Source organism: Protopterus annectens, chromosome 2.part0 (assembly GCF_019279795.1).
Source record: "Protopterus annectens isolate FY-2018-M chromosome 2.part0, PAN1.0, whole genome shotgun sequence".
NCBI classification, from domain to species: domain Eukaryota; kingdom Metazoa; phylum Chordata; order Ceratodontiformes; family Protopteridae; genus Protopterus; species Protopterus annectens.
In genome coordinates this window covers 1471837725-1471909813 of record NC_056728.1, presented here as the reverse complement: position 1 = coordinate 1471909813, position 72089 = coordinate 1471837725, and positions in this window count along the sequence as shown.

Here is a 72089-nt window from a genome sequence, read left to right as displayed (position 1 = left end):
TGCGCATCCTTTATGAATATGGAAACACCACCGCCTTTGGAACTTCAGCCCAAGTTCTGGGGCAGAAAGGTGTGGAAAGAGTTATAGCCTAGTAGTGTAGGGGTGCTTTCTGCTGCCTTGAACCAGGTCTCTGTTACAACACAAATGTTGATGTTCTTCATTTTAAGGAGTGCTTCGAGTGAGTGCATTTTGAGATTTAGAGCATTGAGCAGCATGGCCCTCAGATTGCATTTGTTTGTAGCTATTATGGTGGTAATTTGGTCTTTGGAACACCACCTAAAAAAGGCACTATAGGGGTGGCAAGAGCTTTGGCCAGTATCCATAAGTCCAGGGGTGACAGATGCAGGCCATCTCTGGCAAAGCATTGAGGTCTGCCAGTCATGTCATCCAAGGCAGACAGATACTGGATCTCCTTAGAGTGACATCAGAAACTTAGCCAATTGTTGAAATCAATCATTTTCTGCTTGTACTGTGGTATAATTCTCGGTGATGGTAGGATGTTGCTCAGGGCTAAGGTCATACCTGCCTGGACTACATAATCCGAGAGCTCCTCCATGTCTCTTTTCATGTAGTCCAGGGAGGTACGTCTCAAGTCATTCGCACCTACATGTACAATGACTGAGTCATATTTGTACCTGTTGTTGAGGGACATGAGTGCATGCATTATGTGGTGGATCCTGGCACCAGGCAGCTGCCTGTTACTTTCTCCTTATTAAACCTACTGAGTGTGACATCAGTGTGCCTCACTATAATGTCACCTATGTCTAATGTGTTTGACATGCTGTTTTGCCTTAGGGGCTTTGGTTGAGTAGCCTGCTGTTTAGGAGAGTTATGTGTCTTGTGATTAGTGTTGTGTTGTGGTGGTCAAGTGCATTTCTGCCTTGGAGGTCTCTGCTGTTTGGATAGATTTTTATTGAAAGCCTTTATGAAAGTAGGTGTGTGGTTTGTGTTCTTATGTGAAGGCAGTGCTGGTGTGTGTTCTGGGGGAGGGTGAAGTGTTCCATGTGGTGTGGTGCAAGTGTTGACCTTCTCTTCTTGACCAGATATTCCAATCATGGCTGGAGAGTGTGTGACTTCCAGTTTGGATATATAAGTGCATCTCTCACAAGTCTGAGTGTTGAGAGGTAAGAGAAGAGGGTTGTCGGTGTACATGAGGCATTTGCTACATTCACCAGCTTAATAGGAGAAAGCACAGGGAAATGACCTTTAGACATGCCTGGGGGGGGTGGGCATTAATAATAAGTACTGGAGCTGTTTCCTTGTAGAACGTTTAGTGCTGATAGCAATTTTGTGTAATACATTAGGTATTTTGAAGATGAGTCATTGGTTACTTTTTTGCATATAATATGGTTGCACGTTAGAATATTATGTAAACAATAGGATGGAGAACTGAATGGTAAACTTTACTAATTTTTACACTGCAATATAACAGTGCATGCAATATGTAAAAAGTATGCAATTTGAGTTCATTGAAATGTGCCCTGTTATTCATTGCTACAACTGTATTTCACAATATGTTTTCTTTCGGCTTTTCCCAGTTAGGGGTCACCACAGTAGAACTCCGGTCCGCTAATGACTGGCAGCTGATTTTTTTATGGTGCCGAGGTGCCAACCCGATGCCCAACCTTCAACGAAAGCACGCCAATTCACGCATGTCTTTCGAATGCCACTCGACCGCGGGGAAAAATGTACAATTACAGATAAAAAAGTTAGCCACATTTATTTATGTGCTTTTTAAGCTGGCAGTTATAAATTTGAGCAAAAGAATAGTTGTAAACATATCATGTCAGACACAAGTAGGTAAAAACACCTTTCTTGCTTATATTACAAATTACTACAGCACTCAACTTTCCTCACTGTCTAGAGGAAAACAGTTTCTTGTACTTAACAAATAAGCACCTATCCAGGCATGTCTAATGGTCAGCTCTCGGTGTTTTCTCCTGTCTACCTGATGAATCTGGGCATCTTAGGGCAATGCAGCAATTGCCTCATGTATACAGACAACCCTCTCCTCCTACCACCCAACACTACAACCTGTGAGAGATGCACTTATATAGCCAAACTGGAAGCAAAGCTCTCTTCACTTAAGACTGGACTAGACAGTCAAGAGGAGAAGATAAACACTTGCACCACACCACACTCAACACATAGTCCCTCAAAACATACAGCACCAAAACACACACATAGAAACACAAAACACACACCTACATTCGTGGAGGCTCTCAGTAAAAACCTGCCCAAGCAACAGGGACCTCCAAAGCAGAAACACAAGCAACCTCCACCCTCCAACACAACCCAAATGACACATAGCCAACAAAGTCAGTGTGCCACTCAACTACAGCCCATAAGGAATAACAATGTACCCAACACTCTAGTCATAGGTGACTCTATAGTCAGGCACACTGATGTTCCACTTACCAGGCTAAACAAGGAGAAAGTTACTGTCATCTGCCTGTCAGGTGCAAGGATCCGCCACATAATGCATGCACTTAGGTCACTCCACAACAAGTACAAATATGACTGTCATTGTCCTTGTTGGTGTGAATGACCTGAGACGTACCTCCCTGGACTACATGAAAAGGGACTTGGAGGAGCTGTCCGATCTTGTAGCCCAGGCAAGTATGACCCTAGCACTAAGTAGCATCCTGCCATCTCCCAGAATGATACCACAGTACAAGGACAAAATTGTTGACTTCAACAATTGGCTAAGCTTCTGGTGTCATTCTAAGGGGATCCAGTATTTCTCTGCCTGGGATGACATGATCGACAAACCATGATGCTTTGTCAGAGATGGCCTGCACCTGTCACCCCTGGGATTCCTGGATACTGGCTAAGGCTCTTGCCACCCCTATAGTGCCTTTTTTAGGCAAGGTTCAAATGACAAATTCACCACCGTAACAGGTACAAGCAAGAAGAATCTGAAGTTATTGCTACTCAATGCTAGAAGTCTAAACCTCAAAATGCACACACTCGAGGCGCTCCTTAAAATGGAGAACATCAACATCTGTGCAGTGACAGAGACCTGGTTCAAGGCTCCAGAGAGTACCCCTGCATTACCAGGCTATAATTCATACCACACCTTTTGGCCACCTAACCTAGACCGAAACACTAAAGGTGGAGGCGTGTCCATATTCATAAAGGATATCCACACCTCTAGGCTAGTTGCTCAGCATAATGCATCCGAGATTATCCAAGTGCAAATTGGGCAAGACCGCAATCCAAACTGTAACTTGCTACAGATCCCCCACCATGCCCCAGGATTCCCACTCCTCATTTCTTGATACACTGGAAAAATATTAGGGTAAAACCTAACACCCTAATAATGGGCGATTTCAACTACCCCACCATTAACTGGGAAAACTACTCAAGTACCAACTCTTGTGCTCAACATTTTCTGGAATTCATAAATTCCAATGCCTTGGATCAACTTATCCACACCTCCACCAGGGGCAGCAATATCCTAGACCTGGTTATTACCAACATGGGCAACCGGTGCTCTACACCAGAGGTCAATTCCTTGTTGGTCAGATCTGACCACGAGCTAATCACCCTAGACATCCACATCCCTCCCTCACCCCCCATTAGGGAAACCACAGTAAAAAATTTCTCCATAGCCAACTTCACGCTTCTTAAGACAGAAGTGGCAAACTTCACAACAACCATGCTGATGGACAATAGAGGTATGACTGCTGAACCCTACACAAATGCACTTTTATAAGCACTTAAACAAGTGCATGGATCGTGCAATCCCTAACAGAACCAAGATGCTTTCCTCCAAAAAAAGGAAGACAATCTGGTGGTTCCCTGCCATAAACAAACTCTACAACAGAAGAAAGAAACTATTGCAAAAAAGAGTAAAATCCCATGATTGGAGACACTCCCTGGTCAGCCTCAGTAAGAAGCTGAGATCCCTCATAAAATCCTCTAAAGCTAGTTATGAAAACAAAATCACCACTGACTCTAAAGACAACCACAAAGCATTCTATAGCCATGTCAAGAATCTCAATGGCAATGCTCAGATCTGCTCTGAGTTACAGCACAATGGCACTAAATATACAGAACCAACTGATATTACCAACATCCGGGCAGATAGGTTCAGTGCTAACTTTACCCCCATGTCATCCCCTAAAGAGTTCCTGTAATCACGGCTGCACAGGTAAAATATACACTCTCCAAAGCCAAGAACACAGCATCCATGGGACCTGACAACATCCCAGGCTCTGTTCTACATGAACTATAGAATGAACTGGCACCCCACATAAGTACCATGTTCAATCATAGCCTCACCTCAGGCTATGTGCCCACGGAATGGCGCACAGCGATGGTTATCCCACTCTACAAAGGGGGAGCCACCACGGACCCCCAGAAACTACTGCCCCATTAGTCTGACAAGCCTGGTCTGCAAGGCTATGGAAAGTATCATCATGGAACTTATAAGCAATGACATTGGTAATCACCAAACTCAGGACCCCACCCAGTTTGGGTTTGTAAAAAGAAGATCATGTCTCCTAAACTTGCTAGATGTCTTTGAAGCAGTCACCAAAGGCGTAGATGAAGGTAAGGTGGTTCACACAGCCTATCTAGATCTCGCCAAGGCTTTCGACACCATCCCCACTCTGGAATTATAGATAAACTCACTAAACTAGGTATAAATTCCTATGGCTCAAGATGGGTTGCCATCTGGCTCACTGACAGAACCCACACTGTGAAAGTAGCAGACTCCAAATCCAAATTCAGACCAGTGACAAGTGGAGTACCAAAAGGTTCAGTCCTGGGTCCTCTCCTGTTTGGTATTTACTTCTCTGAAGTATAGGCTAACACAGAAGGTCTTTGGCTAACAAAGTTCACAGATGACTGCAAACTTGGAGCCATAATCAAAACTACAAAAGATGTGGACATCCTACAAAAGGGCCTCGCTGAGACAGATGCCTGGTGTTAAAGTCATGGCCTTAAGCTCAATGCCAAAAAGTGCATTGTTATCCCATTTAGTAAAAACTCTGTACCCATGAACTACCACATAGGCAGTAGTCTACTTAACACCGAAAGTGTGATGAGACCTTGGGAAACAGGTGGACAGTAGTCACTCCTTTGATAGTAACATTGCCACAGCAGTCAGGAAATCCTCCTGTGGAACACCTCATCACAAAAGGTTTCTCATCCAGGAAAAAATAGGTCATTGCTCCCCTCTACTCATCACTCATTAGAACCATTGTAGAGTACAATGCCCCTTTTCGTATGTACCTCACAAAACATCTACAACAACTGGAAAGGCTGCAGAAATACCTCACAAAGAGGATTACCAGCCTCAAACAGATGCCCTACGCAGACCGTCTCAAAAAACTGCAGCTTTACTTCGTCACATATCGCCTACTCAGAGGTGATCTCTGCCTAACACACAAAGCTATGTCAAACCCATAGCTTTTGGACATGCTCCACTTAAAGAAATCCCAATCCCTATGAGCTACACACTATAGGGACCTAAACCTTGTAACCATAATAAACAGAACATGCTGGAGAGATAGATTCCTGTCCCAGAGACTTCCCATACTCTGGAAAAAACTACCTATCTACATCAAACAAAGCTCCTCATTAGCACTCTTCAAGAAAAATCTTGATGATTGGATGGGAGATAGGAAATTCACCCCAGGGATCACTTCTGTGGCTCTGCTTGACAGTGGCACAGGAAAATAATTTTCTTGGGTGGTGAAAGCCAGGGTACCTTTTGGCTAGGCTTATATAGTCCCTAGGGCCAATAGCCTAGTACCTGCCTATGAACCTATGAACCTATATAGAGTACGGGAAGATACTCCATATATCTATCAGTCAGAAAAAATAGCCACACTAAAAAATACAGTAGATTCTGCAGAAAATATTCTTTGTAAGATTCATTATTACCTAACAATTATCTTGCATTTTTATAGACCATCTGCCTTACACTACTTTCTTTCTTATCACTTAACCATAAAGTTTAATTTTCATCACCTCTCTTTTTCTTTATCCATTCCATTTTTGTTGCCTGTCAACTGTCCAGATTTTTGCAGAATGTCAACATTTTTGATTCATATTTTTGGTTTGTTCCTCATAAAATTTGTGTTTTTTTTGGCAAATCAATGGGATGATCTGAGGACTGAAGCCATTAAATAATGACATACATTTTAATTTCAGACTTCAAATCCTTCAGAAAATGTATGCTAAAAATGCTTTTACTCTAGCAACTTACTTTATAAGAGCAATATTTAAAATGTATCCTTATTTTTAGGCCTTTTACCCCCATTTTGTCAGACTGTGTCCAGATTTCTTGCACTAAGAGGTTGAGAGGTATGCTTCTTTGACTTCTTTCTGGCCTTATCTCAGTTTGCCTTCTATTACTGTGCTTAACACTCTTCTGTTCTCAAACCACTATTCCACTCCAGTTCAATTCTTGAAATTCTGATTCTTAAGCCCTGTCTTACTGTCTTAAATTAAAGTGAAATAGAACTAAAGTTATGCTTTTCATCTCAGAAGGAAAATAACTGCAAATAAAGAAATACAGATTTACTTAAAACACCCAACAAACTCCAAACAACGACAAAAAACATCATCTCTCATGTTAATCTCCATTATCAACAATAAGTCTAAAGAACTTTGATATCCAGAGCATACAAAAGTCTTTTTATGACATGCCAGTTCTGTACCTTTTCTCTTTTATGCAATCTTGCCCTGTCAGTTATTGCTTGGAGGGTCCTAATCATCTCCAAAACAGAGCCTTTCAGGAGGGCCCACCAGAAGAGAAAGGGCCAAGATTTTAGTTCAGATTCTTTCTAGTGACAAGAAAGACTGAGATGCTCAACCAGTTTCAGACCTAACCACTTTAAACAACTTTATTGTCATAGAGTTCTTTTTCATGCTCATAATGCAGTTGGTCATTCCTTGCATGGGAGAAGATGACAGAATGTACTCACCAAAACTCAGATATGTCTGTCCCAGCATAAAAAAAATGATGAAGAAGTTGAGTATGTATCTTCTTCTGAGAAGGACACAGTTATTGCCACTTTTCTGCCCTTCAGTTTTGACTGACCTCAGCTCTAAGGGTGTTTATAAAATACAGCTTCATATTTGCAGACAATCAGCGGTAACCAAATAATGCCAATATTTTGATAACTGGTTCTTGGATTCACTTACAGTTTAGGCTTTAACTGCATCAAGTGGTTTTCTTAGCATCACATTGACATTGCAGTGCAACACCTGACCACACAAGGTGCCTACATTCATGACTTAAACTTATTTAATTAATTAATTAATTAATTAATTAATTAATTAATTAATTATTAATACTTCATTACCTATTTTCAGTGGAGACCCAGAGAGAAAAGCTCCAAAGTATTACAAAGCATTTAAGAAAAATAATTTCATAATCTTTAAAAATAATAAAAAAAACCCCCAACTACAGTTTAAATAATTATAACAAATTAGACGTGATATGAAAGCATTCGTTACGCACAGGTACAAGTTATGTGACCAAGGTTTAATATTTATAGAAACTGTTGCCAGTTTATAGAGAAATTAAAGGTAAGTTATTATACAAACAGGAATTGCAATGTGAAGTGAGAAAAGCAGGCTTATGATATATTTAGAGAAAAGTACTTTGGGAATCTTTCAGTGTTATGATATATACAGAAGGAGAGGGTACAGTGTCTGCTGTTCAAAGGTTCCACAGTCCTAGAATTACAAAGTGCTTTCATTCATCTTTGTCTCAGAGTATTAAAGTTTAGGATGCAAACATTGCAGTGACAGTCCACATAAGGGTATTTTTGTGTATGATGCAGGTGTACTGGTTTCAAGTTTCTGACTCTGTGAATTGACAATCCTAGTTTATCAAGGCATCCCAGAATAGGATGCATCTTCTAAATTTAGCCAAATGCAATCCTTTCTTCCATTCATTTCCACAGTGGCAGCCATTGCAGATGTATCAGCCCTATGGTTGGAAGGCATAAAATGAGCAGATAGTTTGAGGTTTCTATAGGCCATCAAATTATGCACTGAATATTAACATTTTCGAGATTGCAGCAATCATTTGACCCTCCAGGCCTTCTAAGGCTTCTAAGTCTCCTTTCCCAAATAATGATTGCTATCAACTCAGTCAACATGGCAGTTACTTTTTACATCAATAATCAGGGAAGAACTCAATTATGTCCCTCATGCAAGGGTAGTAATGGGTTACTCACTCAGATGTGTTTCTGATAGCTAAGCATAAGCAACAGAAGGCCAAACTGCTAATAAGAAAGTTCTCCACCTGCATACTAATGATTCCGTTAGTGGCCGCTTCTTTTTTCTCTTGCCCAGAATTAATTCAGGGAGTGAAGCAAGCCTTTATGTGACATTTCTTTCTTAAACATGCATCAGCAAATGCAGCATATATGCCTACCTTTTTCATTCACAGAAGGAACTCCCCAGGGATACTCTGGTCTAGAAATGGATCTGTGGACTCATGTATACTTTCCTCCCATTTCTCTTCTGATAACCACTACTGAATCCAAAAACATTCTTATATTGTCATATTTAACTCAGCAGATCTGGTTTCTGCTTTTTCAGTCTCAGCTTTAGAGAAGACACTATAATTGTGACCCTCAAAGATGCTACTAACCTACACATCAGGTAAGTCTTATTCACCATATATTCTCTCAGGATAACAGTATGGTTTCTCTACTTTTGGTAACTCCAAGTAACTCCTCTTTTTTTTCCTTCACATATGTCTGTACTCTGTATTCTACTTACTGAGATGCAATTTATGCCTGGCATACAAGTCATTCCTTGGATCCAGCTCTGATGGCCCTTTTTCACATCTGCAAAATGAACAGCATCAGAACCACTAGATGCAAGGATTAAAATGTTGCTTGCGACATAAATAAGACATGTTGGGAAGACAAATATGTGTCACAGATGATCTTGAGGTTCTGAAACAGGCTTCCCATCCATGTGAAGTAGAGTCAACCCTTAACCCTTTTTAAGTGTAACCTTGACTAATGGATGGGAAATCGGAATTCACCACAGATCTGCCCTAATGCCTCTGACAGACAGATGCAGCGAGTGATGCCCAAACTAACACACCCCCTCCTCACATAATCCCTGGAAACTTCCTAACATACCTCCACTAAGTAAATGCCCATGATACATAGCGACATAATAGGACTGGATTGCATGGCTAGCCTTATAAAGTTCCTGATGGTCATTAGCCTAATATCAACCTAAGAACAAGTGTTTCTTAATATTTTCTCTTCCCAAACATGGAAGGCTTATAGGACCTAAGACGATAAATAGCCCATTTTTCAATGTGATATATGGAAGGCTCATAAGGAATATAAGAATGAATGCCTCATTTTTCAATCTGGTCTATGGATAAGGGGCTGGAGCCTTTCTTTGTCCTTGTCACATCAATACTCAATTATCCTGTTCATATTTTCAATTCTGGACTGAGGTATTCCTGCTTCTGTGCAGCTTCAACTCATATTCTCTGGTTTTGTTAAAAAGTTCTCTCTAGGTGTTTTAAAATTTAGGCTTCCTATATGGAATCCACTACTGCAAAAATTTACCTTGCCTCCTAATGTAATATCTGTGGATTTGAAGTACCTTTCTCAGAAGAATAATTTCCTGGTGGCTGTAACTTATGACAGGATAATTTCTGAGATAAATGCTTTATTGGGTGAGTTTCCATGTGTCCTATTTCACATAGAAAGGGTCATTTTCCATATTGATTCTTCCTTCCTCCCATTAAATGGGTGTAAACAATCAATTACAATTCTGTGTATAAATAACAAAAATCTCTTCTCAAAGACAGCCAACAGTTACTTGCCTTTTCAGAAAAAAAGCCAGTCTGAAGATAGCCAGCTGGCTGTGTGGCTCTGTCCTCAGCACTGAAGGCTTAATGTACCAGAGCTATAAACACAGCCACAGTCTTTTATAGAAGCACAGGTCTTGATGATGCATGCGTGGAAGCTACTCTGCATTCCCTCATCAGGTTTGCAAGCCACAATAAGCTGGATGTGATGTCTATGCCCAAGACTTTCTTTGGAGTCACCGTAATCAGAGGAATATGTTCATAAGATTAACCACCCAGGAGTGCTTTCTTAGATCTCTGATCTGCTATGATGGAGGATGAACTTCTTCTTAATGGATATAAAGGTTATGGACTTACCAAAAGTTAGCAGTGGAAGAGCTTTTCTCTCCTTGATAATATACCAACCTACTTTCCCCTGCTTCTGGTCACATGCCTCTTAAATGTCCAGATTTTCACAGAATGTCCAGATTTTGAGTAATGTTTTTGGTCTGTTCTTCATAAAATTTGTGGTTTTCTGGCAAATTACTGAGAACTGAGGTCACTACATAAAGACACACACTTGAGTTTCAGACTTCATACCCTTCAGGAAGTGTATGCTAACACATACCCTATTGTTCTAGCAACATTCTAAGTTTATAAGAGGAATATTTAAAATCTGTCCCTGTTTTCTTGGGTCTATATCACCCCTATTAGTTTAAGCTTTGTCCAGATTTCTTGTTCCAAGAAGGTGAGAGGTATTTGGTGTACCCGACCTCAGGTATCTACTCTTCCAAATTCTGCTGCCTTTGCAGATTTTATCTCAGATCTGTAGTGACTAGGAACCACCATGCATTGTGGAATAGGAAAGAGAATTTAGCAGTCTATCTGCTGAGCTGCCCTAATACCTGCCAGTCTTACTCCTGCCAGCAGCTTCATGGAGGACAGGCTTCCTTGCTCAGATCTATCATTATAGCAAGTATATAAAATTCATATTCTTGTCATTGATGCATCTATTTGTATGTATCAGTATTCTAACGGCATCTTTCGCTGCTCTGTCACATTGGTTTTCTGATCATAAGTCATCTGATATTCTACAAAAAAGCTTTTTCTATTGTCATTGTTTCTAATAGTTCTGTTCATGCTGTGTATTCCTTCTCTCTGGGCCGGATTCACGAAGGCTTGCATGGAGTCTAAGAGTAGTGTAAGACGGCAGACAGCCAATATGTCTGCCGAGCGATACAGCAACAGCCGGCAGGGTAGTGCATGAGAGCTCCTAAAACTACTCTTGCACGGACAGTGTTAAGTTATGCAAATTACCTCATATGCTACTGAAAGCTATGCAAATGAGGTAAATTTGCGATCCAGGAAACAGTAACCTGTCTGTGGAAGAGTAGAGTTATTTGCAGAAATGTACTCTGTCAGTAAGGAGTTCCATTCTGCAAATAGCAAAATGGAGCTATGACAGCTCCAAATAAAGGATGCATCCAGTTGAGGAAGCATGCCAATGGCCAAATATAACGCCATTGGCATTTTTATCATTTGAAAATAAAAATCAAAATTGTTTTCCCCGATCTCCGATGTTTAAGCATAGCACAGTGCCGCGCAAACGTGCAGCACTTTAAAAAACAGAAAATAAATAAAAATAGCCAAAAATAGGCATTCTTATTAAAAATATTACTCTGCCATGCAGGTGAATGGCAAGCTGAAGACAACATGGCTACTGAGTAGTGGTTGCTAAGGGGGGAAGCTCAGTTTGAGAGATGTAACCAAGCATTAGTAGGCAATCCTATGCAAATGAGGATAAGGATAGTGATTCCCAAATTTAGGTGACATCATGAGGGCGTATGTCTGAAAGACTGTAAGTTTATTAGAGCAGAGTGGCTTGTGTTTGCTGTGAGTTACTCAGGATTGGAAGAGGCATGTCTACAGTTGTCCTAGCTGAAACCCAGAAACCGAAGGTGTACGCGGTCGATATCACTGAAATTTCTTGCAAACATGCTTACACTGTGTGCGCCCATGTGCACGCCTGTAAACCTGTGTAAGCCTGTGTAAGCCTGTGTGCATAGTTGTGCACTCGCCTAAGCCTGTGTAAGCCTGTGTGTGCGTGTGCGCTCGTGTGCATGTGTTTGCACTTGTTTGCGCGGTGCTGCCCCTTGTGGAAACAGAAAGGGAAAAGGAAGGAAAAGAAGTAGTAGGAAGTTAACCAAGGAGAACTAGCAGAGCTGCCAGATGAAATAAATCAGAATCAGCCAATTACACAGGCAGTACACTAGCCCAGCCCAGCACTTAAAACTCTGCAAACAACATTCTCCCATGTTTTTCTCAAAAACACTGCAACACTGCAGTATACAAAGAGAGTGAAAACTTAAAATGCTTAACAAGGACAAAAAAATGTTAGGGGCTACCATTGCTATTATAAGCCAACATGTGCAAGATGCTGAGGGTGGTGCCATTGCGAATGCTGCTGAGCAACCCACAGTGGGGAGACGGAGAAGAGTGTACAAACCCAGGGTAATCTACCAGGGGCTACATGAGCTGGAGATAGTGGAGCGCTATAGAGTGGACAGAGACCTCCTGCAGCAAATTGTTGAGTTGTGCAGGCCACGCCTCACACACAGAACCAACAGAGGGGAACCCATCCCAGTGGAAATCTAGGTATGTGTTGGCCTAAGAATACTAGCAACAGGCACCTTCCAGAGACCAACTGGTGATATGATGGGGATTTCAAAGGCATCACCATCCAAGGTACTGCACCAGTTCCTGAATGCCATGTCAGCACATGTTGGTGATCATGTATATTTCCCCAGTTCCCATGAGGCATTGGCCAGCAATATGCATCTCTTCCAGCAAATAGCGGAATACCCTGAGGTAGTGGGTACAATTGACTGCACGCACATACGCATGAAAGCACCATCTGATGAGCGGGGTAGGGCCTACATCAACCGCAAGGGCTTCCCCTCCATCAACTGCTAGGTCATGTGCGATGCTCAGGGCATAATACTGAATGTGTGTGCTGGCTGCCCTGGAAGCTACCACGATTCCCATATATGGTATCTGACGCAGCTGTACCAGACATTTGCCAATGGGGACATCACTGACAGTCACCTAGTGGGGGATGCTGGATATGCACTGGAGCCGTGGCTGATGACACCCATCAGAAATGCACACACACCTGAACAAAAACTCCATAATGAGGCACACACACAAACACGAAATGTAATCGAGCATGTGTTTCGGATGCTCAAGTCATGTTTCCGGTGCCTGGACACATCTGGTGGAGCTTTGCAGTACTCACCAACTACATGTACCCAAATTGTCATGGTATGTGCCATGCTACACAATATGATCCTGTGAAAGCAGCTGCATCAGGAACAGCATGGGGCAGGGCCAAACAGCCCCCCCCCATTGCCAAGGCCATCACAGGCAGAGAGTGACTTGGAAGAGGAACAATCTGAGCCTTCCCCAGTAGGCAGAAGGAGGTGTGCCCAGTATGCCTTGGCCTTGGCAAAAAGGCAACACATAGCACATACACTTTCTCAGTAGGAACCCTGGAAATGATACCTCTCTCTGACTCGCACATAAAATAAAAGGGATGCCTAACTTGACACTACCTGTTTTCAAACATGTATAGGGAGTGTACTATGTGCATCCGACATAGGCAGCCCTGCAGCACCACCTGAGGCACGATTGCCATGTTTTAAGCCATATAAAGCAGTGCAAAGCAGCTTTTACCACTATTTAGTATATGTAAACAAAATTGCCCGCGCTAACTAGCGCAACGTCGGGCAATGTTGAGCAATGTTGGGCAAGGCCTGGCAAAGTCGGGGAAAGTTGATCAAAGTCAGGTAAACATGCTCATATTTGCTTTACTGTTCCTTAAGTAGTCTGGTCTGCCCAGCATGAAAATAAAAAGCAGTGACAGGGCTTGAACCCAGGATACTGTGCACTATAGCCACAGTACTGAACCAGTAAGCCATGACAGCATTTCACTGGCACAGACACAACAGGACAATTGTACAGTAATGCAAACACAAAGCAATGCTGTATCATGTCCCTAAAGAGGCATATGGGTAACCTCCCCCACAGGCCTATGCAGACAGAGAACAGCAGGCCAGGCGGTGTGATGTGGGTTGGGTAGGCTACGAAGTCGCAATCTAATATACATGACATTGGACGCTAAGATCTGTAGTACAGTAGTATGCCTCAAGCCAGTACGATAGGCAACAGTACAGACTGAAATGGTGTACCTTACATAGCAGTGCAGGCCTAGCAAATGTGTATAAGTGTCAGGTAAACCCCTCATCCTACATACACCCACAGTAACAATCAGGTGTGCCCCCGGGTAGAAATGTACAAAGAATAGCTGTCCCCCCTGTATGTAGAAATGTTGATAAGTCTATGCAAAGTGTCTCATGGAAGCCCTGCAGGCACAGCATGATCCCTGTTGATTTATGACACAAAGGTGCTCCCTGCTGTAAAAATACAACTTGATTTTCCATACACATATAGTATAAATGTCTATACCAGGCGTGCTCACACACTTCAGCAAATGTAGTGGATTTCATTCAGCATCACACTGAAAGGTCATACTGGGCATGCTCACACACAAATAAATTAAGCAAATGTCAGGCAACAACATACTGAAAGGTCATACTGGGCATGCTCACACACTTAGTCCATGTCTAAGTACAGCAGTGGGCCACACATATCTGGCAGTTGCATGTTTTACCCCAGGAACCTGTCACTATTCACCAATCCTGCCTTGTGCACACAGTTATATGAAAACAGACACATATAATATATTGGAACCCTGTCATAATCACACTATGTACCACAAGTACATAAGTTGTTAACAGAAAGTGAAAAGGCAAAGAAGATCAATAAACCTGCAATCAGTATCATCAATAAACAATGTGCACTCCAAATATTATCCAATCCATGTTCCGGCAAAATAATCTGTGAAGGAGTCCATAGAAAACCATGACGCTTCCTTCCGCTATGTCATAAATAGCAATGTACACTCATATATGTCCTGAGTCAGTGCAAACTGTAAATGACTGACATTGCCAACATCCTGTCAGACAGGCTCATACATACATACCCCCTCTCACTGAGAAAAGGCCGTATCATCATACCTGGAGATTGTGAAAGCACAGATATCACATATAGAATGGGTAAACAGCTCCTTCCAAACCTGAAAACACGGCGTCTGTGGGATTACATTGTTTTCCTAGCTGTGTCATAAGTGAACTCCAGAACAAACAGACCCTGCACCTGAACAGTCTATTGAGCCTCACCCTCTGTACAGGATATGAAACTGTTGAATGTGTTACAGCAACGTTTGTCACACTCCACAAGTGTTGGTGCACAACAGACCATGGGAACTATTGTCTTATAAGCCTATTAAGCCTGATCTGCAAGGTCATGGAGTCCATCATGATGGAACTCATAAACAGAGCTATTGGGAGCCTACAAACACCCAACCCTACCAATTTCAGTTTGGTCATGGGCAGATCATGGTTCCCAACCCTGTTAGACTGTTTTCAAGACAGTGACCCAGGACATACATCAATGAAATGAGATACACACATCCCACATAGACCTTGAAAAGCCCTTTGCCAACATCCCAGACACATGTCGCATCCACAAAATCAACAACCTGTGAATGACCTGAGACGTACCTCCCTGGACTACATGAAAGGAGACATAGATGAGCTCTCTGATCATGTAGCCCAAGCCGGTATGACCCTGACCTTGAGTAGCATTTTACCCTCACCAAGAATGATGCCAGAGTATAAAGACAAAATGATCAATTTTAAGAATTGGCTAAAGTATTGGTGTCATTCAAAGGGGATCCAGTGTCTGTCAGCCTGGGATGACATGCTCGACAAGCCACGTTGCTTCGCTAGGGACGGCTTGCACCTGTCACCCCTGGGCTTTTGAATATTGGCTAAGGCTCTTGCCACCCCCATAGTGCCTTTTTTAGGCAAGGCTCAAAAGACAAACCCATCTCCATAGACAACACAAGGAAAAAGAAACTAAGGGTAATGCTGCCCAACGCCAGAAGTCTAAACCTCAAGATGCATGCACTCGAGGCTCTCCTCAGTATGGAGAATATCTATATCTGTGCAGTAACAGAAACCTGGTTCAAGGCTCCCGAGAGCACCCCAGCACTACCAGGTTATACCTCATACCATGCTTTTAGGCCCCAAAACTCGGACCAAACCACAAAAGGAGGGGGAGTATCCATATTCATCAAAGATACCCACACCTCCAGGTTAGTGGCACTGATCGAATCATCGGAGACCATCCATTTGCAGCTAACAGTGGGCAAAACTGCCTTTCAGTTTGTAGCCTGCTACAGACCACCCTCCCAAACTCAGGAACCCCACTCAGCTTTCCTGAGAATACTGGAGAATATGAAGTTCTCTCCAAACACCATCATATTGGGTGACTTCAACTACCCAAACATAGACTGGGAGCACTACTCAAGCCCCAACACCCTCGCCCAACAGTTCCTAGAATTTATAAACTCAAATGCAATGGAACAACTGGTCACCACTCCCACAAGAGGGGAAAATATATTGGACCTGATCATCACCAACATGGGGACTCTATGTTCCATACCAGAGCTATACCCCTCATTGGTAAGATCTGACCATAAATTAATCTCACTGGACATCCATATCCCGTCCCCACCCCCAGCCAAGGAAACCACAGTGAAGAACTTCTCAAATGCAAACTTCACACTTCTCAAAACCAAGGTGGAATCCTTCAAAGACCCCGGGCCAGTGGAAAATATGGCTCAAACCACAGAATCCTTTACAAACACATTCTATGGACACCTACAGGAATGCATGGATTGTGCTATTCCAAATAAAACCAAGACTCACTCCTCCAAAAGCAGGAGGCCTGTCTGGTGGGCCCCAGCCATAAATAAGCTATACAACAGAAGGAGGAAGCTACTACATGATAGAGCAAAATCCCTAAAAGGGAAGGCATCTCTGATCAGTACTAGCAAGAAACTACGATCCCTCATAAAATCATCTAAGGCTAGCTTTGAAAGACAAATTGCACAAGACGCTAAAGATAATCACAAGGCATTCTTTAGTTATGTCAGGAACCTGGGTGGCAACTCCCAGATATGCTCTGAGTTAGTGCAAAATGACAAAAAATACACTGAACCCACAGACATTGCCAACATCCTGGCAGACAGGTTCAGTGCAAACTCCCCCCCTTCCCCCCCAAAAGAGCAAATGTCTATCCCAATGGAGTGTAGCCTCCCTGACATCACAGATGCACAGGTGACAGCTGCCCTCTCCAAAGCAAAAAACACAGCATCAATGGGACCGGACGGTGTCCTGGGCTGCATCTTACATGAGCTCCAAGAAGAACTGAACCCTCACATAAAGTCACTGTTCAATCTCAGCCTTACTACAGGATATGTACCCAAGGCATGGCGTACAGCAACAGTGGTCCCACTCCACAAAAGTGTTGCCGCAACGGACCCTGGAAACTATCGCCCTATAAGCCTGACTAGCCTGGTCTGCAAAGCTATGGAGTGTATCATCATGGAACTCATAAACAAAGACATTGGGAGCCTCCAAACACTGGATCCTACCCAATTCGGCTTTGTTAAGGGCAGATCTTGCCTCTTGAACCTGGTTGACTTCTTTGAAACAGTCACCAAGGCCATAGATGAAGGGAAGGTAGTCCACACAGCCTACCTGGACCTCACAAAAGCCTTCGACACAATACCCCACTCAGGCATCATAAATAAGCTCACCAGCTTAAATATCAACCCCTATGTCACAAGATGTGTTGCAAACTGGCTCAGGGATAGAACCCACATGGTCAGAATTGCAGGTGCCATGTCAGACTCTAAATCAGTTACAAGTGGCATCCCACAAGGCTCAGTCCTGGGACATCTCTTATTCGGTATATATTTCTCTGAGGTGCAGGCTAACACGGGAGGACTATGGCTGACCAAGTTCGCAGATGACTGCAATCTGGGTGCCATAATCGACTTGCCGACTGACACAAGCATCCTCCAAAAGGGTCTCACAGAGACAGATAACTGGTGCCAGAGCCATGGCCTAAAGCTAAATGCCAAAAAGTGCATAGTCATCCCATTTGGGAAAAACAAAGTGCCCACAAATTACCACATGGGTGGGAATCCATTAAGTATGGAAGAGGTAATTAGGGATTTGAGGACCCAAGTAGATAGCAATCTCTCCGTTGACAATCACGTTGCCAAAGTGGTTAGAAAGACCTTCTATATAGCCCACCTTATCACAAAAGGGTTCACATCTAGATCAAGAGAGGTCATTGTGCCCTTCTACTCATCACTCATCAGGCCCATAATTGAATACAATGCCCCATTTGGGATGTACCTTACCTGACACCTGCAGCAACTGGAAATACCCCAAAAGTACCTCACCAAGAGGATCAAGGGACTCAAACAGATGCCCTACACAGTTAGGCTAAAGAAACTCCAACTCTACTCAGTTGCTTACCACCTACCCAGAGGTGATCTGTGCCTGACGTATAAAGCCATGTCCAAACCAGAATTAATGGACATTCTCCACCTCAGGAAATCCAAGTCCCTTAGAGCTACATGCTCCAAGGACTTAAACCTCAGCACAGAAAGAAATAGGACATGCGGGAGGGACAGATTCATATCCCAGAGTTTCACCTCACTCTGGAACAAAATTCCAATCCATGTTAGGCAGAGCCCCTCAATGACCCTCTTCAAGAGAAATCTTGACGAGTGGATGGGAGATCATACGTTTACCCCTGGGATCTCTTCTGTGTCCCTACTAGACAGAGGCACAATAAACTAACCTTAAAAGGGCTATCTTCTGTGACCTACTATACAGAGGCACAGTCAACTAATATAAAAGGGTGGTGAAAGCCAAACACACTCTGGCTACGCTTATAAATGCCCTAGGGCAGATAGCCTAGTATCAACCTATGAACCTATGAATCTATGAACCTGTGCATAAATATGTCTGTCATCTGATGGATTGCCAACTGGGGTACAGATAGATCACACAAGGTAAGAAGTGTGGTCTACTGTACAAGCTGGTAACAACTGCTGTCCCCCCATGGCTCAGTCCTGGGACCCCTCCTGTCTGGTGTATACTTTTCAGAAATACAGTCAAACACACGAGGGCTATGTTTAGCAACGTTTGTGGATGACTGTCAAAAAGTTGTCATAATCGATGTTTGGGACAACAGAGACATCCTTAAAAAGGGTCTCAGTCAGACAAATGTGGTGTCAAAATCATGGCCTCCAGCTACAGCCATACAATTACCACATAGGTGCCAACACCCTAAATATGGAGGTGATAATAAGGGATCTATGGACAAATGTGGATAGTCATCTCTCCTTCCAGAAGCACATTCACAAAGTGGTCAGAAAATCATGCTATGTGTTCCCACAAACTGCCAACGTCTTTGCATGTAGGTCAAAGGAGGTTCCCTCTACTCATCAGTCATCAGACCTGTCAGAGAGTACCACAGCACACTTGCGATGAATCTGAGTAGGCACCTTCAGCAGCTGGAAAGACCACTGAAGTACCTCAACAAGAGGATTACTGGCCTCAAACAGTTGCCCCATGCAACAAGACTGAATTTAACTCAATCTGTACTCTGTTGCATACTGTCTACTCAGGAGATCTCTGCCCAACAGACAGGTCCATGTCATGGCAACACTCAGATCTGCTCTGAGTTACAGCTCAATGGCACTAAATATACAGACCCAACTGATATTACCAACATCCTGGCAGATAGGATCAGTGTTAACTTTACCCCCCTCTCATCCATGAAAGAGCACATCTCTATAAAGGAAGACTGCAAAGTTACTGTCATCACGGCTGCACAGGTAAAAAACAGTCTCCAAAGCCAGTATCACAGTATCCATGGGACCAGATAACTTCCCAGGCTGTGTTCTACACAAACTACAGAATGAACAGGCACCACACCGATGTACCATGTTCAGTCATACCCTCACCTCAGGCTTTGTGCCTGCTGAATGGTGCACAGCGACGGTTATCCCACTACACAAGGGTGGAGACACCATGGACCCCAGGAACTAGTGCCCCATTAACCTGATGAGCCTGCTGTTCAAGGCCATGGAATGTATCATCATACAACTTATAAAAAAAGACATTGGTAATCTCCAAACTCTGGACCACAACCATGTTGGGTTTGTAAAATGCAGATCATGTCTCCTAAACCTGATAGATGACATTGAAGCAGTCACCAGAACCGTAGACAAGGGTAAGGTGGTTCGCACAGCCTATGTAGATCTTGCCACGGCTTTCAACACCATCCCACACTCTGGAATTATAGATAAACCCATTAAACTAGGTATAAATTGCTATGTCACAAGATGGGTGGCCAACTGGCTTACTGACAGAACACACACTGTGAAAGTAGCAGACTCCAAGTATGACTTTGGACCAGTGACGAGTGCAGTACCACAGGGTCCAGTCCTGGGTCCTGTCCTGTTTTATATCTACTTCCCTGAAGTAAACTTTAACATGGAAGGTCTGTGGCTAATAAAGTTTCCAGATGACTGCAAACTAAAAGCCATAATTGTAAATACTAAAGATGTGGACATCCTACAAAAGGGCCTCACTGAGACAGATGGCTGGTGTCAAAGCCATGGCCTCAAGCTCAATGGCAAAAAGTGCATTGCCATCCCCTTTGGTAAAAACTCTGTAGCCATGAACTACAACATAGGCGGTAGTATACTTAACACTGAAAGTGTGATAAGAGACCTTGGGTCACAGGTGGATAGTGGACACACCTGTGATAATCACATCCCCACAGTAGTCAGGAAATCCTTCTATGTGGCACACCTCATCATAAAAGGTGTCTCATGCAGAATAGAAGATGATATTGTTCCCTTCTACTCATCACTCACTAGATCCATAATAGAGTACAATGCTCCTTTTTCTATATACCTCACAAGACATCTACAACAACTGGAAAGCCTGCAGCAATACCTCACAAAGAGCATTAGTGGCATGAAATACATGCCATACACAGAACATCTCAAAATGCTCCAGCTGTACTCTCTCGCATATCGCCTACTCAGAGATGATCTCTGCCTAACATACAAAGCTATGTCAAACACAGAGCTGTTGGACATGCTCCACGTAAAACACTCACAATCCATCTGATCTTAGGTTCATAGGTTCATAGGTTCATACTAGGCTATCTGCCCTGGGGCAATTATAAGCCTAGCCCGATTCTGTATGGCTTACGCCACCCCTTGATTTGAGTATACTGTGCCCTTTTTAAGGTTTAGTTTACTGTGCCTCTGTCTAATAGTGACACGGGAGTAATCCCTGGGACAAACCTACGATCCCCATCCACCTGTCGAGATTCTTCTTGAAGGGATTCAGTGAGGTGCTCTGCCTCACATGAACTGGAATTCTATTCCAGAGCGAAGGGAGCCTCTGGGTTATGAACCAGTCCCTCCAGCAAGTTCTATTTTATTTCTGTGCTGAGGTTCAAGTCCCTCGAGCGTGTGGCTCTAAGGGATTTAGATTTACTGAGGTGGAGCATGTCCATTAATTCTGGATTTGACATAGCTTTGTATGTCAGGCATAGATCGCCTCGAAGTAGGCGGTATGCAACTGAGTAGAGCTGGAGTTTTTTTAACCAAGCAGCATATGGCATCTGTTTGAGACCCTTGATCCTCTTGGTGAGATACTTTTGGGGTCTTTCTAATTGCTGCAGGTGTCGGGTAAGGTACATCCCAAAGGGGCATTGTATTCTATGATGGGCCTGATGAGGGATGAATAAAGGGGCACGATTACCTCTCTTGATCTAGATGTGAAACCCTTCGTGATGAGGTGGGCTATGTAGAAGGTCTTTCTAGCCACTTTGGCAATGTGGTTTTCAAAGGAGAGATTGCTATCAACTTGGGTGCCCAGGTCCCTAATAACTTTCTCTGTACTTAATGGGTTTCCGCCTATGTGGTAATTTGTGGGCACATTGTTTTTGCCAAAGGGTATGACTATACATTTTTTGGCATTTAGCTTTAAACCATGGTGCTGGCATCAGTTATCTGTCTCTGTGAGACCTTTTTGAAGGATGTTTGTGTCAGCTGGAGAGTTGATTATGGCACCCAGTTTTCAGTCATCTGCGAACTTGGTGAGCCATAGTCCTCCCACGTTTGCCTGTACCTCGGAAAAGTATATACCGAACAAGAGTGGTCCCAGGGCAGAACCCTGTGGGATGCCACTTGTGACTGGTTTCGAGTCTGACATGGCTCCAGCAACTCTCACTCTGTGGGTTCTGTCTTTGAGCCAGTTTGCGACCCATCTTGTGACATAGGGGTTTATATTTAAGATGGATAGCTTATCTATGATGCCCGAGTGGGGTATTGTGTCAAATGCCTTTGCAAGGTCCAGAGAGGCTGTGTGGTCTACCTTTCCTTCATCTATGGCTTTGGTGACTGTTTCAAAGAAGTTAACCAGGTTCAAAAGGCAGGATCTGCCCTTGACAAAGCCGAACTGGGTAGGATCTAGTGTCTGTAGGTCCCCAATGTCTTTGTTTATGAGCTTCATGATGATCCTCTCCATAGCCTTGCAGACTAAGCTAGTCAGGCTTATGGGGCGATAGTTTCCAGGGTCCGTAGAGGCTCCACCTTTGTGGAGTGGGACCTCTGTTGCTGTACGCCATTCTGTGGGCACGTATCCTGTAGTGAGGCTGAGATTGTATAGCTGTTTTATTTGAGGGATTAGTTCCTCTTGGAGTTCATGTAGGACGCAACCTGGGATGCCATCTGGTCCCATGGAAGCAGTGTTTTTTGCTTTGGAGAGGGCAGCCTTCACCTGAGCATCAGAGATGTTTGGGAGGCAGCCCTCTGCCGGGATAGATACTTGCTCTTTTTGGGGGGAGGGGGGGAGTTTGCACTGAACCTGTCTGCCAGGATATTGGCAATGTCTGTGGGTTCAGTGTATTTTTTGTCATTTAGAATCAACTCAGAACAAGTCTGGGAGTTGCATCCCAGGTTTCTAACATAACTGAAAAAAGCCTTATGATTGTCTTTGGTGTCCTGTGCAATTTTTCTCTTGAAGTTGGCCTTGGAGGATTTTATGAGGGATCGTAATTTTTTGCTAGTACTGATCAGAGATGCCTTCCCTATTAGGGATTTTGCTCTATCATGTAGTAGCTTCCTCCTTCTGTTGTACAGTTTATTTATGGCAGGGGTCCACCAGACTGTACGCCTGCCTTTGGATGATTGGGTCTTGGTTTTGTTTGGGATAGCATGATCCATGCATTCCTGGAGATGTCTGTAGAATGCATATATATAGGATTCTGCAGTTTGGGCTGTAGTTTCCAGTGGCCCTGGGGCCTTGAAGGATTCCACTTCAGTTTTGAGAAGTGAGAAGTTAGCTTTTGAGAAGTTTTTCACTGTGGTTTTCTGGGCTGGGGGTGGGGTCGGGATGTGGACATCCAGTGAAATTAATTTATGGTCTGATCTTACCAATGAGGGATATACTTCTGGTGTGCAGCATAGAGTCCCCATGTTGGTAATGATCAGGTCTAGTATGTTGTCCCCTCTTGTGGGAGTGGTGACTAGTTGTACCATAGCATTTCAGTTTATAATTTCCAGGAACCTTTGGGCTAAGGTGCTGGGGCTTGAGTAGTGCTCCCAGTCAATGTTTGGGTAGTTGAAGTCACCCAATATAATGGTGTTCGGAGAGATCTTCATGTTCTCCAATGTTTTCAGGAAAGCCGAGTGGGATTCCTGACTTTGAGAGGGTGGTGTGTAGGATGCTATAAACTGAAAAGCAGTCTTGCCCACTGTTAGTTGCACATGGATGGTCTCCAATACTTTGTGCAATGCCACTAACCTGGAGGTGTGGATATCCTTGATAAATATGGAAACTCCCCCTCCTTTTGTGGTTTGGTCCGGGTTTTGGGGCCGAAAAGCATGATATGAGGTATAACCTGGTAGTGCTGGGGTGCTCTCTGGAGCCTTGAACCAGTTTTCTGTCACTGCACAGATATCGATGTTCTCCATACTGAGGAGAGCTTCGAGTGCATGCATCTTGAGGTTAAGACTTCTGGCGTTTAGCAGCATTACCCTTAGTTTCTTGTTCCTTGTGCTGTCTATGGGGGTGGGTTTGACTTTTGAGCCTTGCCTAAAAAAGGCACTATGGGGGTGGCAAGAGCCTTTGCCAATATCTGAAAGCCCAGTGGTGACAGGTGCAAGCCATCCCTAGCGAAGCAATGTGGCTTGTCGAGCATGTCATCCCAGGCTGACAGACACTGGATCCCCTTTGAATGACACCAAAATTTTAGCCAATTGTTAAAATCGATCATTTTGTCTTTGTACTGTGGCATCATTCTAGGTGAGGGTAAGATGCTGCTCAAGGTCAGGGTCTTACCAGCCTGGGCTACATGATCAGAGAGCTCCTCTATGTCTCTTTTCATGTAGTCCAGGGAGGTACGTCTCAGGTCATTCACACCAGCATGTACAATGACTGAGTCATATTTGTATTTGCTTTGGAGTGACCTGAGTGCTTGCGTTATGTGGCAGATCCTAGCACCCGTCAGGCAGCTCACCGTGACCTTCTCTTTATTCAGCCTGGTGAGCGGGACGTCAGTGTGTCTGACAATAGAGTCACCTATTACAAGAGTATCAGGTGTGCTATTCAGCCTTAAGGGCTGTGGCTGACTTTGTGGGTTATGTGTTGTGCGTGTTTTGTTTTGAGGTAGCGTTTGCTTGGATGTCTGCTTTGGAGGTCTCTGTTGCTTAGGTAGATTTTTATTTAGAGCCTCAGTATGTTTTGTGTATTTATGTGTTTGGTTCGCTGATGTGGTGGGACTATGTGATACTGGAATTGTGTTGTGTGAGGTTACCTTCTCCTCCTGACTGGTTATACCAGTTTTGAGATGAGAGAGCTCAGCCTCCAGTTTGGCTAAATAGTTGCATCTCTCACATATATTTGAACCTGTTTGGAGGAGGAGAGGGTTGTCCATGTACATGAGACAGTTGTAACATTGCCTCAAAATTCCCAGATTCACCAGCTGGACTGGAGAGGAAACCATTGACTGACCTTTGGACGTGCTAGAGTAATATAGGGAAACTGAATTTAAGACGGACCAATAGAGGACAGGGTAATCGTAGAGAGTATAAGAGTAAGTAGTGCTTATGGTTTAATAGTGCTAACTTGTAGGATTACTTAATTGGACCAGTGAAGGGCCTTAGAATGAGAATATGGTGTTTAAATTGAGAGATAGAGCAGTTCTAAGGGAAAAAGTGAAGAGCAGACTTTGTGGAGCCAGGAATAGTTTAAACCCAATTAGGCGGCGCTGCCCGCTGTTGCGCTATGCTCAAAAACATGCAAAACTGCGCAAAAGAGGGTTTTAAGAGAGGAAGATGAAGGAGTTTTGGAATTGACCCGAAATGGCCAATAAAACTACAGTTTCAAGTCAGTAACCACTCCCACAGGGGCAGGCAGGCTGCTCAATGTTTTTCACTGCCACTGAGCAACAGTCCCAACAGTGAGCCCAAGCAAAAAATGGCCTCACAGAAACTTACAAACAGTTCAAGAACAGCAAGCCTGTAACTGAACTTTTTTAAATCTCAGAAAAGTGGGAAAAAAGCAAGATGTTTTTGTTTTTTTGTTATTTCAGAGATAGCAGAGTTTCACAAGTATCAACAAGTTATAACAGTGCAGTAAATGACCCCACACAAGAGTGCTAGGCCAAAGACAGATAAAATGCAAGTTTTGAGAAAAACGATTTTAAAAGTAAGTGCAAACAGGAAATTCAGTAAGCAGCTCTATGTTGTGCTCTAAATACAGTTACTAATGCAGAAATCAAGTTTAACAAGCCAGAAAATGCTCAAAATAGGCGGCTATGCAGAAAAACTTAGCAAATAAACAGAGGAAAAATACTTAAAATCTCAAAAGTGGCTCCTTTCTTCTCTCAGCGTTTTCTCCTCTTGGTGGGTGCTTCACCAACAGCCAACAAGCCTGAAAAGATGCCAAAACCATGAGGCAACCAGGTTTTAAGAGAGGAAGATGAAGGAGTTTTGGAATTGACCCAAAATGGCCAATAAAACTACAGTTTCAAGTCAGTAACCACTCCCACAGGGGCAGGCAGGCTGCTCAATGTTTTTCACTGCCACTGATCAACACAGAGACTTCCCTTTAGCCCAAGCAAAAAATTGCCTCACAGAAACTTAAACAGTTCAAGAACAGCAAACCTGTAACTGAACTTTTTTAAATCTCAGAAAAGTGGGAAAAAAGCAATATTTTTTTGTTTTTTTCAGAGATAGCAGAGGTTCACAAGTATCAACAAGTTATAACAGTGCAGTAAATGACCCCACACAAGAGTGCTAGGCCAAAGACAGATAAAATGCAAGTTTTGAGAAAAAAATGATTTTAAAAATAAGTGCAAACAGGAAATTCAGTAAACAGCTCTAGGTTGTGCTCTAAATACAGTTACTAATGCAGAAATCAAGTTTAACAAGCCAGAAAATACTCAAAATAGGCAGCTATGCAGAAAAACTTAGCAAATAAACAGAGGAAAATACTTAAAATCTCAAAAGTGGCTCCTTTCTTCTCTCAGCATTTTCTCCTCTTGGTGGGTGCTTCACCAACAGCCAACAAGCCTGAAAAGAGCACCAAAACCACGAGTGAAATACAAAAGAAAGGGGTGTATCCATTTACCTTATGGATACCCACACCTTCAGGTTAGTGGCACAGCATGAGGCCTTGGAGACCATGCAAGTGCAACTAACATTGGGCAAAGCTGCTTATCAGATTGTAGCCTGCTACAGATCACCTACTTTGTCTCAGGAACCTCACTCAGTATTCCTGAGAACAGTGGAAAATATAAAGGTCCTATCAAACACCATTATATAAGGAGATTACAGCTACCCAAACATTGAGTGGGAGAATTACTCGTGTACAACGCCCTTTGTCCAATGTTTCCTAGAGTTTAAAAACTCAAATGCCCTGGAACAGCTGATCACCATGCACACTAGAGGTGACAACATACTGGACCTGATCATCACCAACATGGGGTACCAGTGTTCCACAACAGAGATAAACCCCCTCGCTGGTAATATCAGATCATAAAGTAATCACACTGGACATCCACATCCCAAACCCCACCCCCAGTCAAGGAAACCCCTTTGAAGACATTTTCAAAAGCAAACTGCACACTTCCCAAGACCAAAGTGGAAAGTTCCAAAGTCCCCTTGCTATAGGATAATGCTATACAATCTGCTGAATCATTTACAGGTGCATTCTATGAGCATCTACAGAGATGCATGGATCGAGACATCCCAAATAAAACCAAGATGCACTCCTCCAAAAATAAGAAACCAATCTGGTGGTCATCGCCCATAAATAAGCTATACAGCAGAAGGAGGAAACGAACACGATAGAGCAAACTTCACAAAAGGAAAGGCATCACTGATCATTATTAGGAAGACACAATGATCACTCATAAAATAATCCAAGGCCAGTTTCTAAAGACAAATCGCCAAGGAATGTAAGAATAACAACCCCAAACCTTTCGTTAGCTATACCAAACATTTAGTTGGCAACTTCCAAATATGCTGTCAGCTACTGAAAAATGGCAATAAATACACTGAACCAACTTACATTGCCCACATCCTGGGGGACAAGTTCAGTGCAAACTTCCCCCCATCACCCCAAAAGGGCCTGTGTCCATCCCAGAAGAATGCAGAGCCCCAGAATTCATGGACATGCAGGTAAAGACAGCCCTCTCCAAAGCTAAGAACACAGCAAGAATGGGACTGGATAGCGTCCCAGGCTGCGTCTTACACCAGCCCCGAAAGGAACTACACCCTCACCTACATTCAATGTCCAGACTCAACCTTACCACAGGCTATGTACTCAATGAATGGCATGCACCAACAGTCATCCAGCTCCACAAAGGGGGAGCCACAACAGAACCTGGAAACCATTGCCCTTTAGGTCTACTCAGCCTGGTCTGCAAAGCTATGGAGCAAATTAGCATGGAACCCATAAACAGAGACATTGGGGACCTCCAGACACTGGACTCTACCCAACTTGGCCGTGTTAAAAGCAGATCCTGCCTCCTAAATCTAGTTGACTTATTTGAAACAGTTACCAAGGACATAGATGGAGGTGAAAGTAGTCCACACAGCCCACCTGGACCTCACTAAGGACTTTCGACACCATTCCCCACTCTGTCATCATGGACAAGCTTACCAGCTTGAACATTAAAAGCTATATCACAGGATGGGTGGCCAACTAGCTCACAGATCAAACACACATGTTCAGAGTTGCGGGTGCCATGTCTAACTCTAAACCAGTCACAAATGGCATCCCAAAGGTCTTGGTCCTGGGAGCCCACCTGTTCAGTAGATACTGCTCAGAGGTACAGGCAAGCACGGGAGGAGTATGGCTGAACAAGTTTGCAGATGACTGCTAACTGTGGTCCATAATCGACTCTATGGCTGACACATACATCCTCCAGAAGGGTCTTACAGAGACAGATACCTGGTGTCAAAACAATGCCCTCAAGCAGAATGCCAAAGAATGCATAGTCATCCCCTTTGGATAAAACAAAGTGCACACAAATTACCACATAGGTGGTAATCCAGTATGTACAGAGAAGGTAATTATGGCCCTGGGGACCCAGGTAGATAGTAAACTCTCCTTTGATGATCACATGACCAAAGTGTTTAGAAATTCCTTCTATGCAGCCCACCTAATGTCACCTAATGTAATCCACTTTGTCTAGTCTGATGATGTCACCATCCTACAAATATACCTGCGGAAACAATAACTCACAGTAATTTGTATAGCGTGTTGTGTAAATGTGTACTCCTCTAGTATCATAAAGTAGTTAGGTAGGGGTTTGAATCCTGCACTGGACAACTGTGTGTGTGCTTTTGTGTGATATCCTTGGAGAGGGGCAACCTTTTTGGAGACTACTAAAACACCTTAAAAGTGGTATACTCATCTTTGTCAAGTCTGATGATGTCACCATGCTACAAATATACCTGTGGAAAATAGACCTCCCAGTAATGTGTATAGCGCATTGTGTAGGAAGGGGTTTTTAATCCTGCACTTGACAGCTGTGTGTGTGGTTTCTTTGGAGAGGAGCAACCTTTTTGGGGACTACTAATACACCTTAAAAGTGGTATACTTATCTTTGTCAAGTCTGATGATGTCACCATCGTACAAATATACCTGTGGAAAGGAAATCTTCCAGTAATGTGTATAGGACGTTGTGTTAATGTGTACTGTTCTATTATCATAAACTAGTTAGTTAGGGGTTTGAATTCTGCACTTGGTGTGTGTGTGTGCTCTATGTGTGAGACACTGTTGGTCAATGTGTTGTGGGTTTTGCTTTTATTACTGTATGACATATCACTATGACAACAGTATGTAATTTACAGGGCACAGTGCAATGAATGTGATGCATTCTATGTGGGCAAGACTGTAAATAAACTCAAGCGAAGGATTTCATGTCATCTGTCAGAAATCCGCTCTGGATGTAAAAATAATGCACTAGCGAAACACCTTTCTCTTCATAGAAGACACACAGGTTTTAAGTTCCAGATCCTGGATCGCATAGGCATGGGTGATCTTGAAGGAGACATCCCGAATATTCTGGAGAAACATGAACTCATGTGGCAATTAAAGCTGAACTCTTTTAGAAAGCCTGGACTAAACTACTACTGTTCAATTAAAAGTGCACTGGAACTTAAAAAATTGCCACATTGTTTACATGACTAATTGTATTTGATTTTATTATTTTTTTCTACAAATTGGTTTTAAATACCATTTTAAATCATTTGAAATTTAAATGTATATTTTGTTTCCATCATCATACATACATTTTGTCTTATTTTTATTTTTTTCTGGTTCTCTTTTTTTCCCACTTTATTCAAAATGATGGTAATAACAATACTAACTAATTATACAATTATATAGGTTTTTAGGGTTCTTGTACACAGACCTGAAGAAATGTAGAAGGATGGAAGCGATCTTTGTTAACAATAGGTTATGAAAATAGAAACTGATTTTTACATGCAACATGTATATATTTATATATAATTTTTGATCGCAAAATGAACTAATGTTGATATATTTCCAGCCATGTAGTATATTGCCTTGGATAAAATCACAGACTTAATAATCTACTTAATAATTTGGTTAAATAAGATGTACCATTAAAGTACATTAGGGCTATATATTATTATGACAGCTACTAGGTAGGGCAGGACCAGCTCGAATGTCACACTAATGGGGGAAGGGATGTGAATTTAACATGTGTACCAATAACACTTTGTTTTACAGCACAATAAACCACTCCCATGCCTGATAAAAAGTATATATATATTCAGAAAGCTTGTGAGGAAATTATTACTCTATTTTTGTTTTACTTGGATCGCTTGTCTGTGTACTTAATAAAGGATTTTCGACTGGAAACAGACGGCCTGCCTTGCTAGGATTACATTCGAATACTTAGTAATGCTGTAGAATTATATATTTTCTATTATTACTTTTTGACTTGATGAGTTTACATTCACTACTTCTACTACTATTGTCTGATCTGATTAATATACAGCGATTAACTAGAAATATATGGACTGAAAATCTTCCACACAGAGAAGTTTCTTACACTGTTTAGGATACACACTTTCAATACCACATATCAGTGCTCAACCCACAACTGCCTGACAGTGCCTGGCATGCTCTATATATTAAACGATGTTCTGCACAGCAACAAAGAGAAACCAGTATGTAAGACTATACAACAGTACATGGCACACTGTATGCAACACAATGCACCACCTAGCCACAGGAGGTATATATCAAGCTAATGCATAAAGAAATATGTCATCCATTGCAACAATTGTAAAGTCCAGTTACAGTATCACCAGTATACCACACTAGTTGTTGATGGCAAACCCTTCCTAACATATGTGCACATTTGTGAATATAGGTGACATTCTGCTGTACTAGACTATACATGTTGCTAGATATGCACTTATATCCTGCAACACACATATGAACGAGGGCATGTTACAGGCATACCCACACACACATCAGACATACATACAAGACACAAAGGTATGGCAACCCAGATGAGCTTTACCTGTATACCATACAGTACTGTGTGTCAGTACTTACAAAACCTTATGCCTGAGGTATGTAATCTGTGAGGACTACAGGGATCACACAAAACAGTGGTTCCAAGCAATGTGGACATACACCATACTGTGCTGTTTAGGCCTACAGCTTCAGGTAGTACTACAGTTCATACGGGATTTGGATTCACCAGCAGTACCAATCAATAAGCATACATGTACTGCTGTAGCCTACAATGGCACACCCCAGTCAACACCAAGGGACTGTGTCAGACCATATGCCATACTGCTTTTTCTGCCTAGCAATAGCATACACATCTTTTGCTGGGATCAGAGCTAGGACACAAAATACCATGACAAAAACAGTTTCCCACTAAGCTATCACACATATACACAACTTTGACACATTCACCAACACATTCACCATCACACTCAATCAACCTCACATAGCAATTATTGCAACAAGTACATGTGGGTGTGTACCGGTTCATAGGTAGGTAGTAGGCTATTGGCCCTAGGGCCTATAGAAGCCTAGCCATACGGTTCCCTGGCCTTTGACACCCATGTAATTTAATTTCATGTGCCCCTGTCAAGCAGAGCCACAGAGGTGATTCCTGGGGTGTATTTCCTATCTCCCATCCAATCATTAGGATTGTTCATGATGACTGCTAATGAGGAGCTTTGTTTGTGATTGATAGGTAGTTTATTCCAGGGTATGGGATGTCTTTGAGATAGGGATCTATCCCTCCAGCATGTTCTGTTTATTGAGGTGACAAGGTTTAGGTCCCTAGAGCATGTAGCTCATAGGGATTGTGATCTGTTTACGTGGAGCATGTCCAACAGCTCTGGGTTTGACATAGCTTTGTATGTTAGGCAGAGGTCACCTCTGGGTAGGCGGTATGCGACACAGTCTAGCTGTGGTTTTATGAGACGGTCTGCATAGGGCATCTGTTTGAGGCCTGTAATACTCTTTGTGAGATATGTCTGTGGCCTTTCCAGTTGCTGTAGATGTCTTGTGAGGTACATACCAAAAGGGGCATTGTACTCTATAATGGGTTTTATGAGTGATGAGTAGAGGGGAACACTGACCTCTTTTTCCCTGGATGACACACCTTTTGTGATGCGGTGTGCCATTTAGACAGATTAGATGACTAGTGTGGCACTGTGATTATCAAAGGGGAGACTACTGTACACCTGTGTCTCATGATCTCTTATCACACTTTCGGTGTTAAGTAGACTACCACGTATGTGGTAGTTCATGGGTACAAAGTTTTTACCAAAAGGGATGCCAATGCATTTTCGACATTGAGCTTGAGGCCATGGCTTTGTCACCAGGCATCTGTCGCAGTAAATATGACCCTGTCTCTCTCTCTCTCTCTCTCTCTTATATGTATATATATATATATATATATATATATATATATATATATATACATATAAACATCCATTGGTGTACATATAGATATACATATAGGCACATATACAGTCCACCTTTCATGGTGGGAATATAAATTATGTGAAGGTTGTGAGATATACAGTTATGTAATAATATTGCACAGTCTTGCGCGGAATGCATTGAAGGTGTCCTCAGCCCATGTAGCTTTAGCAGGGCTCACTGGCTGCAACACTGCAAACTTAACAAATCATACCCACTGCGTTTAACCACCACATGTCATATACCAGCACTGTATGCTGTCTTGTTTGCCACACACTACAACCTACATAGAAATATGCACATAACAACCTTCACCAACATATATATGTCCACCCTTCACAAACAGTTGCAGTATGTCCCTTGCTCTATGCACATGTACAGATGCTAATATATCTGACACAGAAATATCTCTCAGTGTCATACACACACAAGGTCCACACTGTTGTAAGTCCCTGGACCTCACGGCTGACCTGTTGGGCCTTGCTGCAACATGAACAAGTGTCACAAGTGAGCACACAGTAATATTAGAGGGTGTATATATAGCTGCAAATGCTAGATTAGCATACTAGCCTGGTATAGCAGTTACCAATGCTAAGCTACACGTTAATATGACTATCATGCATGTGTTACTCTGTCACATCCATGTTTATATAGCTGTATGCGCTACTCCCCTAAACAGCCACTGTACACACTACTGTACAGAACACAGATAACATGGATCAGATGTTTGACATTTAATGCTGAGCTACATATGTCACAGTTATGTCCCACTGCACAAAGCTACACACTGATTTGTCCATGGCAGTAGTTATGCAGGGCATCTGTGCATAGATACGTACTGCTGCCACATATGGATGTTTCAAAGTATGTAGAGTACTCTTCAAAAACATCTACTACATGCTAGTAAATGCATATCTGTTACATACCTTTCCTTTGTATGTGTTTGTAGTTTTCAGTTCCATGTGTCTTTTAATTTTGTTTTTAATTTTTTTTTCTGTTGATGTTGATATTGATGTGGGTGTGTGTGTGTCTCTCTCTCTCTCTCTCTCTCTCTAATAGCTGCAATGGAATGATTGCATGTGTGGACAGCAAGTGCAGCCTGCTTTTATAGGTTTCTGCACATGTACATGTGATGGCCTCTGCACCAATTGGTGGCCACCATTTGGTAATTGCATGCAGCCTGCTGTGTGGTAATTGCAGCACTCACTGTCATAGCAACCCAATGCTATAATTGCTAAGTCAGGTAGGCATAGCCTTTTCAGCTTTCCAAAGTGGGGCCCATGCTTGTTTGCTGTGGACACCGTTGTTTAAGTCAGAAGGTTGGTATACTTCTTATATCTGAAGCTAGGGGTGTAGCCAGTGATTTAAATGTTGTACTCAGACCTGAATGTTGCCACTTCCACTACACAGTTGTCAGTGTAGAATTGTACTCACCCCTACAAATGCTAACATAAGATACATGGGAGTATGTAGTTTCTTTTCTACTTATACAATTAACTGCCATACATAAGTAGTTATTGAGATGTATTCATTTGGCACATGAACTGTTTGTGAACTGCTATACTGTGAATACTAATGTACTCACTTCTGCACAGTTTGTGCTTTTTTATTGTTGACATTAGCACAGGATGCTCAAGAATACTGGACAATTCCATTACTGAGTATGCCTACCTACATCCTTGGTGGACCCTGAGCACACATGTATATTGTACATTTGGGTGGGGATTGTCCTTCTATGATATTGTGCAGGGGTTGGAAAGTGGTGCTGTAACATTATTTACGGCTAGAATGGCTGGTTCTCTTATCACAGTCATGTAATGCAATTCCACAAAAACTGCTGGTAAAGTTCCATAGAATAGATTTTGTGTTATGGCATTCCTATCTTATATTTACATTCACTCATTCAGATGCATGATATATCTATTTCAGCAACAACTTGCTGTATATCTACTGTGGCTTAGTGGTACTTCATACAGTCTAGTGTGTCTAGGGTTTGAGACTGACAGAGATGTTTTATTTTGCTGCTGAGCAGAACAAGGGCCCTCACATGCAGGGTGACTAAGGCATTTTTAAGCAGTTGTAAGCAGGTTTGTGCGGGTTTGCGTGAAGCTTAGCAATACTTAGCTATGCGCACACAAGCGCACATTCGTGCAAACCCGCTAACTACTGGTTAAAAGTGCTTACTCTCGCTAACCCTCGCGCTCATTTCTTTGAAAGAAAAGAAAATGGGGAGATAGGAAAGTGGTGAAAAAGGGGCACAAAGAGGGAAAGACAGTAGGGAAAACAGCTCAGGATGTGCAGGACGGGTGTAGGGAAGGTCCATAGCTGCCCATTTCTTTAACAGCAACAGCTGTGCATATGCAATAAATTTGGAGGAAAATATGAAACCTTCCACCCCTGAGAGAGGGGTGAGGACAACAAAGTATTTTGTACTGCCAATTACATATCAGTTTATGTGTCCAGCGGATATGTGTGCGAAATGGGCAGCTATGTATGGGGCGTAATTTGTTTTGAGAGCAGATTGCCCCTTTTTTTTTCAGGTGAGAGTGGAATGTGGGGTAAGGGAAGTAGGTATATTTGGGGAGGTAGGTTGGGGAGGTAAACAGACAAGACAAACAAGATGCATACAGGGGCATAATATGACACATGTGGTGGGTGAACACCATTGACGGGGAAGGATGTTTGGAAATCGCAAGCCCATGAGCCCACAGATGGCAACAGTGGAGCTGAGATCCTCACCCATGGGCAGTCAACACTGCACCTTCACAGCCCAGAGGGTGGCTGTGCTGGGGGGCTGTGTAGGAGGGGCAGGCTCACCCATGAGTCGCGCCACTCGTGCCTCAAGCTGGCGTAGAGGATCAGCGACTGAACGCTCAATCTACCTATGCACCACAGCCCGGACCGTTCGAAGGGTGATAGGTGGCCCTCCTCTGGCCATACTTGCATGGGGGGGGGACAAGCCCCATTCCCTGCAGTGCTTCCACCTGAAAGTGGCACAAGGCCAATGGAGGAGGAGGTCCCGGGCTGGGCACCTGACCTGCTGGTGCCAAGTGCCATCGCCAGCTGAGGTGGGACAGGTGGGTCCGCTGGGACCGTCCTTCCCATACATTCTATGTTTAGGAGGATTTAATGACAATATGGGTTGGTAATAGCCAACAGCATTCCAAATTAGTTGTAACAGCATGCAGTAGAATTCCCATTAACCCAACATACCAGAGTTCCAACAGTTGAACAGCAAGCATAATACATGCATATATAGAACAACAGTGGACATTCCAACAGCATGCAGGATTGATTGGTGGCAACAGGCCACCAAGACTGTGATATTTGGACAGGGCACATGCATCAAAGTAAATGCAGATATTTATAAACCATTAGGACATATGTCCCAACAAATGTTTTGAGAATAGACATACCCATTGACGTGTGAAATTGCCTTGTTTATGCACATACAGTAGGGTGTAAAAAGATACCTCCATTAACAACTTATATATACTTATAGTTTACACTACATACCTGTTGACTGCAGGTATATATCCCCTACATGTATTATTACACTAGGCAATGTCTGTTAAATTGTGAAATGGGTTTTGCTAGTTCTTCATATACCTGACCTGTATCTGACATACAAACTGTCCAGGATGCATATGTTACTGCTACTTATTTATATATTTTATTTATATTTATATATCTACATATCTGGATGTGTTCAGGTGACATTATCAGTTATATTTTAACAGCCCCTTACATTTCTAGCAGCACACTGACATTTCTGGGGAACACAATAACAAGCTACTCATGTGCCAGATTAACCTGCACATGCCGGCCATGAACCAACAGTTGAGGACTGTATATATGCTTAACAGCTACTGGCACTCCCTTCATTCACTTTATATGGGCCTACCCAAGTGTGGGTTGACAGCGCTTAATACAACAGTACTATTTCTATAATGCAAGAGTACAACAACATATCTAAGAATGTGACGCGGACACACTCCAGGAATTATACCTTTATTAATTACATTACACACTTTTCTAGAGGCTCTCTCATTTATTTGATATATCAGTGCATGCAGAAGACTTATTCAAGATGTATTATACCTTTATTAATGGGTTACAACACTCTTTTTCAGGCTCTCTCACTTATGTTATATAACATTACATGCAGAGAAATTATTCAAGACTTATTATACCTTTATTAATGGGTTACAACACTCTTTTTCAGGCTCTCTCACTTATTTTATATAACAATACATGCAGAATAATTACTAACCTGCCTGGTGGCACAGCCTTAGCAGCCTATCTGCATAGGCTTGCTGATTCGCAGCACGGACACCTGCAGCTGTGAAGTAAATGAAGTGATATTGAGACATACCTATCCATAATATAGACTACAATAGCAATTCTTACATACTTCATTCCAAGGCTACCTACTCAGTAGTGGGGCATTTTCCATCCCACAGGCCTCCTGTATCCATTGGTTCATTCGGTCCTCCTTGCATCTCTTCAGGTCTGAGTAGTGGTGTCTGACCTGCTCACCAGTCCGAGGGACGCCTGTGGCACTGGTGAGATCATGAGCTAGACGGTTCCAGGCTTCCGCTTTGTATTCAGTGCCCTGGAACTGGCCCTGCAGGAGTCTCTCATCATGATTATGGACAAGGAGCCAAACCATTACTTTTGAGTCTCTCATCATGATTATGAACGAGGAGCCAAACCAGTACTTTTGACTCCTCAATGCCCCAACGTTGCACTCAAAATCGAGAGCCCTCTCCAACACTGGCCATGCTGACTGCAGATGGGAGCTACAACCAGTTATGGCAAGTATTCCCGCGTATAGAGCTTAAATAGGCCTCATTTCCCACACTTATTTGTGATTGGCCGGTTTTGAACAATCTCAGCTGAAAGCACACCTGCTTAGCTATGGGTAAACTTCCATTAATATGTATGTGTGTGTTGAAAGTGCATGCATATGAAAAGCTGTCATGGCTTAGTGGTTTAGTACTGTGATTATGGTGCACAGTGTCCCGGGTTTGAGGCCTGTTATTGCTTTTTATTTTACTACTGGCCAGACCAGCTAGGAGGTGTGGCTGTGTTTAGCCAACTTTGCTCAACTTTGCCCAATGTTGCTCTACATTGCACGATGTTGCGCTAGTTAGTGTGGTGCGCAGCTATGCGCAAACATGTTTTGTTTGCGGTAGTTGGCGCGATGCACAGCTACATGCAAAGCCATTGCGCTAGTTAAAGCAGTGCTAAGCTATGAGCAACTATACTTAAATGTGCTTAATACTGGTAAACTTTGCTTAGCAGTGCTTCACATTGCTTAAGATACGTCACTTATGCATTCATCAGTATGCATAACCATTTCACCTTCTTATATATATATATAAAATATCGTTCACTACTACATAGGCCATTTCAATGCTTTTTACTAAAATTTAAAGGATAAATGTCAGGAATTATTTTATATATACAGATTTCCTACAGAAAATAGATAGGGGAGTGGTGGGACTCGAACCGGGAATGCCTCCTCTTTGTGCGAAGTCTCTACCACTATGCTATTGCTATTTGGTTTAATTTGCATATAAGTTTATTATTATCCTCTTCAATGTCTAAACTGCTAACTGTAGCTATGCAACAGGCAAACCCATGCAAACATGTGCAAATATGGGCAGCTATATCGGGAATAATAAAAAAAAAAAAATTTTTTACATGTTCTAATTGTACAGGGGGTTAGAATGTGGGGGAGTGTAGTGTTGAGTATGTGCACATTTGAGCGGACTCGCTCATGTCAGTTGACATTTGTCGATTGAGGGACTTGCAGGGGCGTGGATTTTTGGACTGCTCGGCAGTCCGACATGCCCCCTGCACTCGTGCACGCTCCGTGTTAGCCTTAGAGTTGAGTCAGCGCACCCTCATGAATATGCATGGCATGCTGACGTCTTACTCTTAGGCTGCAGTTTCCGTGTAAGACTAATTTAGTCTTACACGGAGGATTAGTGAATCCCGGGGTCTGTCTTTCACTTTTATTTCAAATAATGCTGCTAGCACTATATTTTAATGCCCAATGTATAGGTCATTACTTAAGTCCTACAAGATTTCTTCTCTTGCCCATGTTTTAGTTAAAATGAAATAAAAATAAACTTTAGTGCATCCAAGTGCAATTAACATTTAGCATCATATCCTTCCATTTGACAACTGTCAGTTTCATCAAAACACTTATTTAATAAATAATAAATGTTATTAGTCATTGAACTGGCTTTAGTAATTACTCCATGTTATACAAAGTACAGCTATCTGATGCCATTTCAGATGCAGTCTTTCCCAACCTCTTAAAAACATGTGTTTAACTGACAGTCAACCACTAAACAGTTTAAACTGAAATAAATCTTTAGGAACTTTGTTGTGTCCACAAGACCATCTGTTAAATGGTATAATGGACTAACTTAAAGCTTAACACTCACATTCTTACACATAAATCATGTTTTTCATAGTCCTAAAACTTTAATTACATTTTTTGCTCCAGTCCAATATATAAAATGATGTAATATCAAATATATACATGCATATATACACACACACACACACACACACTCACACACACACACACACACACACACACACACACACACACACACACACACACACACACACACACACACAAATACATACACACACATCTATCTATATTTATATAAAAAAAAAAAAAAAAAAAAAAAAATATATATATATATATATATATATATATATATATATATATATATATATATATATATCAGTCAGATGTAATTATATTAATTAAAAATATATCATTATACATTCTCCATGGTAACCACCTAGCCGCAAGCTTGACACATGAAGTTCTCTTGAGAAGACAACTTTTGCTCTTTGTCTGGTCATTAATTTTCCATAATTTCAATGACCTCTGTCACTGCTGAACAATCATTTTTTTTTCATTTCAGTGTAATCATTTTTTTTTATCAATATCAACAGAAGTTCAAGATGTGATCCCTTCAGACCATCGTACCTCTTGCTTCATCTTTATTTTTCAAGATAATGCTAGACTAAAATATGCCATCACATTGCCACTGGCAAACATTTCAGACATTTCTTAATATTTTCTCTATCTGTCTAACACTATTATTTCTTTGTCTTACCATTTGGACTAACTAATGATTCAACATGCTTCAACAATATTTATAAAGTGTCTGGCTCCAGAAACTGCGTTTTGAATTCTTCAAGGCATTCTCATTTTCCATATTTGGCTGATTGTCATATACCTGCAAACTATCCAGTTGTCAAGAGCCATTTGAAAATGCTTAGACTCTCCTACTCAATCTAGGGTTTCAGTTGAACTCACAGAAATCTTCTGTCATCCCTTTTCATAAAATAGTTTTCCTGAGATGTCTGCCAGATTCTGCCCTGGGAAGAGCATTACTTCCTCCCGACAAAGCAGAATTGAATCAAAAGCTCTTCTTGAATTGTTCCAATCATTATCTAAACGGAATTTCTCAGAATTTTGGGATACATGTCTTGTATGACTCATATGATTACCTTGGCCAGACTTCACATGAGAAAAATTCAGGGGTACAACACTTCAGTCTGGAATCAGCATCTACAACCTTTATCTTTTCAAATCCATATTCTGTCGTTTGAAGAGAAGGAGGTGCCATGAAGGGTAGATCAGTTCTGTCAGAATCCAAGTCTCATTTTCTCCCTTCTACCTCCTTTTTAGTCTGTCCTAATGGATGCTGCAAGATCTGGCATGTGGAGCAGTTTCAAAAGTGTAAAAGTGCTTGGTCTGTGGAAAAAACAAGACAGACAAAAGGACATAAATGTCAGTAATAAGTGTTTAGAAAGCCCTAAAGCATCAATGCAATCTAGGACCTCTGCAAGTTTTCACAGAAAACACCACAATGATGTTGCACATTAACAGACAAGGGAATAGCAGATCTTATCCTCTTTGCAGACTTGTTATGGAAGCCTGGGAGGTAGCACCTCATCTCATTTCATAGGTTCATAGGTTGGTACTAGGCTATCAGCCCTAGGGCCTATACAAGGCTAGCCATAACAATTCCCTGGCTATTTCTTTCCACATTATTTACTTTCCTGGACCCCTGTCTAGCAGGGTGACTGACGTGATCCCTGGGGTGAATTTCCTTTCTCCCATCCAATCGTCAAGGTTCCTCTTGAAGAGGTCCAAAGAGGCACTCTGCTTGACATGTATGGGCAATCTATTCCAGAGTCTGGGGAGTCTCTGGGTCATGAACCTATCCCTCCAGCATGTTTTGTTTATTGTGATGACAAGGTTTAGATCCCTGGAGCGTGTAGCTCTGAGGGATTGGGATTTCTTTAACTGTAGCATGTCCAACAGCTCTGGGTTTGACATGGCCTTGTATGTTAAGCAGAGATCGCCTCTGAGTAGACGATATGCGACAGAGTATAGCTGGAGTTTTTTAAGGCGGTCAGCATAGGGCATCTGCTTTAGGCCTGTGATTCTTTTAGTGAGGTATTTCTGAGGCCTTTCCAGTCGTTGCAGATGTCTTGAGAGGTACATACCAAATGGGGCGTTGTATTCTATAATGGGTCTAATGAGGGATGAGTACAGTGGGACAATGATCTCCTTTTTTCTGGATGAAAAGCCCTTCGTGATGAGGTGTGCCACATAGAAGGATTTCCTGACTGTTGTGGCGATGTGGTTATCGAAGGTGAGACCACTGTCCACCTGTGTCCCTAAGTCTTTTATCACACTTTCTGTGTTTAGTATACTGCCACCTATATGGTAATTTATGGATACATGTTTTTTCCCAAAGGGGATAACAATACATTTCTTGGCATTGAGCTTGAGCCCATGGCTCTGGCACCAAGCATCTGTTTCTGTAAGGCCCTTTTGTAGGGTATCCACATCATTTGGGGATTCAATAATGGCTCCCAGTTTGCAGTCATCTGCAAACTTTGTTAGCCAGAGTCCCTTAGTGTTGACCTGTACTTCAGAGAAGTAGATGCCAAACAAGAGCGGCCCCAGGACTGAACCCTGAGGTACTCCACTTGTCACTTGTCTGGAGCTGGATTTGGAGTCGGCTACTTTTACAGTGTGGGTTCTATCAGTAAGCCATTTAGCAACCCACTGGGTGACATAGGGATTAATGCCCAACTTAGTAAGTTTATCTATGATTCCAGAGTGGGGGATGGTGTCAAAAGCCTTAGCAAGGTCTAGATAGGCTGTGTGGACCACCTTACCCTTGTCCATGGCTCTGGAGACTGATTCAAAGAAGTCAATCAGGTTCAGGAGACAAGATCGGCCCTTCACAAACCCAAACTGGGTGGAGTCCAGTGTTTGAAGGTTGCCAATGTCTTTGTTTATAAGTTCCATGATAATACGCTCCATGGCCTTGCAGATAAGGATTGTCAGACTGATGGGACGGTAGTTTCCGGGATCCAAGGTGGATCCCCCCTTGTGGATTGGGATAACTGTAGCTCTGCGCCACTCAGTGGGCATGAAACCTGAGGTGAGGCTATGATTAAACATGACACTTAGGTGAGGTGCCAGTTCATATTGTAGTTCATGTAGTACACAGCCCGGGATGTCATCTGGTCCCATGGATGCTGTATTCTTGGCTTTAGAGAGTGCGTTTTGTACCTGTGTGGCGTTATTACTGGAATTTGGCAATCTTCCGGTATTGAGATGGGCCATTTAGGGGTGAGAGGGTGAAGTTGGCACTGAATCGATCTGCCAGGATATTGGCAATATCCTTCGGATCAGTATATTTAATGCCATTCTGTTTTAGCTCAGAGCAGATCTGAGCATTGCCATTTAGATTCTTGACATAGTTATAGAATGCTTTGTGGTTGTCTTTGGAATCTTTGGCAATTTTATTTTCGTAACTAGCTTTGGAGGATTTTATGAGGCATCTCAGTTTCTTACTGAGGCTAGTAAGGAGTTTTTGCATCCTGGGATTTTCCTCTTTTTGCAAAAGTTTCTTCCTTTTGTTGTAAAGTTTGTTTATGGCAGGGGACCACCAGATTGGCTTCCTTTTTTGGATGAGAGCATTTTGGTTCTATTTGGGATGGCACGATTCATGCATGAGTGGATGTGCTCGTACAGTGCCTTAGTGTAGGATTCAGCAGTTGAACTTTCAGGTCCCGTCTGCATGGGTGTCATGAAGTTTGTCACTTCTGACTTGAGTAGCATGAAGTTGGCTTTGGAGAAGTTTTTTATGGTGGTTTCTTTACTGGGGCGTGGGGGTGGGATGTGGATGTTAAGGGTGATTAGCTTATGGTCAGACCTGACTAACGAGCGGGTGACCATAGGTATGGAGCATTGATTTCCCATGTTGGTAATGACCAGGTTTAGGATATTGGAGCCCCTGGTGGGACTATGGATTAGTTGATCCAGGGCGTTGGAATTTATGAATTCCAAGAACCGCTATGCAAAGGTGTTGGGACATGAGTAGTTTTCCCAGTTAATGGCAGGGTAGTTAAAATCACCCAGTATTAGGGTGTTTGGTTCTATCTTAATATTTTCCAGTATGTTTAGAAAGGTGTAGTGAGAATCTTGGGGTATGGTGGGGGATCTGTAGCAAGCTACAGTTTGGATTGCAGTCTTACCTAGTGTTAGTTGCACTTGGAGAATTTCAGACACATTGTGTTGGCCAACTAGCCTGGTGGTGTGAATATCCTTGGTGAATATTGACACTCCTCCACCTTTAGTGTTTCGGTCCTGGTTTGGTGGCCGAAAAGTGTGGTAAGAGTTGTAGCCTGGTATTGCAGGGGTGCTCTCTGGAGCCTTGAACCAGGTCTCAGTTACTGCACAGATATCGATGTTCTCCATTTTTAGGAGTGCCACAAGAGAGTGCATTTTGAGGTTTAGACTTCTAGCATTGAGTAGCATTACCTTCAGATTTTGCATGCTTGTACCTGTTATGGTGGTGGTTTTGTCCTTTGAAGTTTGCCTAAAAAAGGCACTATAGGGGTGGCAAGAGCCTTAGCCAGTAACCTGAATCCCAGGGGCGACAGGTGCAGACCATCTCTGGCAAAGCATCATGGTCTGTCAGTCATGTCATCCCAGGCAGACAGATACTGGATCCCCTTTGAATGACACCATAAGCTTAGCCAATTGTTGAAGTCAATCATTTTATCCTTATATTGTGGTATCATTCTGGGCGAAGGCAGGATGCTACTCAGGGCTAGGGTCATTTTGACTCTTCCGGCTTCATATATTCAGTCAGAGTAAAACATGGTAGTAGACAAGCTATGCAAGACCAAGACAGTTCCTTGTGAAGGGAAACTGCACATGGGGGTCTTCCAGGAACTGACCCAACTGTGGGGAACAAATAAGATAGATCTGTGGGACTCTTCTTAGAACAGACAGTTAAAGATGATTTCTCTTTACTATTATTAGAAATGTTCTTGTCACCGTTTTCATTGATTTACACGCTTCTTCTAAAGATCCAAAAGTGCTCTCTAAAGATAATAAGAGTGACCCCCTTTTTGATCAATTCAGCAATGACTCTCCCTTATTTTGAAACTGGACAAGGAGAATTATCACAAGATTCCCCACAGACTGGATTTATTCACACAAGAGGAGGGTCGTTGATAGATCCCAACCTGAAAACTCTTCAGCTGATAACCTGGACAATAGAATTTTGACACATTTTAAGCATCTTTTTTTTCTGAGGACATTCAGCAGATAATGCAATAGGCTGAAAAACTGCTACTATAAATCATATGTACCTAAGTGGAAAAGATTTTCTATTTGTTGCCATTCCATGAACAGGGACCCTTTTAAGGCCTTACCACCTCTGGTTCTCCTATCAAGATTAATTTGTCAACCATTTCTGCTTGTTTGGCCTTATATTTGCCCCTTTCTCCCTGTTCCCAAGTCAAGCAGTTTTTGAAGCAGTTTTCCATATCTGTCTACCTAGAAAACAGGTGGCATCTCTTTGGGATCTGAATTTGGAGATTACAAAACTTGTTTTTTTTTTATTTTCTGAACCAGCTCACCTGATTTTAAGTTCATAACATGGAAAACTGTTTTACTCATTGCTTTTACTTTGAGTCAGTCTCTTCATCTTCCTGTACTGTTTCCAGAACCTAAAATTAATAGAGAAATTAATCAGATACCAACTAGATAAAACTCAATGCTTCAGGAATGTTAAACGGCTGTTTGTGTCCTATGGACAACCAATGTCAAAGCAGACAATTTCAAGATGCTTGTCTCATGCACTTTTTTTTTGTTATTGTCACCACAGCAAGCCACTTTAAGGCAGAGTGAGGGTGCATTCCAAGAGGGCTTTGGCCTGTTTTCTGGCTTTCTGGAAAAGGGTGGGCACTAGAAGTATTCTAGAGGCAGCAAGTTGGTCCTCTGTTCATTCTTTTACAAAGCATTCCAAACTCGACTCATTTTATTTTATTTTTTCTTTATTTTATTTTCTGTTGGTTTACCAGGATAGTCCATTGGGCCAAGAAGAACCCGTTTTCAATGGAGTCCTGGGGAGAAAAGCTCCAAACAATCAAAGTTACAATCGGTTAATCATGATAATTATACAAGAGTAAGAGATTCAAACAAACAATTACATAGTATTAGAGGAAACAATACAGCTAGTACAAACTACAGCTGAAATCTTTTACAAATAATACAACTAGTAATGTAGCATACAGGTGGTACAAACAAAGAAGGAATGTTTCAAGGTACTTAATGAGAAGAACGGTTACATATCAAAAGGGTACAGTGTGGTGTATTCTAGTGGATACAGTAACACAAGAGTGTATGAGATAGGAGGAATTCTAAGGAAATATTGCAGGTGTAGATAGGGGAAGGAAAGGAAGATGGAAATTACCAATGTTAATTATGTGGGGTGAAAGCAAGAGCATTCCCACTGGGATACTAGATATGAGTGAAGGGATTTTTGAAAGAAAAATGGTTGGAGGTGGTACGAATTGATGGAGGTAGGGAGTTCCAGAGGCGTGCTAAACCATGTGATAGAAGATTTTTGCCTGGGGGACGAGTTGGTTTGCAGACTTCTAAGAGATTTTGGTTGTTAGACCTTAATACTCTATTGGGTAGATGCATTTTAAAGGTAGAAGACAGGGAGGGACAGAGGGAGGGGTTGAAGATTAGCTTGTGTGCAAGAGTTAGTTGAGTATAGGTGAGATGCTTGGGTAGTTCTAGCCAATGTAGTTGTTGGAGAGAGGAACAGTGGTGGGTGGAAGACTTGTGGCTGGTAGCGAACTTGGCAATTTTGTTATAGCAAGAGGAGAGTTGTGTTTTCAGAGAGGACTGTATGTTAGTTAGAAGTGGTGCTCCATAGAGAAGTGAGGGGATAAGAAAGGAAGTAGAAAGAGTGATTTTAGTAGCAGGTGTAAGGTAGTGCTTTTGCCGATAGAGCGTACCAAGTTTTTGATGGGTTTTTTTGATATTTAGTTGTATATGGGAGTTGAATTTGAGCTGGTTATCAATTTGGACACCAAGTAATTTGGTCTCTGAGACCAGTTCCAGAGGTGTGTTGTTTTGACTAGTAATAGAGAATGTGTTACTATCGAAATAGGTGACTTTAGAGGGGGTGAACACCATTAATTTGGTTTTAGAGGCGTTTAGTGCTAGGTGGTTTCTTTTCATTCATTGCTCTGTGGTTAAAAAAGCGTCTTGAGTGAGCTTGAGGAGTGTAGGGATAGATGAGGCCGAGCAGATAATAGTTGAGTCATCTGCATATTGGATAATGTTTGAGAATGGGATAGAGTTACGGAAATTATTTATGAATATGTTAAAGAGGAGGGACCTAGTATGGAGCCTTGGGGAACTCCGGTTGGGGTATTTAGAAATGTGGAGGTTGCCTTTTTCCATTTTACTGCTTGAAATCTATTTGATAGGTAGCTGGAGAACCAGTTCAAGGATGAAGGAGATAGGTTAAGTTTTGAGAGTTTAGTTAAAAGCAGGCTGTGTGATATAGTGTCAAAGGCCTTAGAGAGGTCAAGTAGTAGGGTTGAGACAATAAGTCCAGAGTCCCGGCTTTGTTTACAGTTTCAAGGAAGGAGAGGAGGGCTGTCATAGTGCTGTGACCAGGTCTAAAACCATGTTGTGTGGGGGTAAGTAAGTGATTATCTAAAAGATGTGGTAGGAGTTGAATTTGGATACACTTTTCTAGGAGTTTAGAGATTGGAGACAGGATAGCGATGGGGCGGAAATTAGTCACACTGTTATTGTTGCCACCTTTATGTAAAGGTATGATAAAGGCCTTTTTCCAGATTTGTGGAACTGTACTTTCCTGGATAGAGCGGTTGATTAGAATGCTAATGGGGTAGGCAGTAGCATCAGCAGCTATGCTAAGAAAGTAAGATGGGATGTTATCAGGAGCATTAGAGCAAGGCTTTAGTTTCTGAAGGAGTTTTTTTATAGTGGAAGTGGGTATGGGTTTTAATGAGAATAGTGGGGGCGAGGAGAGGGGTGTTGGGGGAAGAGAAGATGGGGAGGAAGTGAGAGTAGGAGGAGAGGTGGAGGGTGGAAAGTTAGTGGATGAGAGTGAGGGAGTGATAGCAGTGCAGGTTGAAGTGTTGGTGTGGGAGGTGGAGGGTGGGAAGTTAGTGGATGAGAGTGAGTGAGTGGTAGCAGTGCAGGATGGAGTGTTGGTATGTGAGGATAGGGGTAGATTGGAGAATGTGGTGTTGTTAGAGAATGAAGAGGTTAATTTGGAAATAGATTCAATAAAGAATGAGTTAAATTGGGTAGCTAAGTCAGTATCAGGGGCATTAGGGTCTGGGCTGGGGTACCTGGTTTGCTGGGGTTAAGTAAAGTAGAGATACCTTTCCAGAATTTTTGAGGATTTGTTTTGTTACTGTTTTGGAGGATGGAGAAGTAGTTTTGTCGATCAGAGATGTTGAGCTTTTACTTTATTTCTAAGTGTTTTGTATTCATTGTGTAAGATAGGGTCTTATTTTTTAGGTAGTGTGCCCAGCCTTTATCTCTGTGATGCATGGTTGCTAGTGTGTGTTTGGTAAGCCAAGGGGCAGTATTGATTTTTATTCTCTTTGTCCTTAAGGGAGCATGGAAGTCTAGTATTTTTAAGAATGTTGAGTTGAAGTGGGCAACTGCGTTATCTAGAGGTAATGTTTTTAGGCAATTCCAATTTATTGCTTTGACAGAGTTAGAAAAGGTTGTTGGGTTAAAGTTTTTCTGGCTACGGACAGTAATATAATTATGAGTGCGGTGTAGGAGTAAGGGGAGACGATGAGTGAAGGTGGGTATGTGGTCACTAAGAGGGTCGGGAAGAGTACCACTGTCGGAGAAATAATGGGGATGAGAGACTAAAATCCAATCCAGAATACTGCTGGTAGAGGGATTTTTTGAGGGGCGTGTAATAGAGTTGATTAGCTGCGAGAAATTGTAGAGGTTAATGTTAAAACACATCAGGCTTTGCTTAGACCATTCACAATGGGTTGTTCAATTTTTAATTTACTTCTTTCTCCAAACTGATTTTTAAGCTGTGGTAAGCTACCCAAATAGCTTAGGCTACTGCAACAATGATCTAATGTTGAACATAGTACTGTTGATTAAGTAAACTTACCATAACTGCAGATGATCTAATGGATCACTGTTGCAGTAGCTCTCGTCTCCATCCACCTCTGTTCTGCATATATAGAAACTATGTACACTCACCACACACACACACACACACACACACACACACACACACACACACACACACACACACACACACACACACACTTTAATAGTTACAGCTGACTTGGATAAAGCAGGTGTGTAAGACACCGGTCAGTTGTTGTAGTTATTGCATGAAAGAGCATTTATGTGAATGCTGATCTGGGCGAGTTCCAGTCGGGTAACAATGGTAAGCATTTAGGCAGGGAGATTTTGTGTGAATGTGTGTGTTTTATGGTTAGGGTAAGGATTAGGTAAGGGGATATATTTAGTGTATGTGTATGCATGGGAGTGTTTTAGGGTTAGGATAAAGGTTAGGTAAGGGGTAAATTTAGTAAATGTGTGAGTGTGTGTGCTAGGGGCTCGATGTGTGTGTGTGTGTGTGTGTGTGTGTGTGTGTGTGTGTTTGGTTAGTATCCGAACTGTCTTGTGTAGTAGCAGTATTATGGGAAGGACTTTTTTAAGGTAAACTGCATGTCAGGGTTAAGGTTTGCAATGTTTCACTAAGGTGGGGAGGACGCTCAGCATTATTGTAGCATCATAAGAACTTTCAAAATACTGACATTCCTTTTAAATAAACAATGATCCATTATCCCATTCAAAGGGTAATTATTCCTGCAGTGACTGCCTTTGGTTGTCAATGACAGATGCCATCACACAGTGCTGTTCCGCTTACAAGTAGACTTTGACCCTTGCAGTGAGTTTTCTATTCTGCTTCACTAGCATTGTGTTGACCACTTTCTTGCTTACAACATAATTATTTGCAGCTGTTTTACTGACACAAATATTTTGTCTGTCAAGTGAAGAAATCAGTGTGCATTTCTCTGACTCACTTGTCCTTTTTTCAATTTACACCATAATTCCTTTAAATTATGTATTTTCCTAAATCTGTAAATTATGGTATTTTCTATATAATATATGGTGGACCTACTTCTCAGTTTTTGTGAACATTCATTTTGAAGCATTTCTCCATGGTTTGTGGTCCTTTTTCTCTGACACCATTATAACTGATGTATATGAGTTTTGCTTTTAGCAGCCATGCTCTCACGCTGCAATTCTTCCGTGTATTCCCATCACATAACATCCAGTACCTCATGCAGGCATGACATATTAGTATGCCAGCTGAGACACCGCACCTTTTAAGCATTGATTCCCAGTTGCCATCTTTCATATAATTTCTCCTGTTTTCTTGGTCTTCCATTATGCTTTCAAACCACCTGACATGTTTACTGTATTGCAGACTGTTATATCATCTGCTGCGAGGCATGTGTTCCCCTAGGGTCATTTTGTATATCCCAGTATTACTCAAACAGAAGACAAATGCTGCTCTTCACTGTGCCTCTGAGCATAGCTACTCTGTCATACAGCAAAGAACTAACATTTGTTAATGGAAACGGCATGGTAGATCATAAATATAATAAACTTTAGAAGCAGACGTGCAATGCCGTGCTATTTATTGCACTTAAGGCAAAAGTGTGTGTGTATGTGTGTGTGTGTGTGTGTGTGTGTGTGTGTGTGTGTGTGTGTGTATGTATGTGTGTGTTTGTCTGCTTGTGCGCATGTGTTTAAGCAACAATTTGTGTGAATGCGCATAAAAAACAATGCTTTCTTGAACTACATTTTATGTAGGGTGATGGACAGATAGGCAGATAGACAGATATTTAATTAGAAAGGTGGACACTGTGTAAATATGTATGTATATAGGCAGGCAATGAATTAATCATGTAGAAAATGAGATACAAACTTCAGTATTGAGCACATCTGACAGAAACTATGTGTCACATAGTTAGAAACTACTGTCAGATTAATCATCACTGACTAATGATTATCTGTCTATCCACATCACTGACAAACTGAGTATGGTTTCTGCATTAAATCTATCCTGCAGAAGACTACAAAATGGTCTAAAAGGAAATGCTTTGCTAATTCATTAAGCTATTAGATGTATAGAAATATCTGCCTATAATGTGTATTATTTGCAAAAAAAAGTAATGCATTAACTATAGTCCTTTTCACTGCAGGAAATAGTATGCAAATAAATTACTTTTAAATCATAGTCTTTGACTATTCCTACAGTCTACCATGGCATAGCCAGAATCTGCATTTTTTTTAAGAAATTTATAAAACTCTTATTTCCATATATTTGCATTGCTTATAGACTATAAATTCAAACTTTTAAAAGTTATTAACTGATAGTAATTATAATTCAGGAACCATGGAATCATTATTACTAATTTTGCCTCTTCCTTCATATCACACCTATGCAATATTTAATTACCTTCAAATTTGCATGAAAAGTTGTTGCTAGTTAATTAAGGCTAAATATTCTTAAATATTTTTTTTTCTTTTTTCCTTCTACCTCTGCTACAGAATTTTATAAATTATTTAATTTTAAGGACACATAGTATGTCAATAGTCCAGTAAGAACAGTTGCAAATTACTTAATAATGTCAATGTTCTTCATCTATAGAATCTGGGAATAAACTAATCATATCAGAATGAATGTATATTATATAAAGTGGTATTTATTTTCTGTTATGTCTTCATTTAAAGTAATTAAATGCTGCAGCTAGATAAACATGTACTGTGCTGATCTGACGTTAATGTAAAAAATATTTTACGTAGAATACTTTCTTCTGTTTGTGTGTGTGTGTGTGTGTGTGTGTGTGTGTGTGTGTGTGTGTGTGTGTGTGTGTGTGTGTGTGTGTGTGTGTGTGTGTGTGTGTGTGTGTGTGTGTGTGTGTGTGTGTGTGTGTGTGTGTGTGTGTGTGTGTGTGTGTGTTTGTATTGTTCCCACCACAGCTGATTCTCTTTGTCCGGGTCACAGAATATATAAAATGTATTCAATCATGACTCATTATAAATTATGCAAAGATATTCATAAATAATAACAACCCTGGATCATTGAGTTTGCCACTTCTTTTTTTTGATTATAGGTCTACTAAAATGATTATCTTGAACAAATTCTTTTTAACAAAGTTAAAGCAAGTTATAGTCATGCAGAAAGAAATAAGCTCTTGGCTAAATACGGCCTTCAGCTTAAGCCATCTGGTACAAATATGGCTAGACTAATAAACAAAAGCAATTATTGTCCTTTATCAAAATATGGCTCTATATTTTGCATAATTCCATTTTCCTAAACATTGTTATTGTTCATGCAGTGTATACTGTACAACGGCAGCAGTATTATTACAAGGTAGGGACCCAGGGATAGCAATTTTTGTTTGTAGAGTGGTGGGACCTGGTAGAGCCTTTCACAGAGCTGTAGTGAATTTGGTGAGAAGCAAGGTGAAAGGCATCACCCATTGAGAGTTAACAAGATGGTTAAGGAATATTTTAGGGTTAGGCACAACTTTTTTGAAGAATTTTAATGGGGGTAGATGATTTGATATCACTAGATGATATCAGCTATGCATTGATACATCTGGCGATTTGGGCATGGGGGCATATTTTCAAGTAAAAGGTTTTCAGTCAGATGGCCCAAGGACTAGTCAGGTGATTTGAAGATCATAATGTTTTGCAGCTGATGCTGATTTGCACAGCAGTAATGGTTTGGAGTCACGAACTTGCTAAAAGAAAGGTAGTGGTTAATTCAGGGCCCATCTCTTCAGATCGAATGCTCTGAACGTCAAGTGCCATAACACAGACAGTAGAATATTAAATCTAAAAAAAAAAAATAATGGTTTGTTTTATAATTGGTGCAAGTCCCCCAACACCTCCTGCTTATTATATATACTAACTCCAAGATCATACTAGAGTGAAGAAAGGGCCAGTTCCTCAATCCCATCTGTGCAATGATCACACACTGTGGGTTTCCTGTTTCTTCCTATACATTAACATTTCCATCGTTGACTTTTAAGTTTCGATGTTGCATCTCTCAAAGTTTATGTACATTGTCATATTTTCATGTACCCTCATTCAGCCAATGTAACAGTGGTGCATGAATGGTTAGAAAATCAATTAAATCCATTTTGGTTCAGTTGTTATCAAGAAAGCTAACATCGCATTGTTCATGTATAAACTTAACTCTAATGGCTAAACATTTACCAGGTAAGTTGAATATGATTGCTGACAGCTTATCTCATTTTCAGTTCCATAGGTTCCAAGTAGTAGCACTTGAATCTGAAGACAAGCCAGGCATTCCCAGGGAAGGATTGAGCAGCTAAGCAGGCTGTAGTTGGTTGTCTGGTGAACCAGTAATGGGCTGTATTAAAAAGAAGAGTATATAGTGCAGTCTGGACGCAGTTTATGTTATTTGTGAATCAATTGCTGGGGGGGGGTGTTGATTTTTTGTTTGCTTTTGAAGTATTCAGTGCATAGGTAGAATCAGGAAGAGGCAGTCAAGTTGGTGAGAGTGCACTTTGTAGTTCTGAAAGTGGCGACCAGGTTTCTGGGCAAATTAGACTGAAATAAACATTGGATTGTAGATAGGATGATTAAAGGTTGAAAGTGTTTGAGAGGACTAGTGATGAGTATCTATTTACCTTTTGATAGACAGGTAATGAAGTTGATTTTGTGGTGTTTGCCCATGGCTTCTTGTTCAGTGATCCAGTACACAATGTAGGCTATCTTGGTAACAGTGTTGTATTTTGAAGCATTTAAGACAGACCAAACAGGGAGATGCCACTCTGTCAGGATAAAGTGTGCTGTAGATAGGGAGTTATGTCACATTCATTGGAGAAAAGCATAACTGAAGTTACAGTGAGGATTTGAAAGGTCATTAGTATTTTGGCATGAATCAGGGGTAAAGGTTACGAGTGGCCAGTTTAACTTGATTTTATAGAAAGGGCTTAAAAATAAAGGGATTATGGCTACAAGTCCTTTCTCACATTAATTTAGAATCTTGAAAGTTTTGTACTTGGTGAATAACTGAAAATCCATTGATTTGACTAACAAGAACAGTAAATGGAAGTTTAATGTTTTTAGAGCATACATTGGGTAGCTGTATTTAATTTCCTATCAGCTAGTGGTGAACAAGTTTAGTTTTAGATTTTACAGGTTAACAGTGATTGATAATCATAGGACACTAATTTATTTGGTTGAGAGGCATGCTGCAGTGAGGCCTGGTGGTGATTTTCTGGGACTGGATAATAAAAAAATGGAGCATTACCTGGAATGGTTTGAGGAGAATACAGTGGTTTCAATTGGTACAAATTGTTGAGAAAGAGTGTTTGGAGGTAATCCTTAAGTGATTTTAGTTTATTTTGGTGGAAATGACTTGGGAATCATACCCAAAAGGATCCTGTATGTATGGATCTTGAGAGATCTACTTTTGTTAAAGCAGTGATTTCCAGGCATTATAGTTATTTGGTCATCTATTATTCCTCGGTTCATTTGGAATGGGCCAGGGAAGTTCTTGACAATCAATACTGCCAGGTGTTTTATCATTATAGGCTGGTTAGAGTAGCAGTATTTATTGGAGTGCTGGTTCTGGTGCACTGGGACATTAGAGATAAGTACCCACTGTGGTATAGGAATAATGGTGTAATGGGGTTCATTATAGTGAAGTAGGACTGGATCTTTTTTAATGTCCACATATCCTCAGAGACATCGCTGTGAGTTTTGAGATCTAGTTTTGTGGCAGGAAAGGTAATGGGGAAGAGGCTACTGTGAGGCAGCCTGGTGTGTGGGTGAGGACGTTGTCGTTGGAATTAAAGTTTGCATATATCTCCATCTTCTTTCCTCTGGAGGGACTTTGAGATGCATTTGAGTGAGTGGGAGGTTGTAACACTGCTCTGTGGAATGTCAGTGAGCATATGAGGTACACTACTTACTGGTGTTTCTGAGAAGTTGAGCAGTGGTACACACCTACTAAGGTGTAAAGTTGCAACATAGCTGGTGAGCTGTGGTATGTGCCTTCTATCATTTCATGATTATTGGTTTTATGGTTATGCTTAGGGTTATTTATTATCAGTATTAGTGTTAAATATTGATGCTTCATTATTATTACTGAAATAAAGTTGATCATTAATGGAATTTGTGAGTGGTCATTGTGTATGAGAAAGGGTAGGGTGTTCTTAGACAAAAATGGTTTGCTTCTGGTAGACATTTTTGTTTAGGAACATCTGCCAGAGGATGTCCTATAAAGTTGGGCTAGATGTAGTGAGTCAGATGGATGAGAGTAGGCTAGGAAAACGAGAAGGGTTAAGCTGGATTGCTTGCTGAAAAAGAATGAGAGGTAAGTTTGAGGTAGAGTTTAGAAAGGAAAGTTTCAGGGTGCATTGGAAGTGTATTAAATTCTCTTGGTGCAGGCTTTTTCTGAATCTCTCCTTCCCATCGCTATTTAAACTTGAACGTGGGCAGGTGAAGACTTTGTCTTTAAAAGCTGAGTTTGCCAATATCTCCATTCCCTTTTGAAATGTGTATGGGTGAGTGGAGGGTGGTTACACTGCTCTGTGTAATTTCAGTGAGTGTTTGAGGTATGCTGCTTATTGGTGGTTCAGAATAGGTGAGTGGTGGTAAGTGTCAACTAAATTGTAAAGTTGTAATGTAGCTGATGAGCTGTGATACAAACCAGCTACTATTTCATAATCATTGGTTTTATGGTTATGATCTTTCTTGTATACTAGCTGTATCATGGTTAAATATTGATGAAATATTGCCATTATTATTATTATTACAATACATTGGATCACTAAGGCAGTTTTGGTGTGGTCATTGTGTCTGGAGAAGGGCAGGGTGTTCTTAGACAAATATAGTTTGTTGCTAATTCACTAGTACATCTGTTGGTCTCTGATTTTGGATTTTCTATATTTTTTATTTATTTATGGTGTTATATATATCATATCTGATAATAAGGGTAATTCAGTTGAAAATCTTTACAAATGTCATGCAACTAAGAAATATTTACAAGTACTTTGTTTTCACAAAGATAAAATGACATTTTAAATATTTAAGTGTGCATGTTTATTTTCCAGTTTTCATAATAATTTTTTCCAGAAACTATAGCACAGTCACACGATAAATGAATGCATTAAATAAAAAACTAGTCTTCATTTTAATAATACTCAGACCCCGGGATTCATGAAGCTTGCGCCTGGTGCAGGCGTAGCGTTGGTGTTTTAATGCCAAATATGGCCACCAACCAATCCAGGTACGAGCTGTTTCCACGTGCACTACCAGCGTACGCGAGAGCTGTGCAGCTCACAGTGCTTGTTTGTTAATTAACCCATGTACAGCAGTGTAGCATGCAAATGAAGGTATATAGCAATTCATGAAGTGGTACAGGTGTAGCGTAAGCATGCAGAAATGTAAACCAAAAAAATGGTTTACATTTTTTCAAACAGAACATCGGAGCCATGAAAGCGGACCAAATTTATGTATTACAATGCTAACATATGCCAATGGCTAAATATACAGCCAATGGAATAAAAAACATGCACAACACATAAAAAATAACATTTAATGTCATGGCCACACTAATGCAAAGTACAACCACAGTGCACGGATGCACAACCGGGAACACAAGGAAAATATATTTAGATGTCATAAAACTGCAATGTAACACAAATCATGATTTTGCCATAATAGTCAATGGTACGCATGCTACATCACAACCAAGGCGCAAGGGGTGCTAAGGGTCTGTATCAGTGTTCCGCATGGTAGCTAGGAATTAGTAGTCAATGCCATGCAAATGAGTCAAGTAATACTGAATCACAAATGTCCCTCCGGCGTAAGGATGTTCCACATGGTGCAGCAGTACAACACCGAGGAGTGGCCTGGAGGTAAACATGACATCATGAGAAGTGTGCGCCGCTGTAGCTGTAAGCACATTGGAGCATGGGTAATCCAGGTTGCCTGTTGCTAAGCAAAGCCACAGGATAGGGGTGTGTACCTAGCCATAGCTATGCTTAGCTGAGAGCACACAAGGTGACCGAAAGTGCATGTGAACATGGATGAAAACGCACTCAAAAGCCAGAAACCAGGAGCGCGTGGTGCTCAACTTAGCTGAAAGAGGAAGGTTATAGGAAGACAATAAGGCAATGCTGCAGCATGGTAATATGAGTATAAATGAGTAATTAACACCTAGGAACTCACAGTGGGCCACTGATGACAGCTAACAAGGGTGCCAGCAGCTACCTGAAGAACAGGAAAGGGGAGTCGCCGTACTGCTAAGAAAAGAGAACTGTCACATCAGAACAGAGCAAACCTGCAGTAAATCAGCTACATAACACATTTTGCAACACATTCCTGGGTTGGGAAATTACAAAACATGAAAGCAGGTAGCTGGATGTATGCCTGACAATGGGAGGGGAATCAGGTTGAAAAGTGAAGTAAAGGGCAATAGATGAATCACAGCAGCCAAGTGTAATTCAACACCACAGGCATCACAATAGCAGTACCTGCTGTGAAACCCACAAATAAAATACCCTGCAGCTGGAATTGCACATACATACCCAATGACATCAGCAACTTCCAAAGCACAATAGTATAAAGTGTGAAAGCACCACACACACACTTGTGTATTCCCAAACACTCCACACCATCGGTGTAAACAGATGGGGAACTTTTAAAATGTACATGGTAGGGGCCGCCATAGCTTTGATTCATCAGTATGTGTTGGAGACTGAAGGTGGTGTGGAGGATAAGGTTGACCACCACCTCAGGAACTGGAGGAGGAGAGGAGTGTTCAGACCAAGGGTAACCTACTATGGGCTAAATGATCTGGAGATAGTAGAGTGTTACAGGGTGGACAGAGACACCATACAGAAAATCGTTGAGCTGTGCCAGCCACACCTCAGAGCCAGGAATAACAGAGGGGAACCCATCCCAGTGGACACAAAGGTATGTGTAAGCTTGAGAGTACTAGCCACAGGTACCTTTCAAAGGTCAACTTGGGATATCATGGGGATCTCACAGGCATCAGCATCCAGGGTACTCCATCAGTTCCTGGATGCCATGTTACCACATGCCAATGAGCATATATACTTCCCCCGAATGCAGGAGGAGTTGGCCAGCAAAATGTGCCTCTTCCACCGTGTGGCAGACTACCCAGAGGTACTGGGTGCAATAGACTGCACGCACATACACACCAAGTCACCACCCGGTGAGCATGATAGGCACTACATAAACCACAAGGGATACCACTCCATCAACTGCCAGGTCATGTGCAATGCCCAGGGCATTATCATGGATGTGTGTGCGGGCAGCCCTGGAAGCTACCATGACTCCCAAATCTGGCATGCCTCACAGCTGTACCAGGTATTTGCCAGGGGTACATCCCATATGGCCATCTTCTGGGGGATGCTGGCTATGCACTGGAACCATGGATGTTGACCACCATCAGAAATGCACACACACCCATGCAAGAATGCCATAATGAGGCACACACACAAACCAGAATCATCATAGAGTGTGTGTTTGGGATGGTGAAATCACGGTTCTGTCACTTGGACATATCTGGTGGAGCCTTGCAATACTCTCCAGGCACGTGTGCCCACATCTTCATAGTATGTGCCATGCTACATAATATGATCCTGCGGAAACAGCTGCAGCAGGGACATAATGGTGAAGGCCCTCACAGCCCACCACAATTGCCAAGGGCACCACAGGCAAAGAGGGATTCAGACCATGAACACCCTGTTCCAGCCCCAGTAGGCACACGGAGGCATGCCCAGAATGCCCATGCCTTGGCAAAGAGGGAACGTATAGCACATACACTGACAATGTAGGCCCCTATGGACTGACACACTTCTCCACCTGCACACACAGTAAACATGTATGGCACACACACACAACCACCTGTAAATTGCCATGTATAGGTGGTCTACTGTGTGCATCCTACATAGGCAGCCCTCAACTATTGCACACACAACTGCTATTGGCACAAGGTAAGTCAATATCTGAACTGTAAATTAAGCTATCAGCATGTGTTGATACTGTATGTATAGGTTCCTAGGTACATCGGTAGGTACATGCCTAACTGTCAGAGGCCATTCATAAGCCTAGCCAAAATGTGTCTGCTGTTGCCACCCCAGTGATAACTAACTGTCCCTTTGTGGAGCAGAGCCAATTGCAGGATCCCTGGGGTGTAACCACTGTTCCTCACCCACTCTGCAAGGATTCCCTGGTGTGTTATTGAGGGGCTCCATATAATGTAATCAGGGATGTAGTTCCAAAGCATGGGGAGTACCCATGACAGGTATCTGTCACCCCAGCATTCTCCAGTTATGGTTGTGGCAAGGTATAGCTCATTACAGTGTGTGGCTCACTGTGACATGGATTCCCATAGCTGGAGCATATCCATTAAGTCTCACTTGAACACACCATTAACAGGTATCATCCATATGTACACCAACTGAATTAAACATTTGTTTGCAGTATTGAGGAACAGCCTTAGTACACTCTACGTGCTAAACACCATAACACTTGTACATATCCCAGATGCCTCAGTGGTAAAGCCACTGACTGTGTCGTTCATGGTCCCGGTTCCACGACCTGCAAGGGCTGTTACGTAATTCTAATGTCCCGAATAAGGGATGTTGGATGCAGGTCATTAAAGCATGATTAAGCACGTTAGCAGGTTTTTGCGCCTGTAAGTGCCAGTAAGCGGCGTTTAAACATGACTACATGGATATGCGCAACACTGGTCTAACCTTTGCTGAATATAGCGCAGATCACAGGAAAAGCTGCCCAGAACCGCTGAAATGTGCATTATTCACCCTTGTACTAATAGTGTCTGCTCTGAGAGGTAAAACGACCACTGCCAGTTGTAGAACACACAACCATGTACACAATCTTCACAATAACCTACCACTAAGCTACCTGAGATGTACCAACGGCAGTTGTGTATTGTGACAGGTTAAAACACAAAAGGGCAGACTTCGGGAAACAGTATAAACTGCCATGTACCCAATGAAAGGTGTATTCTCTCTCTCTCTCTCTCTCTATATATATATATATATATATATATATATATATATATATATATATATATATATATATATATATATATATATATATATATGTATATATATATATTTAATATATAGAGAGAAAGGGTGATAGAGAGATATATGTCGATATATATGGATATACATATATATGCAAATATATAGATAGGTTAACAACATCTACACAACCATGGAGGTACATATAAATAGGATAACTACCAAATACTGAATGCTTTACATACTGACACGTGTAATCACGAGGCTTAAAGACCAAAAGACCACAGTACCGAAACACCAGAACCACGAGTACTACTATCATGATGTTAAGGGACATTTATTTAGTGCTTCTGGTGCTGCGGTTCGGGTAGGTACTGTGTGTAAGTCTGTTTCTTATTGCTGTAGTGTGTGTAAGTGTGTGTTCTGAGTGTGGTGTGTGTTTCTGCGGGACTGTAATGTGTGTGTGTGTGTGTGTGTTTGCTTCGTGTGTCTGTTTGTGCTATCTCGGAGGTAGATTATTAAAGTAGGTGTGGTGTGGGGTGTGCAGCCACCCACATGGGGAGTGTATGGGGCCATGGCCACCTGCCCATACATAGTGTAGGACAGTTTGTTTGGATGTGATGGGTAGCAGTGTGTCTGTGTGTGCATGTGTGTGTTCTGTATTTGTGTTACTTTCGGAAGTTTGACTGTCGCGAGTTTGAGTGTTCGGTATTGTGCGGTTTGGGAGTCTGGGAACAGTAATGTGGTCATTAAACGTGTGTGCGTTCCTGAATCAGTGGGTATGCTGTTTACAGTGGTTGAAGTCTTCAAATATGTGTATAACATGGACCATAGCAATCACACATTCCGCCACGACCGAACGTTATGAACAAAGGATATGGAGAGTATATGACTATACACTATTACAAATATGTGCTATGGACATGAGCCAAAGATAGGGTTACCACCTGTCCCACCTTGCGAGGGCAGTCCCTCTATGTGCGGTAGAGTCCTGACCAAAATGAGTACAAATACTAATGTCCTACAATCTCAAGACATTTGGCATGTTCCATATTTAATGTAATTGTTGCATAAAATAGTAATGTCTGTATCTAAAATACCTACATGTAACAAGAAACAGGATAATCAAGTAAGCAGGCTACAAGAATAAGCTTTTATATAGGCATATATGTAAAGTTCTATACTTTGTACTGACCATGGGTATGTGTCGGCCTCTAAAATCCAATGTGTGTTCTGAAAATGTCCCACTAGGGCCATTTGAAAAGGTGGCAACCCTAGCCAAAGAGGTTCATGAACCAACACAACTCCAATGAGTGCAAATATCTGTGACAGAAATACACGAGACAGCTTTCATGTAGCAACATTTCATTACATACCGATGTATTTCCGAAGGGATTGAAGGACCAACATCACCCGCATGCTATACAGAAACCAATCAACAATGGCTTAATGAATCAGCCTGCAATTACCATAGTATTAGTCCACTAAAAGATAGGTCTTCAAATAGGGAAGGAGCCCTCACACACATATCGAATATGTATAAATGCAGTTCCTACACACCTGCATCTGCTATGTGCACCCACCTACATCTCCCCCACACCCGAAACAATTGCAATACATACTGTAATAACATCACAAACATCCACTCACTCTATGACATCTGCAGAAGCCTTAACATACCTTGTCAGAGACACACTAAAATGGCCCTATGTGAAATAGTCACTGTTGTACAATGGAACAGCCACCGATGTTACAGGGTTTGGTTGCAATAATCCCGTATCAGACGGCTGTGCGCACACCAGGAAGTGTTACCAATTACTGATTAACAGCACAGTATGATACACATGTACAGTATACCAAAGATGTCAGGTGAGCACAGTTCAAAACACCTAACATTCTATGCATAGCCACACAGCCTTGAGCTGCCCAAACATCCTTGCCAGACCTAAACATTTGCAGATGTATCAGGTACAAATCCTGCAGAAGTAGCAATGCTCAGAAATATAACAGCTAGACTCACATGTAGAACTACATCCTCAAGCTGTTACACACAATCCACAGGGGCCATTAAGGTAATATATCTTGGTGTGTCTCCATATAGCTGTTGCAATTCATCACAAACAACACATCCAGGCCGTCTTCCTTGAAGGTAGGGCAAAGGGACAATGCCCAAGTGGAGTATTCAATTATACACCACTGTTGCCATGTTATTGGCTAATGGAGTAGCTGCACAGCTGATGTGCATGTAATCATCTACTCTGGAACATCAATTGGTGGCAGGATACCACATGTTACTGATATCTAAGTATAAAAGGATGGCTTGTCATACAGTCAAACCGTCTGTATATACCAGCAAAATGTTACAATGAGGATTGCAACACAAACCGAATAGGATTTAAATTGCTGTCAACGACAACTCGGGTTACTAATAAGGTATGTAGAACACTCAGTATGTGAGTGTATGTAGTACCTGTTCTGTAATAATTAAAGTGTACGCAATGCATATAGTGGGAAAATGTATTATGTAGTGATGTATTGTTGAGCATAGTAATGCTCATATAAATCATGTGTACTGCTGTAGACCACAAGGTAAACACCTCATACACCACAAGGGATGTTATATAAGGACTTTGAACACAACAATTCCACTCCAGCCACTGTCAGTGGCAGGGCTGGTCCAACAAGTATGTGCCATAACAGGGGATAGTATATGTTGATATACTGTAACAGTATTCATATGTATGGGCATATAACTGAGAATAACATGTCTAAGGTGGTCCTGCTGTGCAATTATGATTTGCATTGTGGGATATTGTGCCAAAAATGTGTAATGTACACTATTGTAGGCAGATATGTCTAACATTTTACATAGCATTACTGTTATGTTATGCAAACATCAGGTATGTCTATTGGCATGTACAATACACAATAACAGGGTACATATGTCTTGTAGTCTCCAGACAGTGTATCAGCATGGTAGCTAATTGAAATGGAAGAGTTAGTTAATTATCCATGCACAAAGGACATGTAATAGGCTCATAGGTTCATAGGTATGTACTATGCTGTCTGGCCAAGGCCATAAGCCGAGCTACAGTGTTTTGGCTTGTGCCACCTCCCTAGGTTAGTTTCCTGTGCCTGTGAACAGCAGAGCCATTAGTTTCCTGCGCCTCTATACAGCAGAGCCACTGCAGTGATCCTGGGTGTACATGTCTGTCTCCCATCTACACATCAAGGTATCTCTTGAAGAGTGCTAGTGAGGGTCCCTGCCTGATGTACATAGGAATCATGTTCCAAAGCATGGGGAGTGTCCAGGTCAGGAATGTATCCCTCCAGCACGTCCTAGTCATCGTTACATTTAGGTACATATTCCAGAGCATGTAGCTCTCAGGGGCTTTTGCTTATGTGGAGCATATCCATCAATACTGTTTTGGACATGGGCCTTGTATGTCCAGCAGAGATCACCTCTGAGTACGCGGTATGCAAACGAGTGCAGTTGGAGCTTCTGTAGTTGGGCTGCATACGTCATCTTTCGGAGGTCAGTATTCCTCTTGGTGTGGTAATGTTGTGGTGTTTCAAGCCATTGCTGTTGTCTCATAAAGTACATCCCAAATGGGGTGTTGTATCCTTTAATGTGTTTCATAAGTCATGAGTAGAGAGGCACAATGGCTGCCTTTGTTCTGGCTACAAACCCATTAGAGATTAGAGGGGCCACATAGAAGGATATCCACACCACCTTGCCAATATGGTTATCAAAGGAGTGAATGCTATCTATTTGGGTTCTAAGATCCCTTATTACATCTTATGTATAGTTTCATAGTTTCATAGTTTCATAGTATAGTACTAGGCTATCTGCCCTGGGGCATTTGTAAGCCTAGCCATAGTGATGTGGCTTTTGCCACCCCGTGAAATGGTACAAAAATGTACAGAATAAATCTAGAATACTGTGCCTCTGTCTAGTAGTGACACAATGAAGGTCCCCTTATATAATAGAATTAGTTTACTGTGCCTCTGTATAGCAGTGACACAGATGTGACCCCTGGGGCAAACTTACGATCTCCCATCCACTCATCAAGATTTCTCTTGAAGAGAGTCAGTGAGGGGCTCTGCCTAATACGAACTGGGATCCTGTTCCAAAGCATGGGAAGCCTCTGGGTTATGAATCTATCCCTCCAGCATGTCCTATTCATACTTGTGCCGAGGTTTAAGTCTTTAGCTCTCGTGGTCCTGATGGATTTTGATTTTTTGAGGTGGAGCATGTCCATCAGATCCTGATTGGACATGGCCTTGTACGTCAGGCAGAGATCACCTCTGAGCAGGCGGTATGCTACTGAATAGAGCTGAAGTTTCTTTAGTCTGGCAGAATAAGACATATGTTGGAGACCCTTCATCCTTTTGGTGAGGTACTTTTGTGGTCTCTCCAGCTGTTGCAAATGCCGGGTGAGGTACATACCAAATGGGGCATTGTACTCAATCATGGGTCTGATGAGGGAGGAATATAGGGGTACAATGACATCCTTGGATCTGGATGTGAATCCCTTCATGATGAGGTGTGCAAGGTAGAATGTTTTTCTAACCACTTTGGCAACGTGGGTGTCAAATGAGAGGTCGCTGTCTACTTGGGTCCCTAGGTCTCTGATTACTTTTTCCATACTCAGTGGGTTGCTGTCTATGTGATAATTTGTGGGTACTTTGTTTTTTCCAAAAGGGATGACTATACATTTTTTGGCATTTAGTTTAAGGCCGTGACTACGGCACCAGCTATCCATTTCAGTGAGGCCTTTTTGTAGGATGTGTGTGTCTGCTGATGTATCGACTATGGCACCTAGTTTGCAGTCAACTGCAAACTTTGTCAGCCACAGCCCTCCCATGTTTGCTTTAACATCTGAGAAATAAATGCCGAACAAGAGGGGTCCCAGGACAGATCCCTGTGGGACACCACTTGTGACTGGCTTTGAGTCTGACATTGCTCCAGCGATTATAACTTTATGGGTTCTGTCCTTTAGCCAGTTTGCAACCCATCTAGTGACATAAGGGTTTACTTTTAAGCTGTTTAGCTTATCTATGATGCCTGAGTGGGGTATTGTGTTGAAGGCCTTAGCCAAGTCCAGGTATGCTGTATGGACTGCTTTGCCCTCATCAATGGCTCTAGTGACTGTTTCAAAAAAGTCAATCAGGTTTAAAAGGCAGGATCTGCCCTTTACAAAGCCAAACTGGGTAGGGTCAAGTGTCTGTAGGTCCCCTATGTCTCTGTTTATGAGTTCCATAATGATTCTTTCCATAGCTTTGCAGACCAGGCTAGTTAAGCTTATGGGGCGGTAGTTTCCAGGGTCTGTAGAGGCACCTCCCTTGTGGAGTGGGACCACTATTGCTGTACGCCAGTGTTCAGGTACATATCCCAAAGTAAGGCTAAGGTTAAATAGCATTTTTATGTGTGGGTTTAGCTCCTCTTGGAGTCCACGTAACACACACCCCGGGATACCGTCAGGTCCCATTGATGCTGTGTTTTTTGCTTTGTTTAGGGCGGTTCTCACTTGGACATCTGAGATGACAGGGAGATTACATTCAGATGGGATAAGTATTTCTTCTTTTGGGGGTGAAGGAGGGGAGAAATTTGCACTGAACCTGTCAAGCAGAATGTTGGCAATATCTGTGGGTTCAGTGTATTTTTTGTTGTTGTGAACCAACTCTGAGCATATCTGAGGGTTTCCGCCCAGGTTTCTAACATAGCTGAAGAAGGCTTTGTGGTTATTTTTAGTGTCCTTAGCAATTTTTCTCTCAAAGTTTGCCTTGGATGTTTTTATGAGAGAATGTAGTTTTCTGCTAACGTTGATCAGAGATGTCTTCCCTTCATGGGATTTCGCTCTGACGTGCAGTAGCTTCCTTCTTTTGTTATACAATTTGTTTATGGCTGAGGTCCACCAGACAGGACACTTACATTTGGTGGAGAGGGACTTGGATTTGTTTGGGATTGCATGATCCATGCATTCTTGGAGATGTCCATAGAAAGCATTTGTGAAGGATTCGGCATTGTGGGATGTGGTATCCACTGGCACAGTGGGCTTAAAGGATACCATCTCAGTCTTAAGAAGAGTGAAGTCTGCTTTTGAGAAGTTTTTCACTGTGGTCTGTTGTGCTGGGGTGGAGGTGGGATATGTATATCCAGGGTGATTAGTTTGTGGTCAGATCTCACTAGTGAGGGTATACTCCTGGTGTGGAGCATTTTGTCCCCATGTTTGTGATGATCAGGTCTAGTATATTATCTCCCCTAGTGGGAGAGGTGACTAGTTGTTCCAGTGCATTTGAATTTATGAATTCCAGGAACCTTTGGGCTAGGATATCAGGGCTAGAATAATGTACCCAATCTATGTTTGGGTAGTTGAAGTCTCCCAGTATGATGGTATTTTGTGATACATTCATATCCTCCAATGTCTTCAGGAAGGCTGAGTGGGGTTCTTGAAATTGGGAGGGTGGTCTGTAACATGCTACCAGTTGTATAGCAATTTTGCCTATGGTTAGTTGCACCTGTATGGTCTCTGATGCTTCATGTGTTGCTACTAACCTGGAGGTGTGGGTGTCCTTTATGAATATGGACACCCCTCCTTTGTGGTTCGCCCGGTTTTGGGGCCGAAAAGCATGATACGAGGTATAGCCTGGTAGTGCTGGGGTGCTCTCAGGAGCCTTGAACCAGGTTTCAGTTAATGCACAGACATCAATGTTCTCCATGCTGAGGAGTGCATCAAGTGCCTGCAACTTGAGATTTAGACTTCTGGCGTTGAGCAGCATTACCCTTAGTTTTTTTCCATTTTTGTTTTCTAAGGAGGTGGGTTTGTCTTTTGAGCCTTGCCTAAAAAAGGCACTATGGGGGTGGCAAGAGCCTTAGCCAATATCCGGAAGCCCAGTGGTGACAGGTGTAAGCCATCCCTTGTGAAGCAGCGTGGCTTGTCCAACATATCATCCCAGGCAGATAGACATTGGATCCCCTTAGAATGACACCAGTACTTGAGCCAATTGTTAAAGCTGATCATCTTGTCTTTGTATTGTGGTATCATTCTTGGTGAGGGCAAGATGCTGCTCAGGGTCAGGGTCATACCAGCCTGGGCTACATAATCGGAGAGCTCCTCTATGTCTCTTTTCATGTAGTCCAGGGAGGTACATCTCAGGTCATTCACGCCAGCATGGACAATGACGGAGTCATATTTGTACCTGCTTTGGAGTGACCTGAGTGCGTGTGTTATGTGGCAGATCCTAGCTCCCGATAGACAGCTCACAGTCACCTTCTCCTTGTTCAGCCTGGTCAGTGGGACATCAGTGTGTCTGACTATGGAGTCACCTATTACTAGTGTATCAGGCAAGGTGTTTGGCCTTAAGGGCTGCGACTGGTCGACACACTGATTTATTGAAGTATGTGTTGCATGTGTTTTGTTATGAGGTGGTGGATTTTTGGATGTCTGCTTTGGGAGCCTCTGTTGTTTTGGTAAGTTTTTTTTTAGAGCCTCCGAGTAGGTCTTTGTGTTTATATGTGTTTGGTTTGCAGTTGTGTTAGGTCTATGTGGGACTGGGATTGTTGTGTGTGTGGTTGCCATCTCCTCCTGTCTGGTCATGCCAGCCCTGAGTTGAGAGAGTTCAGCCTCCAGTTTGGCTATATAGTTGCATCTCTCACATGTATTTGTGTTTGTTGGGAGGAGGAGAGGGTTGTCTGTGTACATGAGACAATTGTAGCATTGTCTCAAGATACCCAGATTGACCAGCTGAACTGGAGACGATGCCAGTAATCTACCACTCGACATGCTAGAACAGTTTAAGGGAGTGGTATACCTTTAAGGGAAATGGATATTCACAGGGGTGGTAAGTACATGTAGTGCTTTACTTAGTACGAGAGTGCTTACTTAGTAGAGAAGTCTTGAGAACAAGTGCTAGGCTTATACTACAATGAGTAGTCTGGTTATACTAAGAGTAGAGCTTCCTTAAGGGAAAATTTGAAGAGCAGACTTGGCGGAGCCAGAAAAAGTTTAACCTTGTTTAACCGGTGTTGGCGCTTACGACATCGCAGAAAGCCGCAAACGCGGATTTTAAACAGTGAACTACAAAAGAGCTAGAAATGGTCCTAAACAACCAATTACTACAGCTTCTTGTGCTGAGGTCACTTCCCCCAAGGACAGGTAGGCTGCTCAAGGCTCCCCACTCCCACTGGTGGGCAAAGAAACTTCCTTCTATCCAAGTAAGGTAATGGGCAACACAGGAACTACACCACAGCCCAGAATACAGCAATGCCTGTAAACTGGTCTAAACTAGTCGAGGAAGGCGGGAAAACAAGGATTATTTTTTTTGTTTTTTTGGTAGAAACACACAGAAAATGCAGAAACAGTGATAAATTAGTTACACAGGCTAGCACACTTTAGTGGGCAGCCTCCACAGTTAAATTAAACAAACAAACAAGCAAACTTTCGATCAAATTCGACTAAAATGTATCTTTAAGTGCAGATTTTAAAATAATGCAGCAATCAGTTAAAAAACAGTTCAGGCTAGTTCAAGATAAGCTACAGAAGCTTTTTCAAGTGAAAAGAAAGCAAAGATACTTAAATCCAGAAGGTAGTCGCTTTTCTGAGTTCCCTGCTGCTAGGACCACTCTGTAAACCCACGTGGAGCTTGTCTGAGCAGTATAGCCAGAAAAAAACGCCCAGAGGCGGATTTTAAACAGTGAACTACAAAAGAGCTAGAAATGGTCCCAAACAACCAATTACTACAGCTTCTTGTGCTGAGGTCACTTCCCCCAAGGACAGGTAGGCTGCTCAAGGCTCCCCACTCCCACTTGTGAGCAAAGAAACTTCCTTCTATCCAAGTAAGGTAATGGACAACACAGGAACTACACCACAGCCCAGAATACAGCAATGCCTGTAAACTGGTCTAAACTAGTCGAGGAAGGCGGGAAAACAAGGATTATTTTTTGTTTTTGTATGTAGGGGACTACCACCTATGTGATAGTCCACGGGTGATTAGTGTAATCCAAAGGGGATGTCTATGCACCTTGTGGCATGCAGCTTGAGGCCATGTTATTGACACCAGGTATCCGTCCCAGTGACACCCTTATGGAGGGTGTCTGTATCAGCTGGGGAATCAATCATGGCCTCTAGTTTGCGGTTGTCTGCAAACCTTTACAGCCTAAGTCCTCCTGTGCTAGCCTGTACCTCAGAGAAGCATATACCGAACATGAGGGGCCCTATGACCGAGCCCTGGGGGATGCCAATTGTAACTGATTTACAGTAGGACCTAGGGTATGCTACCCTCACTGTGTGGGTTCTGTCCGTTTGCCACTTTGCATAACATCTCGTGATGTAGGGGTTAATGTGCAGGAGGATGTGTATGTAGATAATACCAGAATAGGGAACGGTGTTGAAAGCCTTTGAGAGGTCAAGGTAGGCTGTGTGGACCACCTTACCCTCATCTAATGCCTTGATAACTGTCTCAAAGGAGTCCACCAGGTTTAGGAGGCATGGTCTGGCCCTAACAAATCCAAACTGGGTGGGATCAAAGGTTTGGAGGCCACCAATGTCTCTGAATGAGATCCATGATGATGTGCTCCATAGCCTTGCAGAACAGTCTAGTCAGGCGATAGGACAATAGTTCCCCTGGTCCATTGTGGCGCCACCTTTTTGGAGTGGGATAACTATTGATGTGTGTCATTCAGGGGCCACAATGTCTGATGCAAGGCTATTATTGAATATGGTGCCTAAGTGTGGAGCCAGTCCGTTCTGAAGTTCGTGGAAATCACAGCCTGGGATGTTGTATGGTCACATGGATGCTGTGTTCCTGGATTTAGAGAGTGCAGCTTTGAGCTGCGTAGTTGTAAAAAGCAGGGACTCTGCATCATTCCTGTATAGATATGGGCCCTTTAGGGTGTGAGAGGGTGTAAAGTTAGCACTGACCCTATCTGCCAGGATGTTGCCAATATCCGTTGGTTCTGTAATGTTCATGCCTTACTGCTGTATGTCAGAGCAGATGTGGGTATCGCCATCGAGAGTAGTGACATACCTCTAGAACACTTTGTGGTAGTCCTTGGAATTAGTCACGGTTATGTTTACGTAGCTAGCTTTGAAGGATGTGATAAGGGATCTCAGATTCTTACTGAGGCTGACCAGGGAGCTCCTCCACTCATGGGATTGCACTCTAATTTGCAACAGTCTCCTCCTTCTGTTGTACATTATGTCCATGGCAGTGGACCACCAGAGTGGCTTCCTTTTTCTGCAGGGTAGCGTTATGGTTCTGTTTGGGATAGCATGATCCATGCAGTCGTGTAAGTGCGGATTAAGTGCAGTTGTGTATGATTCAGCGGTTGTAACTGTATTGTCCATCTGCATGGGTGTCATGACATTTACTACTGCTGTCATAAGAAGCCTGAAGTTGGCTTTGTAGAAATATTGTACTGTGGTTTCCATAAAGGATGTGGTGCCGGGATGTGGATAACAAGGGTGATTTGCTTACGTTTGATCTGACCAATGAGGAGATAACCCCTAGTGTGGAACACCAGTCACACATGCTTGTAATGACCAGGTCTAGGATATTGTTGCCCCTGGTGGTGGTGTGGATAGGTTGATCGAGGTGATTGGAGTTTATGAATCCCATAAAGCGTTGGCCTAATGTGTCGGTACATGAGTAGGTATCCCAGTTAATGGTGGGGTAGTGTCAGTCGCACATTAGTAGTGTATCTGGTTGAACCCTAATTCCCAGTACACTAAGAAGAGAGGACCGTTAACTGTGGGGTATGGTGGGGGATCTGTAGCAAGTTACAATTTGTATAGCAGTTATGGCCAGAGTTAGTTGCACTTGGATAACCTCTGATGCATTGTGCTAAGCAACTAGCCTGGAGATGTGGATATCCTTAGGAAATATGGACACACCTCTGCCGTGGGTGTTCCGGTCCTGGTTACATGACTGAAAGGTGTGGTATGAGTAATAGCCTGGTAGTGAGGGGTGCTCTCAGGAGCCTAGAAGCAGGTCCCAGTCACTGCACAGATATCAAAGTGGCATTACCCTCAGGTTTTGCTTGCCTGTTCCTGTCATGGTGGTGAATATGTTATTTTAATTGTGCCTAAAACAGGCACTATAGGAGCAGCAAGAGCCTTAGCCATTATCCGGAATCCCAGAACTGACAGGTGCAGGCCATCTGTGCCAAAGCATCGTGTTCTGTCGACCATGTCATTCAAAGCAGATAGATAATGGATACCCTTGGAATGACACCAAAAGCATAGCCAATTATTGAAGAAATCATTTTGTCCTTGTAATGCATTATCAGTCTGAATGATGGCAGAATGCTACTCAGGGCTAGGGCAATACTTGCCTGGGTTACAAGATCGGAGAGCTATCCCATGTCTCTTTAAATGTAGTCCAGGAAGGTACATCTCAGGGCATTCACACTAACATGGACAATGACACAGTCATATTGTACCTGTTGAGGAGTGACCAGAATGCATAGGTTATGTTGCAGATCCTGTTACCCGACAGAGAGCTGACAGTAACTATCTCCTTGTAGCCTGGTGAGTGGGACATCAGTGTGACCACCTATAGAGTCACCTATGACTAGTGTGTTGGGTACGTTATTTTGCCATATTGGCTGTGGTTGAAAGGCACACTGAGTCTGTGGGCTATAAGTCATTGGTGTTGTGTTGGGGGATGGCGGCTGCCTGCGTTTCTGCTTTGGAGTTCTCTGTTGCCTAGACAGAGTAGTATTGAGAGGCTCCACAAATGTTGTTGTGTTACTATGTCTGGCCTGTTGTGGTGGAGATTTAGTGAGACTATGTGACGAGTGTGGTGTGGTGCAAATGTTTAACTTCCCCACATGATTGTCAAGTTCAGTCTGGGTTGGAGAGAGCTTTACCTCCAGTATGGCTAGATATGTGCATCTCCCACAGGTTGTAGTGTTGAATGTTAGGGGAGGAGTATTGACTGTGTACACGAGACAATTTCTATATTGCCTCAAGATGCCCATATTCATCATATAGACAGGTGAGAACACTGGGAACTGACACTTGGACATGCCTGAATATATAACTATTTCCCTCTAGATAGGTGAGGAAAGTGTGTACAAGAGCTGTTTTACTCTAAGCAAGCGGGAAATGCAAGTACAAACAGTGTTTACCTGTAGGTAATGAGGAGAACTGAGTGCTATAGTAATTAGTAGCTCATGTAGTGCTTACATGTTCTGAACAAGTGCTGAGCATGAATAAGCAATACAGATAGGGTGTTGGAAAACATAAACACACTGCCCCCCAACAGGTACACAATAATATATCCATGTACACTACAGAGCCCCTGTAACCATAACTATGATGGTACAAGGTGCACTCAGGCTGCATGGGACCTGTCCACATCCCTGGTTGTACCATACACATATGGCAAAACAGTTTGCTCTACACATACACGTCATGTAAAACATAGCTTCATGTCAGTCTGTGAAAACACTGAATGGTGCACACCAACAGTTATCAAAACCACAAAGTGGAGACACCACTCATAATGGGAGGCACTGCACTACTATCCTGCTGAGTCAGGTATGAAAGGCCATGAACCTTAATCAACATATATGTTGTCAGCAGTACAGATGCAGATGACAGTAAGGATGATTTCACACTTCATATCATACCTGTGACAGGTCATAGGACATCATCACCCATACTGTTTCACCTACACTCAGTGTACTAGATGTACATTTGTACATCACAGGAGTGCTCTGCCAGTGGACTGTTGACAGAACCAACACTAAAGAAGGTGTCTGATTAATATGTGCATATCACACCAGTGCCAGCTATAGTAAGACAGGGTTAATTTTTTGTACTCCCCCTCATCGTAGACCATACCACACAGACAAATGGGAGGCATCTGCCTATGTAAGTATGTGAATGGCTATGACCTAGGAGCAATAGCTGACTCAGTGATGTGGACAACACACAGAAGGGGCTTTGTGGGTGAGGTGTGTGACATATGTGCACAATCTGACAGCCGCATATTGCATTGTCACCGCTAGGTTAATAACCCTGTACCCATGAACTACTACCTAGGCAGCGGTCAACATAATGGACACTGTGTGTAAGGGATGCTGCTGTGCAGTTTTCCTCCCTGAGATAGTGACATCACCAAGCCTTTTAGGTAGTCATAAGTGGCAACCCTAGTCATGACAGGGTGCCATC